Source organism: Lagenorhynchus albirostris, chromosome 1 (genome assembly GCF_949774975.1).
Source record: "Lagenorhynchus albirostris chromosome 1, mLagAlb1.1, whole genome shotgun sequence".
Classification (NCBI taxonomy): Eukaryota; Metazoa; Chordata; class Mammalia; order Artiodactyla; family Delphinidae; genus Lagenorhynchus; species Lagenorhynchus albirostris.
The window spans coordinates 74172598-74227188 of record NC_083095.1 but is presented as its reverse complement, the minus strand read 5'-3'; the positions used below and the strand labels follow the sequence as shown (position 1 = coordinate 74227188).

The 54591-nt window shown below is 51.8% G+C and overlaps 2 protein-coding genes across 2 annotated transcripts; one reads left to right on the top strand and one right to left on the bottom strand.

Moving 5' to 3' along the window:
* Nucleotides 1–4638: 4638 nt before the first annotated feature.
* LOC132517667 (myosin-7) lies at nucleotides 4639–27451 on the bottom strand. The gene is made up of 40 exons (XM_060145313.1): nucleotides 27410–27451; nucleotides 26171–26223; nucleotides 25535–25743; nucleotides 25133–25276; nucleotides 24686–24842; nucleotides 24484–24511; nucleotides 23750–23858; nucleotides 23575–23667; nucleotides 23408–23471; nucleotides 22892–22990; nucleotides 22561–22664; nucleotides 21760–21898; nucleotides 21535–21653; nucleotides 21277–21426; nucleotides 20828–20998; nucleotides 19928–20237; nucleotides 19586–19653; nucleotides 19164–19251; nucleotides 18413–18530; nucleotides 18144–18267; nucleotides 17725–17861; nucleotides 17222–17477; nucleotides 16351–16593; nucleotides 16025–16201; nucleotides 15048–15193; nucleotides 13632–13722; nucleotides 12539–12928; nucleotides 12181–12307; nucleotides 11904–12022; nucleotides 10951–11147; nucleotides 10223–10406; nucleotides 9889–10054; nucleotides 9634–9758; nucleotides 8757–9065; nucleotides 8313–8516; nucleotides 7079–7204; nucleotides 6591–6866; nucleotides 5591–5686; nucleotides 5335–5469; nucleotides 4639–4773 (listed from the first exon to the last, which is right to left on the bottom strand). Exons 3-40 carry the CDS (start codon nucleotides 25733–25735, stop codon nucleotides 4756–4758), a joined length of 5808 nt encoding a protein of 1935 aa, XP_060001296.1. The 5' UTR covers nucleotides 25736–25743; nucleotides 26171–26223; nucleotides 27410–27451; the 3' UTR covers nucleotides 4639–4755.
* Nucleotides 27452–46653: 19202 nt separating this feature from the next.
* NGDN (neuroguidin) lies at nucleotides 46654–54341 on the top strand. The gene is made up of 11 exons (XM_060145251.1): nucleotides 46654–46736; nucleotides 47091–47150; nucleotides 47772–47843; nucleotides 51355–51492; nucleotides 51742–51826; nucleotides 51911–51963; nucleotides 52215–52338; nucleotides 52426–52594; nucleotides 53367–53523; nucleotides 53665–53722; nucleotides 54175–54341. The coding sequence occupies exons 1-11, from the start codon at nucleotides 46725–46727 to the stop codon at nucleotides 54192–54194; spliced, it is 948 nt and encodes a 315-aa protein (XP_060001234.1). The 5' UTR covers nucleotides 46654–46724; the 3' UTR covers nucleotides 54195–54341.
* Nucleotides 54342–54591: the final 250 nt, after the last annotated feature.

Genomic DNA, 54591 nt, shown 5'->3' with positions numbered 1-54591 from the left:
AATAAAATTGGACAAAGAGAGGGAAGCCGTCCAAGGAGGGACAAACACGGAGAAAGCACACGCAGGACACAGAAAGCAGGAGAGGACAGATGCAGGGAAAGAAATGCAGATGGGAGAAGAAAAGAGGTTTCTGGTTTTCCCCTTGGAACCTCCCCTCTGTCAGTGGAAACGTCCCAGGGCTGGAGAAAGTCAGTTTTAGCAGAACCCTTGGGCCTGACTGACCTGCACCCCCGTTCCCCTCAAGTTGGGGGCTCTGAGGGCTAGCTACGGAGCTCCCACCCAAACCCCATCTTACCTGGTTCAGAGGAGTGTCAGTCTGTCCCTAGAGCATGATCCTTTATATCCTGCTGCACCCACCCACTGCCTAAATTTGGAGTCCTTCCCTAGGGACCCTCCCTCCCACCTCTCTCCCCTCCCGGCCCCTCCTCCCTTGATCCCTTGGCTCTGGAGGTGACAAGAGGACAAGAGGGCCTCCAGATTTGCCCATGAAAGGTCTGTCGCCCTAGCCCCTCTGGCTCCAGGGCCTTTTTTTAGTCCTTGGGCACATTCCTCCCCTCCAAAGGACTGATGGGCAGATAGTGGGAAGACAGGACTTCTCACACCACTACCAACCCCCCCCTCCCCCTGCCGCACCCGGCACCACCAGGCCCTTACCTTGGTTATTTTTAACCTGAAGGGTGAGTTGAGTACTCTTGGTGAGGGCCACCTTCTCCTGCAGGCCAGATGCTTGTCCCCTGCCCCCAACCACGGGCTCCCCTCCCTCCTTTCCTCCCCAGCCTGTCCTCACACAGCCCAGGCTGGGAGCAACTCCCCACTCTCTCTGGACCTGGAGTCCCATGGTGCTGGGGACTGGCAGCCGGAGCCAGGATGCCCAGGGAGGGGCTCTACTTCCCAGATCCTTGACTCAGTTTCCTTTTGTCAGGAAAAGAATTGCCAGGCTGTCCTCTCTGCGCGGTCCTGGTTTCCTTCTGATCCCCAAGTCTGCAGGCAGGTGTCCTCCTGGGAACGTGAGGCTGCATTACTCGGGGGACACATCTGGAGCCCCCAGCCCCTCCCCTGCTGCTCCTGATACAGTGACCACCGTCTAACCGCTCAAACAGGGGAAGGGATTTCCCCACGCCACCAAAGCAGATTCGCACCCAGACCCACAGTCCAGCACCCTCACACATGGCCTTGGCCACCATGGGTCCGTGCCCATTCTTAAACACGCGCGTACAGATATTTCACACTTACACACTTAAGTTTGCAGATTTTCCTTCTTGCTTTTATGCACACTGAAACACACATTTGCACACATAAGCTTTTACCCCTCCTCTGCCACCCTCTGCTCCCGGTGAGGGGCGGGGTAGGGTGGGGAGGGGCAAGAGGCGTTAATCCCAGGGCCTGAGGCGGGAGGGGGTGGGGGCTGCTCCCTTCCGCCTCTCTGGGCTGCCAGAGGGTGCAGGTGCTGCTGAGGCTGGCTGGGGTCCTGGCTGCCCCGGAGATTTACAGGAGCTGGGCCCCAAGCTCTGCGTTCAGCAGGGCGGGGGCAGGGATCTGCCATCTGCTCCCCCTCCCCAGGTAGAACCCCAGCGCTCCCTCCCGACCGTCGTGGGGCTCATACTCACACATCCATCTTCATGGGTGTCCCCCAGCGCCCCAGGCCCTCAGGGCCGCCCTCCCCAGCCTCCAGTGATGCTGCCTCTCAGAGGCGGTAGGTGTCAGGTCTTCAACAGGCCATGCCTGTTATGACTAAGTGGACATTGTGTGCAGGAAACAAAGCCAGACTCCCCTGCCCTGGCTTGCCCTACACCCTCACACCCAGGAACGCTCTCCCAGCTGCCCCTCCCAAACCATCTCCTGTCACCTCTCAATATAGCTCTAGAGTGGGGAGGTGGGTAGGACGGACAGGGGTCAACTTCTCTGCTTTCCACCAAATATGTGGTCTCTCCCCCAATGCGCCAACTCCTTAGGACCCTCCACCACCCCATTAATGGACTCAAGGATACATCTGTCTGCAGGGAACATGTACTCCATATCCAGTGTCCTTGGGGGGACCTGAATCAACCCCACATTCCCGTCTCCGGCAGGTACAAATGCCAAATTGTTCCCCCAGGGGATGCAAGCTACTTGTCCCCAGCTCTAGGTCACTGGAGGACCTAGCATGCAAGCTGGGGGTCAGCCTGTGGCCCAGTGCGCCACTGCCTGGTTCCCATTGCCACGGGGACGTGATAAGGGGCTGAGAACACCAGGTCAGGCTGGGTCAGGCCCAGATGACAAAGACTAGGCTTTGTCCTCAGGGAACCCTATGTCCTGAGCAGGCCAGACTGGGTACAGGTGGAGTGGGGGTGAGGGGTAGGCAGGCAGTTCCCATTGTCTCCTGTGGAAGGAGGAGGAGGGGAGGGGTTAAATTGGTCCCAGGGCTCTGCTTCCCATCTGGTCTGGTTTGCCCTTCTCTCCCTTTCCTAGGCCCCCTTCTCTCCCCAGCTCTCACATCCACCCTGCTCTCTGTCCTCCCTCAACTGCCTCCTAGAGCAACTCCTCATTCTGCTAGAAGTCCTGGCCAGTGAGGGCACGGGATGGAGTCTCCTGCCACAGGAAAGGGGACGCGGAGGCAGGGCTAGCCTTGGCACCGGGTTGCCCCTCTTTTGCCTGGCTCCCTGTATGTCTGCCTCCCTTTCCCTCTTCCTGGTTCCCTGTCTCAAAGTTGGGCCTGGCCTCCGATTCTCCCTCGCACCACGTTTCTGCCCATCGCGGGGTCTGACATGCCTGCATTTCCATAAGTCTCTGCCTTCTCTAAGCCCACCTCGGCTTGCTCTCTGCCTGTCTCATCTCTGCCTCCACACCCTGCTCCAGGGTCTTCATCCGCTTCTCTCTAACCTGTTCTCCACTTTCCTGATTTTGCTTGCATCTGAAGGTGATCCAGGATTCTCTCCTTTGCCCAGTACCGCCCCACATCGCTCTCCCAGCTTCTCGATCCAAGGCTCACCCTCCCTGTCTCCTCTCCAATCCTCTCTCGGCACCCTCCTTCTGTGGCTCGGATGCCAGCCCTGTCAACCACCCCCCAACCCCCGGTCTGCTGCCCAGTCTCTGGCTGTTCCTCAGCCTCTCTCCTCTGCTCTGGGAGCTTGGATTCTCTGGGCATCCCCTGCGTCTCCCATTTCAAGTGTGTCCCCCTCTTTCCTTCACTTATCTCCTCATTGCTCTCCAGGTCCTTCCTAGGAAGAGGAGCAGTGCTAGGCGAGGAGAGTGGAGGAGGATGTGAGGAGAGGACACAGCACTTCCTCTATCTTTTCTCTCTGTTGGTTTCCCTGGTCACCGTCCTCCAGGTTTTTGAGCCCTCTCCCTCTCTCTCCACTGCCCCGCTCCTCAGGTCTTGCCTTTGGTTTTTTTGTTTGTTTGGTTTTTTTGCGGTACGCGGGCCTCTCACTGCTGCGGGAGTGCGCAGGCCCAGCGGCCACGGCTCACGGGCCCAGCCACTCCGTGGCATGTGGGATCCTCCCGGACCGGGGCACGAACCCGTGTCCCCTGCATCGGCAGGCGGACTCTCAACCGCTGCGCCACCAGGGAAGCCCAGGTCTTGCCTTTTTCCTTCCCTACTCCCCTTCTCCCCTCTCCCTCTCCTCCCATTCTCTAATACTGGCATTCCCTTCTTCCTGGCTGCTGCATTGGGAGCTCAGAGCCCAGAATGGCTGTGTGTGGTGCATGGGGGAGATTCAGGCCAGGGCCTCCCAAGCCCCTGCCCTCTGTGGCCCATAGTCTCAGGCCTTCCCTGAGCAGCCCAGGTGTGGCAGCGACTCCAGGGGAGCTAGGCTTGTTTAGTTGGAGGGGAGCCTGCTCCTTCCTCCATTTTCCAGCCCTCCGGCAACCCATTCCCTCCCCTCCCTTCCCCAGGGTCCTGCTCACACGTGACTCTCCCCAATCCCTCCTCTGCCTGCCTCCCCTCCAGATGGCCTGCTCTAAATGGGCCAAAGGACCCCCGTCTTCCAGCAAGACCAGACGAGGAGGGTCTCGGGAACGGAAGCTACCGTGGGAAGTAACGAGGGAGAAGAATGGAGTGCCTTGGACCAAGGGCCAGGCCCCGGGAGGAGGTGAGGAGGAGAGGAAGGTGGGCTAGGGTACAGTTCTCCTGGTCGTGGTGGGGAGGTGGCTGGAGACCATGGAGGCCGTGTCTGGAAGGGGGTGGGCTATGGATGCAAGTCCTTGTGCCCCTCAGATACCTGCCTCGGACCGGGGCTGGGGGCCCACCTGCCCCAGTGGGTCACACCTCAGGGGCCACCCTTACACACCAAACCTCCTCCCCACAGCCCAGCTTCAGTATTGTCAGAGGTGAGGGTAGCGTTGATCAGATCTGGGGTGTAGGTCCGTGCAGGTGGGCTCACTTGCTCTAGGAGAGCCTTAAGGGCTTCCCTAAATCTCCTTTACCTCCCGGGGTCTCTGGGCCAGGGAGAGGGCTGGCAGGAGAGGTGTCGCCTGCTGAGGAGGAAGTGAAGGGGAGCACCTGGCAGGGCTGCACCAGGATGCTCAGAGCCTCACAGGCTCCCTAGGGAGGCCTCTTGGGTCTGGACTCCTCCTCTGGAGCACCCACCCCCACCCCGTGTCCATGTCCCTGTGTTCCTGTGGCTGGCAGACTGCGAAGAAAAGTCTAGAGGCAGGATCTCACTTCAAGGAAAATTGCTTTATTCTGCTTCCTCCAAAGGGGCTGCTCTCCAGGCTCCAGGACTGGGAGCTTCGTTGCACCCTCAGGATGGGGCAGATCAAGGAGATATGGCACAGCTACTCCTCGTTCAAGCCCTTTGGAAAGGAAACAAAGTCCAAACTAGCTCCGGAGAGGTGGGTGTTGGGCAGGGATGGGCACAGGCAACAAAGGGGAGATGGGCACCAATGGGGGCAGGACCACCGTGTGGCCTGAGGGAGGCCCCCTGGTGGTGGGAGATGGGTCCTAGGGGTCCGTGTGGAGAGCAAGTTCTGGAGGGTAGGGCTCTGGGGTCAGCTGGAGGGATGCTTCCTGGGTGAGGACAAGGGGTCCTCTGGGAGGTGCATCTTAGGTTGGAATTACAAGGTTGAAGGCCTAAACTAGGTGGAAGAGAAGTAGAAATAGCAGTTGGGGGAAATTGGGACACACTAGGTGTCTATCAGTTGGGGTCTTTGCTGACCACCCTAGGGCTGGGATTCACAAAATCATTGGTAGTCAGAATGAGAAGAAGCCTAGAAATTGTGGAGGACTGAGTTACCCCGCCTCTGGGGTCGTGGGGTTCAGCTGTGGGGGTGAATGAAGGGGAGGGATGCTGGGGCGAGGGGCTCTGTCTGAGGGGGACCGATGTGTGTGTGGGCGCTGTCATGCGGGAAACCCACCTTGGCGCCGACGTCGCGGCTCTTGGCCCGCAGCTTGTTGACCTGGGACTCGGCGATGTCCGCCCGCTCCTCTGCCTCATCCAGCTCGTGCTGCACCTTGCGGAACTTGGACAGGTTGGTGTTGGCCTGTTCCTCCTGCGGGGGTTCGGGGGGGCGGGGGGATGAGGCGAGAGGAGCCAGGGATTATTAGACTCCCAGCCTGGGGGCCGGCTCCCTGTCCCCTCCTCCAGGCCTGGGCCCCATCAGGGTCACTCACCGCCTCCTCGGCCTGGCGCTTGTAGGCCTTGACCTTCAGCTGCAGCTTGTCCACCAGGTCCTGCAGCCGCAGCAGGTTCTTCCTGTCCTCCTCCGTCTGGGGGTCGGGCAGAAGTGAGTACGGCATGGTCATGGGAAGCACTGCAGCCCCTTCCCCACTCATCGGCTTTACCCTGAATGCAATATCCTGACCCATTTCAACTCCTGGATCCTCACCAAACACTTGAGTTCCCCTCACAATTTCTTACCCAAAAAGGTATGAATACTTTTAATGGTTTGTACCAAGAAAGAGTCTAGGGAGCGGATGGGCTCCCTGAAATTGCACACAAAACTGTGTGTGTGCACAGGCCCTGGGGGGTCCTGGGGGGTCCTGGGGGCCCATGGAGAGTAAGCCCCCTGTTTCTAGAACCCAGCGTGTGCTGGCAGGAACTCTGGGACTGCAGGCCTGACGGGGTTTCCTGGGCTGCTGGGAAATGACAATGACTTGATCTAGGTTAAGGACAAGTATGCATAGAGGGATGGCGAATCTCTGGATTGGAATGGAAAGAAAATCTGATTGACAGTCTGATTCTAGAAAACACCATAAGAGCTAAAGTCTACACTTCCCTGAGTAACTGAAAAGTTCTGAGATTCGTTTAAATGGTTTGGTGTTTTTTGGTGGTGATGACGCCAGGCTAAGGTTTGGCTACATATTTGCTTTCTGGTAATCTGTGCAGGGTGAGCTCTAGCTCGAGCTCTGGTGTCTGCAGGGGAAAGGCTGAGGGGGAATGCTGAGGTGGAACTTGAAGGCCAGGGGCTCAGAGACTGCCCTCTGAGCCAGGGGACACTCAGGGTAGAACAGGGTCAGGCAGAGTAGAAACAGGGCAACCAGGGGCTGTACTCTCACTCCTTGACCTGTAAGAGGCTAAGAGAGAACACTTCATCCCTCTGGGGTGGCTGTCACCCTGGTTTCATGCCATAATGCAGAGGCCCTGGCCCCAGAGCAGCCGCCGTGCCCGCACCTGGTAGGTGAGCTCCTTGATGCGACGCTCACTCTTCCTCATGCCCTTGATCGACTCTGCATTGCGCTTCTGCTCGGCTTCCAGCTCATTCTCCAGCTCCCGCACCCGGGCCTCCAGCTTCTGCAGCTGCTTCTTGCCGCCCTTGAGGGCGATCTGCTCGGCCTCGTCCAGCCGGTGCTGCAGGTCCTTGATGGTCTGCTCCATGTTCTTCTTCATGCGTTCCAGGTGCGCGCTGGTGTCCTGCTCCTTCTTCAGCTCCTCCGCCATCATGGCAGCCTGTGCACGACAGAGAGCGTAAAAGAACAGGACCCCAGGGCCTCCTCTTTCCCATTAAGGATCACCTCTTTCCCATCCTGCCGTTTGCTCCCTGAGGCCCTCAAACCCACAGAGTGGCAGAGTCACCACTGTTACAGCACAGTGGCCTGGCCTGGACCCACAGGCCTGGTTCGAGTCTTTTGGGGAGGGCAAGAAGGGGAGCGGTCACTCACGTCTGTGATGGCCTTCTTGGCCTTCTCCTCGGCGTTCCTGCACTCCTGCACTGCCTCCTCCACTTCGCCCTGAAGCTGGGACAGGTCTGCCTCCATCTTCTTCTTCTGGTTGATGAGGCTGGTGTTCTAGATAAAGGCAAAGAAAACTATTGAATGTATGCTTTGCTGCCTGATTCTACACTTTTACCCAGAGAAAATTAGAACTGGTCATTTTTTAAAAACATGTCTTGTTCTTAGTATTTTCCTTGTTTTGCACCTGCTTTCTCTTTTCCTATGAAAATAGATATATTCTAGACAATATATCTAAAGGGACTCGGCTCTGAAGAAAGACTTCAAGCAGGAAAGGGTCTGTAGTTCTACTCCTGAGCTCTGTAGTAACACATCTGTGCAGGAGTATGAAAATATTCCAAGGAAAATGGGAGAAACTTGGTTAAAGGGACTGTATCCTGGAAGCGATTATAGTTATAGAAGGAGTGGGGTAAGGAAGAGAGGACCACATCCGTGGGTGATGTCATTCCCATATGTACTAGATTACGGAACAAAACTCCACAGGGCAGTGCAGTGAGATGGACGTAAAAACTCATTACCGAGTATAGCTGAAAACAATGTGTATGGGATTGCAGAAAAATGGTGTTCTGTGGAGAATTTGGTTTGCAAGTAGATGCAGTTGTGCTTCTTTCAACTCCAAAAGTCCCATTTTATTTATTTATTTATTTATTTTCGGTACATGGGCCTCTCACTGTTGTGGCCTCTCCCGTTGCGGAGCACAGGCTCCGGACGTGCAGGCTCAGCGGCCGTGGCTCAGGGGCCCAGCCGCTCCGCGGCATGTGGGATCTTCCCGGACCGGGGCACGAACCCGTGTCCCCTGCATCGGCAGGCGGACTCTCAACCACTACGCCACCAGGGAAGCCCAAAAGTCCCATTTTAATACAGCAAGCTGAGGCTGGCTGTCTTCTAGAGGTAGGATATCACATAACAGCGTGCATTCCACGACTCCCAGATTTGTGATTTTGCCAGGCACCACCAATCCACCATGACACTCTTAGCTTTTAAGTGTAGACCACTTTCTCAAGGTTGTGGTTCCGCAGCCATGACTAACAGAGGCGAGCTGGTCCCAGAGATGAAATAATTTATGATCCATGTGCCTGGACATACGCTTTCTCAGGCCATCTGATTCAGAGCGTCGCTAGGTGTCCTGGCTCTGCTGCTCGGCATGTTTCTCCTGGCCTCTCACCTGGGAGTGCAGCAGCTGCACCCGCTCGCTGGTCTCGATCAGCTCCTGCTCGGCCAGCTTCCGGGACCGCTCCGTCTGCTCCACCACGGCCCGCAGCTCCTCCAGCTCGGCCTGCAGCAGGTTGTTGCGCCGCTCCACGATGGCGATGTTCTCCTTCAGGTCATCGTTGGCACGGACCGCGTCATCCAGCTGGATCTGGGTGTCCTGCGCATCAGGAGAGTGGGCGTGAGAGAGGCAGCTGGGCTCTGGCCCATCAGGAGGCCGTCAGCTGAACTGAATGCTGCGGAGAGCCTCTGGCGGTGGCTCAGGTGGGACCTGTGGGAGGTGCCTGCGACGGCCACGGGGCAGGAGGGATCTGGTGCTGTGATGGGACGCCACCCCCCAACTCGGCCACCGCCCCTCTCTGGGTGAGGTGACCTCCTGCTTCCAAGAGTCACCAGGTACCTTCAGCAAGCTCTGGAGGCTCTTCACTTGCTTCTGGGCCTCGGCGGCCACGCGGTTGGCGTGGCTGAGCTGGATCTCCATCTCGTTGAGGTCGCCCTCCATCTTCTTCTTCACCCGCAGGGCCTCGTTGCGGCTGCGTGTCTCCGCGTCCAGGGAGGTCTGCAGGGAGTCCACCACCCGCAGGTGGTTGCGCTTCGCCTGCTCCATCTCCTCGTCCTTCTCTGCCAGCTTCCGCTCCATCTCTGCCTTGATCTGGTTGAACTCCAGCTGGGCCCGCAGGATCTTGCCCTCCTCGTGCTCCAGGGAGGCCTGGAGTGGGGTGGGGAGAGAGGGTCCGAGGAAGTCAGGGAACAGGATGGGGGCAGGGGTCTGTCCATGAATCGTGGATACAAAGTGAGTTCAAGAGTGGTGTAAGTGGTTCAGTCAAAGAAGCAGAAGGAGGAAGAAGAAAAGAGAATTTGAAAGAAAGAAAAAAAAAGGCCTAAGAGAAGGTGATTCAGGCTCTCACAGAGGATAGCAAGCTATGAAGACAAAGAGGAAAATGAAGAGAGTGGTGTTGCCAAGGAAACCGAGGCAATCAGGCACAGAATGTAAAAACCCGAAGAGGGAGGCAGAGATGGAAGGGGGGTGGGGGAGTGAAACAGGAAATCTTGTCTAAGATGTAATAGGTAAAATGTTTGTGTGAAGGGAACTGAGTGACCGGGTTCATTCATTCATTCCACAATATTTGTTGAGTGCCTACTATGTGCCAGGCACTGTTCTAGGCTCTGAGAATTGAGCAGTGAACAAAAACAAAGGGAGATGAGAACAGGGACCACAGCCTAGAGCTCAGCTTCTTCTCCCACCCCTTGCGCACCCCCTACCCCTGTGTGCGCACCTCGGCCTCCTCCAGGGCCGCCTGCAGCTCCAGCTTCTCAGCCTCCAGCTGCTTGCGGACCTTCTCCAACTCGTGGATGGTCTTTCCACTGGAGCCCAGCTGCTCAGTCAGGTCGGAGATCTCCTCTGTGGGAGGGGCGGGCCGCTCAGCTGGGGGCAGCCGGGCTCCAACGGGGGGCACGCCTCTAGGAGCCGCTGGGTGGCGCCACGTGCGGACCCTCCCTGCCCCGCCCCCGCACCCGGCCTGGGCCCGCACCCTGCAGGTTCTTGTTCTCCCGTTTGAAGGTCTCCAGATGCTCCAGGGACTCCTCGTAGGCGTTCTTGAGCTTGAAGAGCTCGGTGCTGAGGGAGCGCGCCTCCTTCTGCGAGGACTCCAGCTCCGACTGCGACTCCTCGTACTTCTGCTTCCACTCGGCCAGGATCTGCGGGGACGGGACGCGGCTCACCGGGCAGCCCCAGCCCCACGTCCAGCCCCAGCCCCTCTCCTGGGCTCAGCCTCCTCCCAGCCTCTGCCTCCTGGGAGGACGTTCCTGACTCCCGCCTGCCCGCCTGCTCTGGCCCCTGGCTGCGAGTCCCCAGCCTGGGCCCACCTTGTCGAAGTTCCTCTGCTTCTTGTCCAGGGCCGCGGCGGCCGCGTTGGAGCGCTCCACGTCCACCATCAGGTCTTCGATCTCATTCTGCAGCCGGTGCTTGGTCTTCTCCAGAGAGGAGCACTTGGCGTTGACGGCCTCGACGGCCTCCTCGGCGTCCTGCAGCCTCTGGGCCAGCTTCTTCCTGCCCGTGTTGGGGGAAGGGGGGTAGTGGTGGGAGAGGGTGGGGAGGATGGAGGGTGTGGATTTGGACAAGGGTACACATTGTGAGGCTTGTAGAAAACAGTCTTTGAAAACTCAGAAGCATTGTTGGAGAAACCTGAGGACAGGCCCAGGGGCTGAGAACGGGGCAGGCAGAGGTTCTGGGAGGTGTGAAGACCCACAGCACCCGGAGGGCCCTTTGCGAGGCATCCCTAGGCTCTAGGCTGCAGACACGGAGGACACATGGGCTCTGAGCGCCCCCATCTCCCCTGCCATGGCACCCTGCCCCAGGTGGGAGCGCTCTGCCCTCAGACAAACCTTTTGTTCGTCTTATATTCGGATGAGAAACATAACGCGAGCAAAAAGCTTCCCTGAGAGGAGAAGGAGGTGGGGCCAGGGCAGGGTCCTCTGTGTGGTCAAAACACAGCTAAGCATCCATCCCCTGGGCCAGACCCACTGAGGAGTGGGCTGGGCTGCATCCTACCCTCACAGGGGCCTCAGCCAGAGGCAGGCCGCCCGGGACTCACTTGGCCTCCTCCAGCTCCTCGGTCCTCTGGATGGCGTCCGTCTCATACTTGGTCCTCCACTGGGCCACCTCCGAGTTGGCCTTGGACAGGACGCGCTGCAGCTCGGCCTTGGCCTCCGTCTCCTCCTCGTATTGCTCCCGCAGCAGGTCACAGTCGTGCCGGGCTGACTGCAGCGCGTGGGCCAGGGCGTTCTTCGCCTGGGAGGGGCGGCACCGGGAGGCGGGCTCAGCTTTCCCTGTGATGCAACTCCAGTTCCTGCCCGTCTCCTCACCCTAAATTTCAGCACTAACACCCTAGTGGCCTCACCTATCTCTAAATCCCTAGTGGACCTGGAACGGTTTACTAAGTACTATAAGCAAAGAAAGTCCGTACAGCACTGCGCTATTTACAAAATGCTTCCTGCCCATCCCCCCCGTGCTCCTCACCCCTGTTTTACAGGGAAGGAGACGGAGGCTCACAGAGGTTTGTTGATTTCCCCAAGGTCACCAAGCTCTAAGAGGCAGGTTAGCATTTGAGACCTGGCCTTTTTTAAAAGTCATAGTCGTTTCCCTTTTTCATGAGCCCAGCAAAGTGCTAAGAATTTCAGGAACGAGTGGAGTTTCTTTCTGCAGTTTTCAGCTTGCTCTGCTAATCCCAGGACCACTTGTACAGTTTCTGCATCCCATACCTATACCCAGTGAAGGCCATCACATCTCCCTAGTTTATTTCCTCACCTCGCTTCCCCCCGACCTGGGCACCCTTACTTCATGCCCTCCAGAGACAGCAGCAGAAAGACAGAGGGCCTCCGCATGGGGAATAGATTAAGGAGGCGCGTGGTAGAGTCTGGGCTATTATCCCTTTTGGAAAATGGGAAAATACTGGGTAGATGGCAAGCCTCATTCTTAGGAAAGAAAGTGATGTGGATGCGAGGCCAGCCAGTATGCTGGACCAAGTGCCCTGAGTCCAGGCCTCACCTTAACCTCCTCCTCCAGCTGCCTCTTGAGGTCCTCCAGCTGCTGGGTATAGGTGAGCTTGCCCCGGGTCAGCTGGGAGATCAGCGCCTCCTTCTCATCCAGCTGCCGGGACAGCTCACCTGGAGAGGCACCGAGGCACGCTCAACTCTCAAAGGTCAGTCAGTCCTCTCTCCCCCAACCCCTCCCCTAACCCTCAGGTCCCAATCTCTGGAGAGATATGTGTGTGCACCCAAGCCTGTGGTGGCTCAGGAAGTTGGGAGACTAGGGTGGGGCTCACCATTCTCGGTCTGCAGCTTCGCCCGCTGGCTGGTGAGGTCGTTGAGAGAACGCTGGGTCTCCTCGGCCTTGCTTCGGTGCTCGTTCATCTGGTCCTCCAGGGTCCGGCACATCTTCTCCAGGTTAGCCTGAGACAGGAAGGGGAGTCATACGATCTATGTAGGGGGTGCTGAAGGGGTGTGAGTGATGCAATTAAAGGAGAAGGGAAGAGAAAGGCATGGAGGAACAAAAGGGTCCAAGAACTGGGTCGAAGAAGGGAAGCAGGAAGCTGAACCATCAAAGAAGAGAGAGGAGGCACGGACAGAAAGTGGAGGCAGGTGGAGGGAATGGGAGGAGGGGAGAGGAGAGCAGAGGCCCACCTTGGCCTTGATGACCTGCTCCATGTTGGAGGTGACGTCGTCCAGCTCCAGCTTGAACTCGCTCTTCTCCTTCTCCAGCTTCTGCTTCACGCGCTGCAGGTTGTCGATCTGCTCGCCCAGCTCGGCCACGCTGTCGGCATGCTTCTTGCGCAGGGCGGCCGCCGTGGCCTCGTGCTGCAGCGTGGCCTCCTCCAGGTCCCGCCTCATCTTCTGAAACTCAGCCTCGCGCTTCTTGTTCATCTCGATCTGCACGGACGTGGCCCCGCCGGCCTCCTCCAGCCGCTCACTGATCTCCTCCAGCTCCCGGGACAGGTCTGAGCGCAGCTTCTCCACCTTGGCCCGGGCAGTGCGCTCGGCCTCCAGCTCTTCCTCCAGCTCCTCGATGCGCGCCTGGGCAGGGTATAGGGGGCTCAGACCCACCGCCTGACCCCTCCATCACAGCCCCCTCCCCAGGGCTCTAGAAGGCTCCTGGCCTGTCTGGAACACCAGGCAGCTTAGTTCCACCAGTGGACAGGTAGAAATAACAGGATTTTGGTGAGATGGTTTGGACAGCTGAGTTTGGGCCGGAGCATTGTACATTGTCGTTATTGGAAGGAAAGTGGTTGAAGCTTGCTCTTGAAGAAGGACAAAGAGACCTGTGTTCCAGGGATAGTTTAAGCAGTTTTGTGGCAAAAATAATAGAAGTTGGAATGAGAGAGCCAGGTTCGTCTGACCAGACAACTAAAGACCCAACACAGCGTTCACTCTAGAGGTAAGAACTGAAGTCACAGACCATCAGGGCTGAAGGGACCTTAAAAGCCACAGGGAACAAGGGAGGACATATAGACCCAGAGATTGGCAGTGGACTACCCACAGTCACCAGCTGAACCACAGCTGATATAGGAAGCTGGGATTTCTGTCCCCAGACCCGTGAGTGTTTCAAGATCTCTTCCTATGTCATCCTTGGATCAGCCAGCCCTCCTCGAGGTGCTCCACAGGGGAACTGTGATGGCCCAGCACCTCCCTTCACAGACACAGAGCCAGTGCCTGTGATGCTGGGACAGAACGGCCTGGAGGAGGGTTGGGGGGCTGAGGACCAGCCCAGGGACCTTACCTGAAGCTCTTTGAGCTTCTTCTGCAGCTGGCTGCCCAGGGCCTGCTCATCCTCAATCCTTGCATTGAGGGCGTTCAGCTCAAAGTCCTTCCTGCGGGGAAGGAGGGAGGGTGAGGCAAGGGAGGCTGGTTGGGCTCCAGGAGGGCCTGCCCGTGGTTGGAGATGGTAGTGAAACAAACGAGGAGCAAAATTTCATCAAAAAAACCCCAGCTTCCAGGGCTGTTGTAAGGTCCCTGCAAGTGTAACACCTGCTGAAGGATTGAAGTTCAACAGGATATATAACAGGAAGAGCACTGTAGGTGGAGTGACAGGACCTGGGCTCCGAGATGCTCCCTTCTTTGGTCTGTAAAATGAAGGTGTTGGACTAGGTCGACTCAAAGGCCCCTTTTAGCTCTGATGGTCTTTAATTCTGTCACTGTTACTTTGGGCAACTTGGTAACCTTTCTGAGCCTTCCTTTCCTCTTTGGTAAGTGGGGTTCAAGTACCATTCTTTTTTTTTTTCGGTACGCGGGCCTCTCACTGCTGTGGCCTCTCCCATTGCGGAGCACAGGCTCCGGACGCGCAGGCTCAGCGGCCATGGGTCACGGGCCCAGCCGCTGCGCGGCATGTGGGATCTTCCCGGACCGGGGCATGAACCCGTGTCCCCTGCATCAGCAGGCGGACTCTCAACCACTGCGCCACCAGGGAAGCCCCAAGTACCATTCTTAAAAGGTGGTTTGAGGATCACTGGGATCATATATTTATTCATTCATTCAACAAGTACTGTGCCTGGGGAAGTGTGAAGGTTTCCTGGTGAGATTGTAGACCAGGATGAGTTTCACAGCCTTTCATAGTCCTGACCCTAAAGCACTTTGATCATCCAAAAATGCCCCACAGACTCACAGTTCGCCAGGTGTGAAAAGTGGATCTACACATTTTTGAAGATCTTGCAATAAGAATCGGAACCACAAGATCACTGAACAAAGAAGTAGCCAGACCGTGCCCTGCTCACACGTGGTGGCTGAGCCGTTTCTCTGCGGTCCTCTGGGCTCTCTGTGAAGGACCTGAAAGGATTTACCTGAGAGGCTTTTGTGTGGAGCTTTCCTCCGTGTTAAGCAACTGGTCTCCAAAGAGACTTGTGTATAAAGGGGGTGAGCTGTTATTTTCCATCCCTTTTGAGTGCCCAGCAGGAAGAGAGGGCTTGAGGGATCCGGGTTAGACTTTTGCCAGGGAGGCCTGCCGGGCCCTGATGTGCGTGTCTGGGGGAGGAAAGCCCTCTTCCTGGAGGCTTTGCCCACAGTTTTGCACCTACTTATGGAGGCTGCATGAGGCTGTTGCCTCTGAGGTTGGATGTCTTGGCTCAGCTAATATTGCCATGGGCGGAACAGTCTGCTGGGCGGGGGAGGAGGAAGGGCGATGGGGCGGGGAACACGCTACTTTTTTAGCCGCTCATCCAGCTGCTGCTTGTCGTTCTCCAGATCCATGATGCTCTCCTGGGTCAGCTTCAGGTCTCCTTCAAGCTTCCGCTTGGCTCGTTCCAGGTCCATACGCACCTTCTTCTCCTGCTCCAGGGATCCCTCCAGCTGACGGAGAAAAGGACCAATGTGCCCCGTTAGGCCAAGCATCCTTATTTGGTGATTTGGGAGCTAAGTCCCTCTGTGGTTGAGGAATCCTGAGAGGTGTCAAGACTTGGGAAAGCTTCCCCAGAATGGGCCGGTTGTTGCCAGGGGACTGTGAGAGCACCTAGCATGGAGGGATGCTCAGTAACTATTTGATAAATGATTGAATGAATGACTGTGGGATGAAATCCCAAAGCTATGTTCATTCATTCTGCATCCTATAAGCACCTACTGGATACCAGGCCCCCTATTAGGCACTATAGACACAAAATTGAATAAATCCAAGTTCCCACCTAAAGGCAGCTTCCAGTCTATGGCTGGGACGAATACTTCAGTAATGATAACACAGAGTGATAAAGAGTGATTCAGTAGAGATATGCTCAAAGGACTACGTGTGAGAACAATGATCACTAAGGATCAGATCCTGGCTAAAATATTAGAAGTCCAAAGATCATCCTTGAGGAGCTTCACAAAATTCCCAAGAAAATGTTTCATGTTTTTACAAGTTAACCCTCTAAATCCCGTGGTTGAAGGGAGAGACATATAGGCTTGAACATCAAGTGAAATAAGGAAGCCCATCTCTACTGTGGATCACATCAGCAAGATAAGATATATAAATCAGAATTGATCACCCCTCCCCTTTTCTATTCCCTAGCTCCCTTCTAGAAAGGTGTCAGGAGAGGGAGCACTGTCCAGCCCCACCCCCCCAAACACACACACACACACACACACACACACACACACACAAGCACAGATGGACATGGTATATCTAGGCCCTTGTGACAATCTACTTACATCGTCCACATGCTGTTCCAGCTTGACCTTGGCCTTGGTCAGGGTGTTGACCTTGTCCTCCTCAGCCTGAAGGTCATCCAGGGCCTGTTGGTGGGCCTCTTGCAGAGCTTTCTTCTCCTTGGTCAGCTTGGCAATGATCTCGTCCAGCCCAGCCATCTCCTCTGTCAGGTTCTTCACCTGTTGACCAAGAACCCCATCCCCTTTAGGGTCAAAGGTCACCAACCTGGAGACATCTGTGGAGACCTCCAATGCCAAGGACCTGGGCCACACTCAGGTCTGGGAATCCTGAGGAGACACGGGCTGGAGCCAGAGGGAGCTGCCCTCACCTTGTTCTCTGTGGCGTGCTTCTCCTTCTCCACCTTGGCCAGCGTCAGCTCCAGGTCATCAATGTCCCTCTTGAGCTCAGAGCACTCGTCTTCCAGCTTGCGCTTCTTGGCCGTGAGCTCGGCGTTCATCTCCTCCTCGTCCTCCAGCCTCTCGGTCATCTCCTTCACCTTGGCCTCCAGCTGGATCTTGTTCTTGATCAGCTGGTCGCAGCGCTCTTCCGCATCAGCCAGGTTGTCTTGTTCCTGAGCGCAAGGTACAGAGGGGAGGCTGTTTGGTGGATGGGGTCCTCGCCCTGGCAAGTGCATGGAGGGACAGGCTCCACCCTCACTATAGGAGGGGAGCTCTAGGATCTCCCCAGCTGAGAAGAACCTCAGAAGGATGGGGAGAGGAAGAGTTTTAGGGCAATGTGATGGGAGCACTGGGGGATGAGAGCCGAGAGGAAGGGAACCAGAAGTCTCTTTATCTGGCCCTCTTCCTCTGGTTCTTCCATCAACGGGAGGGAACTGTGTTTGTTGATGCCAGCACTTTACATATTTACAACCTAGTGAGATGGGTGGCTTTATTTCCCATCTAGAGATGAGGACATTGAGACTCAAAGATAATGCATGGTTTGCCCAAGGTTGCAAAATTATTAAGCTGTGGATCCAGGTTGAACCCTGGTGGAAAGCCCATGTTTTTAAGTTAGTTCTTTCTCCCTTTCCCTTTCTTTCCCTCAAGAGACCTCTTTGGAGGTCTTTGGAAGTATTGATTCCAGAATCCTCTGCCTATGAGGGCACAAGATGGTGAGCCCCTGGGTGGGGAAGTGCAGGGTGTGTGGGGGATGTGGGCAGGTGTAGGGCAGAAGAGCCAGCAGAGGCCCGGGAGCCTCACCGTCTGCACTTGGAGCTGCAGGTCGTTCTTCTCCTGCAGCAGGGACACCATCTTCTCCTCCAGCTCCTTGCGTCGAGCCTCCGACTTCTCCAGAGCCTCTTTGAGGCGCCCAAACTCCTCCTTCATGAGGGCTATTTCCTTCTCTGTCTCTGCGCTCTTCAGCAGCGGTTTGATCTTGAAGTAGAGCTTCATCCAGGGCCAGTTCTTGACCCCCATGAAGGCCCGAATGTTCCACTGGATTACCAGCAGGGAGTCTCTGCAGGGGCACAGCAAGAAGGTTGGTGAGAGAGCTTCCTCCCTCCTCCCCGTCCTGAGGCCTTGGCTCCTGGGTCATGGCCCTGTCCTCCATCCATCCCACACTCCGACAGCAAGGCCCACCCTGTGTCTGTATGTGTGTCGTGCCCCCTTTGTCATTTGAAGACCTGGTGTGCTCTTTCTCCTTATACTGCCCTGAACCAACCTGGGCCTTAGAGACCTGAGAACCTCCTTTTGAGATCTCTCACCTGCGTTCCAACAGCTTCTTGAACTCCATTCTGGAGAGCACACCCCGGGACTGAGCCTGGATGCGGGTGATGATGCGGCTCAGCCTCTCGTCCCGCATCTCCTCCAGCAGCCCCAGCAGCCCCGCCTTGAAGAACACCTGTGGAGAAGGTGTGTGTGGACATGACTAGGACAGGCAGGATGGAAAAGAGGGGGTGCTTATCTTAGAGAGGCTAACAATGCAGGAAAGAACTGGAGGAAGGAGGTCAATGGCAGCTGGAGCTGGCATGGGGGAGCAGTGCTGTCTGGTCCATGGGGAGGGCTAGCACGTGGTTCAGTAATGTTCCTGAGATGGTTGGTAAAAGGAAAGGAGCCATGAGGTGAGGAGTCAAAGGACAAGACAGGTCTTCCTGTAGTCAGTTTGTTTCTTCCCTTTCCTCACCTTGGTGTGGCCGAACTTGTACTGGTTGTGGTCAATGTCCAGGGAGCCCAGCAGCTTCTCTGACCCTTTCCTGCTGTCAATGAACTGGCCCTCGGGGATGGCTGCCGGGTTCAGGATGCGGTACCTGGGAGGGAGGTGCCCGTAGTTACCCACGTTCTGCACTGATCTGCTCTGCCCACAGAATCTGAGGCCACCTGAAGACTCCCCTCCCACCTGAGGCTGCCTATGCTCCCCCTGTTCCCTGAGCCCTGGGGGGCCCTGGTACCCACCTCTGCCGGAAGTCCCCGTAGAGGATGCGGTTGGGGAAGCCCTTCCTGCAGATGCGGATGCCCTCCAGCACGCCATTGCAGCGCAGCTGGTGCATGACCAGGGGGTTGTCCATCACCCCTGTGGCAGGAGGGGAAGAGAGAGGAGTGTGTTGAGAGAGCACGGGACTAACAGCCAAGGGTTCTGGGTTCTGATCCTGGCTCTGCCACGTACTGGCCTATAACCTTAGCAAGTCAGTATTTTTTCCTAGCCGTGTTTTGAGAATAACCGAAAGGCTTTCACGGTCCTTATTTTAGATGGTTTATGCCTATTATCATAGGTGATAGCCAGGGCAAATATAGCCCATTTTTTAGAGAATAAAATAAGCCCGGACAGGTTAAGGGACTTGACCGAGGTCACTGAACTGATCAGAAGAGAGCCAGGCCTTGAACCTAGGCACCTGAACTCCTCCATCTCCTTATGATTCATTCAGAAAGGGATAAACAATCCTTACACGTGTCACCAGCGGTTGTAAGGCACTAGTGAGGTAATGTCCATCAGAGTGCCTTGCACATTACTCTGAGCTACACATTCCAAATGTAAGGCAGCACTGTGGCCGAGTTGGGAGGTAGTGTGTGAGACTCCATGGGCAGTGGGAGGAGAAGAGTGTGATTTGGAAAGCTCCATGGTGGGAGCTCAGGAGGTGACCTAGAAGGCCCTGACCCCAGGGCAACGCGTCTCAACCTTGGGCTGGGCCCGACTTCTTGGGCTTACCTGGAGACTTTGTCTCATTGGGGATGATGCACCGCACGAAGTGGGGGTGTGTGGAGCGCAAGTTGGCCATCAGCTTGTTCAGATTCTCCTGTGGCCCAAAACCCAAGAGGGAAAAGTAAAGAAAGGGAAAGAAAGAGAAGTGAGCGGAGAGGAAGGAAGGGAAAGAGAGACAGAGAGAACTCGAGGAACTAGAGGATAAAGGAGGGCTAGGGGAGACGTGGAGAGGGAGAGGATGGGAGGCAAGAGCGACAGTGAAGTGAGGTGAGATGAGAAAGGAGTGGGAGACGAGGCCAGCAGATGAAGGAGAGAGAAGACAGGGTGGACAGGATCAGGAAGGGCCTGAAGAGACTGAGGGGCAGGAGCTGGGGATGAACCAGGCAGGGGGCAAGCGGGACTGGGGTGGCGCTGGGCCACATGCTCACCCTGTGCAGAGCTGACACGGTCTGAAAAGATGAGCCTTTCTTGGCCTTGCCTTTGCCCTTTTCGATAGCTGTGGGAAGGAGAGTCGAGAAAATGGGACGAGTGTGCACGTGGGGAGTCTGGACAGGGGGTGAGGAATCACAACCTCAGGCTCTTCACATTTAGCCTGCAGGCCAGGGTCTTCATTGTGGGTGCCTCAGCTTCTCCACCCAATTCTATCTCACTGAACCTGTAAAGCTTGGGGCCCAGCCTGACATGGAAGTGGTGGGGTGTAGCACATGACCTGCCTCAGAACCACGGCAGAAGTCCTTCTCCCAGTCCCCTGGGTCCCAGTCTCCACTCACGTGTGTCAAACCCAGCATAGTTGGCAAACAGGGTGCTGAGCAACTTGAGCGAGGACTTCTTGTACAACTCCACCACCGTCTCGTTGAGGGGGTCTTTGTTTTTCTGTAGCCAGCCTATGATGTTGTAGTCCACCGTGCCGGCATAGTGGATCAGGGAGAAGTGGGCTTCCGGCTTCCCCTTGATGTTGCGTGGCTTCTGGAAGTTGCTGGACTTGCCCAGGTGGTTGTCAAACAGCTTAGCCTTGAAGGTCATGTCAGTGGCCTTGGGGAACATGCACTCCTCCTCCAGGATGGACATGATGCCCATGGGCTGAGGGTGGAGGGGAGAGCATCACTGAGCCTGCTTTAAGCAGATGGAGATGGACCCTGCTCTAGGGTCAGTATTTGCAAATGGAGATGCTCCTTTGGGTATTAGGTATCAGTGTCAGCTCTGAGTACAGTTATCTATTGACTGACACCTGTTCAAGCCTTCCCAAGGTGGGACTTTGTTTGATTTCGGAGGGACCTTTGTGAAAGTCTGGGAATGTGGATGCTACAGGTGCTTTACACACCATTCCATCGCCCAGATCCCTGAGATGATGGGGTTGAAAATAGGTGTTCTCTTATGCGCCCCTGTGCCACCCTCAAACTTCCTGCTCCTTGATAGGTAAACCAGGGCCGCAAGCACACTGGTATGGGAGGCCATCCTTGAGGTGCCCGTCCTCCGTGTGTCCACTCTCAAGCCTCTGGAAACTCAGCTCTCCCAGGCACCACCCTCTCCTGCAAGGTTCTGGGAACTAGGGCTCGGGCTTCTTCTGCTGTCTGGATCTCCCAGAAGGGAGAGGGGTCTGCCACTTTTCTGGGCCGTTCATGCATGTGGGGTGTGAGTGGAGAGTTCAGGCGGAGGGGCCGAAGCGGCACCTTCTCGATGAGGTCGATGCAGGCCTGCAGGTCCATGCCGAAGTCGATGAACTCCCACTCGATGCCCTCCTTCTTGTATTCCTCCTGCTCCAGCACGAACATGTGGTGGTTGAAGAACTGCTGCAGCTTCTCGTTGGTGAAGTTGATGCAGAGCTGCTCAAAGCTGTTGAACTACAGAGCGGGGGGTGGGGGAGGGGAGCGGGTCAGGAGGGCAGCTGTCCGTGGCCCATGCGGTGCGCCCAGGGCCGCGTCCAGCCTGGCAAGGGGTGCAGCTGGCCCCTCCCCTCCCCTGTCAGGGCGGGGAGGGAGGGCGCCCTGAAGACACATGACCGTCTCCACCAGAGCACACCACCGTCCCCGCGCCTGGCCTGCAGCCGGCTCAGCCAGCGGTGGCTGCCTGTGCGAACCAGTGAGTTACTGTTCTCCCGGCCCCGGGGCTCCCCACTCACGTCGAAGATCTCGAAGCCGGCAATGTCCAGGACGCCTATGAAGTACTGGCGCGGCTGCTTGGTCTCCAGGGTGGCGTTGATCCGCGTCACCATCCAGTTGAACATCTTCTCGTACACGGCCTTGGCCAGCGCCCCCCTGGCGTACACCACCTGGAAGGTGGAGGAGAGGCCCCGATGAGAGAGTGGTAGGAAAGAGTGAGTTGCAAATCTCCCACTGCACCATGCTAACCCCCCATTTAACTTCTGAAGGTGACCCACCTGCTGGACATTCTGCCCCTTGGTGACGTACTCGTTGCCCACCTTCACCCGAGGGTGGCACAGCCCCTTGAGCAGGTCAGCTGAGTTCAGCCCCATGAGGTAGGCGGACTTGTCGGCCTCTGGAAGGAAAGGGCAGGTAGCAAAGCTGGTAAAGGATGCGATGACTCCTCTGCAGAGGTAGGCTTCAGGGGCTCCACAGCTGCTCCCCGCATCCCTGACTCCCACCTTCGGTGCCATCTGGCTCAGCCTGCTCCTCTCGCTGCTTGAGTTTGAACTTCATGTTTCCAAAGTGCATGATAGCTCCCGTCAGCTTGTACATGGAGTTCTTCTCCTCTGATGTGAAGCCCAGCACATCAAAGGCACTCTGTAGGCAGGCCCGTATTGGTGGAAGCCAGAAATGGGAGTATGGCAGGTAAGTGAGACCCCTCTTGAACTGGAGAGAGATCTTGTCTCCCGAATCCCTGTGAGCTCTGAGACTCCCGTCCCCAGTGGGGAACTCCAAAACTGAGACGGGAGGTACAAGAGCTGGGTGGGGTGTGGACTGCCTCAGCCCCAGCGTCAGTGGTCAGGCTGTGCGCTGGAGGTGCTGAGGGTTGCCCACTCATGTTTCCTACTGTTACCCCTCTTCTAGGCCCTCCCCTTGCTTCCCCGCCTGGACCTTTCATATGTGTCTATACCCGTTCTTTACCTGACAGCCTGCCCCAGGCCCACGGCATCTGCGTGACCACCACTACCCCGTTTCCCTTGGTAATGCCTTGCTTTTTCGCTTGTCTGCTTCTCTGTCCCATGGCTTTCAACCCTCTCTGCTTTGATTGAAAACACCAAGTACTGGCCTGCCCTGTCTTAACCACACCCGTACCCCAGCACATCCTGGTCATAGGGCACATTCTGGTCCTCAGGGAGGGCTGTACCACGTTGAACAACAGACAGCCAGTGCCTTAGCTCTATTCGTGGGCCAGTGAACTGGCCCCATTTACCCCTGACTGCCAACCCCCTCGCCTCTCAGCTGGGTCCTCACGCACTTACATCAGTGGCCATAAGTTCCTCTGCATCATCAATTGAGTCCACAGTAGTCTCTCCTTGGGAGATAAATGCGTAGTCATAGGGGTTGTTGGTGATCAGCAGCATGTCTGGCGGGGGAGAAAGACGTGGTTAGAATGTGAGTGCAAACCCCTGGCCCTCCCTGGGGCTATCTGCCACATGACAGAAAAGCACATGAACAGGGCTTATTAACAGGGTCCTACATCCCACAGAACTGAATCCAGCAGTGCCATAAACCCAGGGCCTGTCAACAAGCAGCCACAGGTGACCAGGTTGCCATGGAGATAGTTGGTCTCGGTTGGTAGCTGTGACTCACCCAGCAGCTCAGGCTTTTTGTTAGACAGGATTTGGTAGAAAATGTGATAATCTCTCTCTGCTTTCAGCTGGAAAATAACTCTGGACTTTTCCAGAAGGTCTGTGAATAGTAGGGGAGAAGAAAGAGAGGAAGAAAAGGTTGGGATTTAAGTATAAGGAAATAGAGAAAAAGGAATGATAAATGTAGTGAGAAAAGGACAGAGGGAGAGGGAGACAAGAGAGGGAGAGAGACGCATACACAGACACACAGAGATGGAGATGGAGTCCCAGAAGGAGAGAAATGATCTCCAAGAAAAGTCCCAGAGAAAGACACGCAGATGTGCAGAGACAGTGATGGAGAAAGACCAGAGGAAGTCTCAGAAGGAGACGAATATATAGACCTAGAGACACAGAGGTGGAGAGAGGGAGAGAGCCTGAGGGGCAGGGCCCTAGAGAAAGACAAAGAGGGAGGTTGAAACGGAGATGGTTAGAATGAGGATGAGCTCAGGCTGAGCCCTAGCAGATCCCTGGCACTCACAGGTCTCTATGTCTGCAGACGCCAACTTTCCGGTGGCCCCAAAATGGATTCGAATGAATTTCCCCTGGAGAGGTGGAGAAGAGTGGTGATGAGTTGAGGGAAGGCTCATACTTGACACCATCCCTTGACCAGCCCAAATCCCAAGTCCAAAGTCAGGGACCACTCACAAAGCGGGAGGAGTTGTCATTCCTGACGGTCTTGGCGTTGCCAAAGGCCTCCAGGGCGGGGTTGGCCTGGATGATCTGGTCCTCCAGGGTGCCCTGCAGAGGTCAAGAAGGGTGGCGGGTGAGAGGCCTCCTCCTCCCTTTTGCAGTGCAGGCCCCTGGAGGACAGTAGGCCTACCTTGCCTGAGGCCTGCTCCTTCTTGCTGCGATCGCCAATGGCGGCAATGACAGCAAAGTACTGGATGACCCTCTTGGTGTTGACCGTCTTCCCTGCCCCGGATTCTCCACTGTTGGGACAGTTGGGCTTATTAGGCAGTGAACAAACATTGTTTGAGACCAACAAGCCTAAAGTCAGGAGAGATTGCCTAGTTTTACTTGGCAGGGGGAGCCCTGAAGCAGGAAGCCACCAGGTAATATGCATCTCAAACACACAGCTGTACTCTGACGTACATATGGTCAAGGGTAGCAACCAGGAAGGATGCTGAAAGAAGGTGTGGATTTGGGCAGGTGGAACCTGGTCTTAGCTGGGCAAGGTCAATCAGAGGAGATGGGCCTGGGCTGTTTTGGAAAAGAATGGGTGGGGCTGGAAGAATGGGGAAGGTTTGCGAAGGGAACGATGAAAGAAAATGAAGAGGTGAAGAAGATGTGGTGTTACTGGGATTATGGATAAAGGAGTGATGAGCTGGAGGGGCGTGAGTGAAGGAGATGGGAGAGGAAAAAATAAGAGAGGGATGGGAAGCAGAAAGGAAGGGGGAGAGCAAGGAGAGGTCAGGGTGAAGGCCAGAGAAGAAATCAGAGCTGGCATGAAGGTGGAGGGAAAGAGAACTGTGGGTCTATGCACAGGGGCTGTGGTCCTCATAGGGGCTGGGCTCAGGGAGATTCTGGAAGGGAACGGGTAGGAGCCACACTCACGTGATCAGGATGGACTGGTTTTCTCTGTCTGGTGGGGGGAAAATGGGGAGGAAAAGTCAGGAGCCACATAAGATGCTCCATCTGGCTTCCCCCACCCCCCAACCCGCCCCAGCTCCCTGCCTCTCTTCGGCAACTCCCAGCGGCCTGAACCCCTCCAGAGGAGGAAGGGCCCTCTGGAAACCCTTTGCTTGGGGCCTGTCACCTGTCAGCATGTACTGGTAGGCGTTGTCAGAGATGGAGAAGATATGGGGCGGCGCCTCGCTCCTCTTCTTGCCCCGGTAGGCAGCCACCACCTCGGCGTTGTACACCGGCAGCCACTTGTAGGGGTTGATGGTGACGCAGAAGAGGCCCGAGTAGGTCTAGGGGAGGAAAACGAGGAGTGAGTTGCCAGTGATGAAGGGGGAGGGTTGGCGGTTTTCGGAGTTACAGAAAGGTCTTAGGAGAGGAAGAGAAAGGAAAACATATGAACGTGCTCAATCTGAGCAATCCCAGCCCTCAGGGTATTAGAACTGCACCAAGGATGCAAGGATTGGGACAGAGTGCAATACTGCCTGGGCACAAAAGACAGAAACTCTCGGGACTCCAGGAGGTGGAATTACGTGGAGCAGGAAGCCACTAGATTCAGAGGGATGTCCCGGGGTGCACTCACGTAGATCATCCAGGCTGAGTAGCGTTCCTTGAGGTTGTAGAGCACCGCGGGCTCGTGCAGGAAGGTCAGCATGGCCATGTCCTCGATCTTGTCGAACTTGGGTGGGTTCTGCTGCAACACCTGGTCCTCCTTCACGGTCACCGTCTGCAACAGCCCATGTGCAGGCCCTGCTGTCAGCCCCCTCAGCAGGGATAGGATTTGGGCAAGTTACAGGACGACGATGCTCATGAGATAAGGACCCAGGGTCCCAGAGAAGAAAGACCGGATGCTGGGGACGAGAAGGGCTATTTGGAGGGAGTAGGTCCCTACCCAGAGGAAGGGCAATCCTGGTGGCACCCCTCTCTGGCCACCCAGGTGTGGGGGGCATCTATGGTGGCCTCTCACACCGGCCCTGCCACCTACCTTGCCACGCTCTGTCTCGGCGGTGACTTTGCCACCCTCTCGAGACGAAATCTTGGCCTTGACGAACTCCTCTTTGTCATCAGGCACGAAGACATCCTTCTTGAGGTCGAAAGGCCTGGTCTGGTCTTCCAGCCGCTCCTTCTCCGACTTGCGCAGGTAGGGGGCGGCCTCCCCAAACGCAGCCATCTCTGCATCCACCATGGCTGGGCCTGCAGCGGGAGGGAAAAGGAGCTGACTGCCCTCCCCCCCACTCCCCTCTCGGGGCTCTCCCCTTCAGCAGGAGCCCCGAAGCCTAGCACTGTGCTCAGGGCTCAGGAGGGGTCACCAAGAGTCCCTCGTTCCTTGAGCTCATCCTCTAGCCTGAGAACTCCCTAGCAAACCCGTCGGGGCAGAGCGGGGAGGCTAACCTCTGTCCTGGCTGGGGGTCTCCTAGAGGAGCGAGGAGTGTCCCCGGCTTCTGCGAGCAGGAAGCTAACTATACCCACCGTACCCGTCTCTGAGCCTCATCCCTCCCTGGCTCCCTCACTAGTCACAGGTAAGAACTCCTGGCCACCAAGCCATGCTCCCAAGGCAAGGCAGAAACTAGAGTTGTGTGTCTTCCCAGATCCCCCACACCCCATCTTCAGCTCTCCTTACCTTGGCTTCTCGGATGTGCCTTCGAGAGGAAAGGGGGTCAAGCTGGCTGGGGCCTGGAGAGAAGGAAGGCTGGCTGGTGAGGACTACTTCCCTGCCTCGCCCTGGCCCCGCCCTTCATCTTCCCTCCGTCTCAGGCATGAACGTGGGTGGGCGGTGGTGGTGGCTTCTCTGGTCCTGTCCTCTCTCTTGCTTTCCCCGCCCAGGTTCCTGATGTCAACTCAATGAGTCCCTCACTCCTCACTCCTGGCAGATGACCCCACCCTTGCCTACCCCCATCTAGTGAAGCTTGCCTTTTTGAGCCACCTGATGTACAACCAGTGGTCACATTTTGGGGCTTTACAGCCTACAGAGCACCTTTATGCACGTGCTCCTACTCAGTCCTCACCCCATTCTGCAGAGGAGGAAATCTAGGTTAACCGGCTTGCTTGTCCAAGAACACGTAACAGTAAGTGGTGGAGCCAGGACTTGAACCCCAGTCTCAGGACTCCAAAGCCAGTTCTCATCCTTCCTGTCCCCGTTTTATCGTCAGTTGTGGTGAACACTGTCAGAGAGGAGCCGCTGTGGGTCTCTTCTCGTAGACAGACCCATGGTACAGCCGAACGCTCTCCACAACAGACGTGCACATTCAGTATGTATACAGCACAAGTACAGTGTCAAGGGTACGAAGACAGGAATAGCCACACCACGTGCCTGTGCCTGGGGACAACTTCTGCAGGGGGCACACACACGGCAGTGGGCTCGACTCCTAGTTGCACACGAGCCCCTCCACGTGCATGGACGTGGGTAGTTACACATCGCAAGCCTAGCATTTATGCGCACACTTCCTAAACAATCGTCCTCCGCCATCCTCTTGCCCCTCCCCACAGATGGACCTACCTGTCCTCGGGCCTGATCATAAACATGTCTCCCAGTTGATATTTTTGTGTCTTAGGCAGTGAGGTACATAGCCTCCCTCACCATGCATTCAGACACCACACACGTGTGCACACACACACACACACACACCCCTCTTGTGCATTCCGGTCCCACATGCTCAGATACACGCACCTCCCCCTGTAACACATGAGCCCCCCACTCCCCTGGCACATACATGCATGTTTAGACCTTCCCATGTGTGCTCAGTGACCGGACCTGGCACTCTGCATGAAGCCCTGCATACAGCTTGCTGTTCCTAGGGAGCTCCTTTCGAAACCTGGGGCCCCTTTTCCCAGAGAAAGGCCCCCAGCTCTACGCTCTTACCTGAGAGCAGCAAGGAAAGAAGACAGAGTGCAGGAGAGAGCTGTGGAAGTGACCTGGTCAGGGGCTGTATATATGGGGCAGCAGGGCGCCCCCCACCCCCACCTGCACCCAGTCCCCAGCCAGATTTAGAAAGGACTGTTGTCACTAGAAGCATTTCCCCCAGGCTCCCCCCCCCCTTCCCAAACCGTGCTCCCCTCCCCGCCACCTCCAGCTAGGAAACAATTGGAAGTGGTTGTCATTGTTATGGCATGGAGTGAGCAGGGTCTGATTCCAGGGGGCGGGGATGGCTCCAAGTACAGCCAAAATATCTCCCAGGCCAGGCCTCACATTCCACAGCTGGCAGGAGAGGGAACTGACCACGACCACCATGACCTCAGGCAGGCAGGGCCCTGGCCCTCTGCTCCCCGTCTCCCCCGACTCCGTGCTCTCCTGGCCCCTGACACTGCTGCCCTCAGGGCCCCTGCCCCCAGGACCAGCCTGGTTCCTCTTGCACAGTGTCCTTCCTACTCCTTGGCCTGGGTCCTGCATCCAACTGTGAGATAGGACGGGGCTGAGTGTCAGCAGCAGAGGGGTAGGGCAGAGTTGGGCCCAGGGTAGGGGCTAGATGGGGGCAGCTAGAAGGAGGTTTCCCAGCCAAATGGCAAGAACGACGACCAGGGAGCTTAGAGATGGGGACTCTGGCTCGGGCACTGATTTCTTTGGATGGCTGGGCAATGTGTTGAGGTCACCAAGCCTCAGAGCCAGACAGGTCTTAGTGATGGGTCCAAGTCCTTCACTTTATGGAGAGAGGAAATGCCTTCTTTAAGGTCACGCAGCCAGTCAGGGCAGCAAGATTCAAGGGCGGTGGAGAGGAGCTCAGCAGATGGAGATGGAGCCCAGCCTGTGGAGGGAGGCCTGGGAAGGAGGGCTGGGAGTCCAAGAATTCGAGGACCCACTGTGTGCGGAGGGCAGGACCCGGCTGCCTGATGGTCCTAGTTTGGAGCCTGTTGCCCGTTTTCCTAGCTCTGCCCACAGGTACATAATGCCCTAGCCCAGGGCCATAGATAATACAGCTGCCCTGATCTAGAAGGAGATGCCTAACCAAGACAGCGGTGCCTGCCCACACCCCTCTTGTGTTCTGTGGGGTGATATCTCTCCGGCTCTGGTGAGATTGGTATTCTGGCAAGTTGGGCAGAGGGACAGGAAAGATCTCCCACCTCCCTGGGGGCCTGAGGAGAAGCCACAGAGGAGGGGAGGAAAGGGAGCTGGGGCTCAGCCTGTGAGCACAGAACGTAGCCGATGCCACTCCTCCGGCAACTGGGTGTGCAAGCTTCGCTGGCTCCGTGTCCAGGCAACCACTGCGTGGTCTGGTTTGAAATTCCCCCTCCTTCCCAATCACAGCTCTTCAGAGCACGTGGGTCACTCCATCTGATTAGTCTGCTTGGAAGGAGAGCTGCAGGCTGGGGGGTGGGGTGCAGCACAGGTACACTTGGAAAGTGGGGGGGGGCGGTGCAGCAGGGTAGGGCCAATCCAAGTGGGGGCCTCGGTGAGGGCTGCTTGATAACCAAGACACAGTGCGAGGGCGCTGAGCAGCATTAGGGGCAGGGAGCAGGCAAGTGGGGGGCGGACCGTGAACCGCAGGGGCTGCGCGTCCAATGCAGCCGCAGCTCCGCAGTGTCAAGGTACGCAGCTGCTGGGTAGTCCCCACAGGCCCTGCTCAGCAGATCAAATTCTGGGGGTTCCCGACCAGGCCCTGCCAGGTGCTGAGCGATTAGGTCCACTGGTAGGGACCTCAGGACTGGTGATGAAGGGCAAAATCTCTTTTCACCCACCCCTCCATCTTTCCAAGCTAAAGCTGCGGCCCCTCCCTGGTCTCCCAGGGCTCAGACATAGATGCAGGCAGTTGAGATGCACAAAGAGTGTTTGGGAGGTAGCTGAGCCATTTCAAAGGCAGTATCTTCATCACGGGCCAGCCTCTGTGGCGTGGAACTGGAAAGCCTTTTCTACAGTTAGTAATAGTAAATCAATCGTACTTTGTTTCCCTCCCGTTGTGTTTGAGGTATCATGGTGTTACTGTTCTCCACACCCCACTTCAGAATAGTACTCGCCTGTCTGCCTCTAGGCTCTCTGCTCCAGTGCCCCAATTTGGAGACAGACTGGAGGGTCTGAGGTCCTAAAGATGCCCACTGTTTCTCCAGCCCTCCGGCACCTACTCCTGACTCCATCCTGATTCTCTTCCTTCAGCTCGCTACTGTCTGAAGACTGAGCAGCTTTGCTGATTCCTTCATTCAACGAGTATTTGTGGAACAGCGATGCGCCAGACATTGTTCTAGTCAATAAGCATCTAACAGTGACCAATACAAAGATCCTTCCTCCAGACAGCTCTCTTCAACTGTTTGTAGAAGTGAAATCCAGGCCTGAGCTTAGAGCCAGTGCCTTTGCTCACATGCCCGTTCGTGGTGGGAGGAGCGAGGGGTCAGGGGCCCCTTGTGTGGCGGGTGTGTGGGGAGAGTGCAGAGTGTACTGGAGTGATAGCAGACAAGACAAAGGAGAGCAGAGCGAAATGCTATAAATAAAGAGGGGCCCGAGGGAGGGCCGCTTCACCAAGGTAGACCAAATAAGGCCTGGAGTGGAAGGAAGGTAATCTGTCTCCCCTGCTCTCCCCTCCCCAGCATTGTGACTGCTTTGTCTGAGCGCTGTCACCACCCTGATCAAGTGTCAGGCCCAAACAGGGGCCATTTGCTGTGAACATGCCAGCGGGAGTTCAGAGGAAAAGTTGCTAAAATTACTACCAGGAATGGGAGGAGGAGGGGTGCACTAGGACAAGTCAGAGGAGACCTCAGCATGAAAAGAGGGAAATCAGAAAGGAGTCCCCAAACCCAAAGGGATGGGAGCAGGAGAGGGGTAGAAAGAGGCAGGGGTCTTGGCCCAGGAAGAGGAAGGAGGCACGGGTTGTTTGTGCACATGGGAGAGGAGACCTACCCTGGAGTGGGCCCAGCACTCCTATCTGCCTGCCCCCAGAGTCCCTGACCTTGGGGGGATCCCTACCCTGGCTCCACACGAGCCTGGGCTTAGGGCCTGAGCTTTGTGCCTGTCTCAGGTTTCCCTTTAGAAACAGCTGTTCCTTCTTGTCATTCTTTTGTCTTCCTGCTGGCTTCCAAATCTTTGACCCCCTGCGCTCTGCCCCCACTCCCTTGTCCAGTCTCTGCTTTCCGATAGACAATGGACAGCTGGACAGAGGGGCCTGGGGGGATGGGGCTGGCCCAGTTTAGTTTGGGGTGCTGGGGAAGGTAGATCTTGCCTTCAGGGAGTGTTTAGAGGGGCACAACTCACTAAAAGAGAGGCTTGGGGGGGGTGTGACTTGTCTGGATCTAGGCTGGAGGCCTCAGAGAACATTCGAGGGGCAACCTGGCAAGCTTTGGGGTCGGTCACAGAGGTCCACTTTGAAACCCAGCCCCTCCATTTCCCAGCTGTGTGGTCGATGTCAGTCATGGCACCTCTCTGAATCAGTGTCATCATCTGTAACACGGGGATAGTCACGGGGAATTAAGGCCATTAGAGTTTGCACAGATAAAGGTTACAACACAGTTCCAACACACTGTATGTCCCTAGACATATTAAATGGCAGCTTTGGGCATTAGGAACACAGACCTGACTGCAGGCAGGTAAGGTGGTTTCCCTGCCATAGGTTCTGTGCCCCACATCTCCCTCAGTCCCACTAAGTCCACTTGGTTCAGGGGATGGTCTGGGCCAAGGTAGGTCAGAGATCCAGCAGGCCCATGGTCTCTTTCGCCCAGATTGTGGCCGCCCTTGGGAGCAGCAAGATCAAGAGGCAGTCCTCAGGCTGTCCTAGGCCCAGTCCAGGCCCACAGCCCAGCCCTGAGGCCCGGAGAGACACCACTGCATGACTGACAGGCCACTGTGCTGAGTCCCACCAGGAGTCACCCAGACGAAGTGGTGACAGTGGCCAAGGACACCTGACGGGACCAGATGCCCTGAGGTGGAAGCTGCTTGACCATTAGAACCAACCATCGGTTAGATTTTGTGTGTGTGTCCAGGCCTGAAGCTCTTAGTGATCCTGGGTGGAGCTGCCTAATGGAGCTGGGCTGGCCCTAGGGAACGGGAGCTGGGGTGTGGAGGGGTGCAGATAAAACTGAGGTCCTCAGCGAGGGGACTGACCGAGGTTCCTTCGGCAGTTCTAACCATCCCTGGGCTTGAGCCAGACTTAGCATGTAGAGGGCCTAGGAACCTCCGGAAGGAGAATGGCCAGGGTATTGTGCTATGAAATAATCGGGAAAACTGAAAACCAGCAACCTGGAGTCACCTGGGCACTTCGGTGTTAGACCTGGAGCCCTGCACGCTGCTCTCTCTGTGTTGGGCTCTAGCTGGGGACCCAGCCCAGGTCCCCGGCTCCGCCACCCGAGGACCTCTGCTCTGTTCACAGGCATCTCTGGGGCAGTATCCTGGCTGCCAAGCCTGGATCAGCCCAGGATATAGAGAGACCATGGGATTTCATAGGAGTGGCTGGTAATTGCTCAGTGAGGAACCAAGAGGTTGAGTAATCGGCTGCCCCTCCCCAAGGGGAGAAGGGGTTCTCTATTTTTGTTTAGTCAGAGACCTCCTTTTCTTAAGCAAGCCTCCCTGGTACCATCGCCTGTCTCCCCACCTCTACTCCTACCATAAATTCAGGTGAGTGGCCATGAGCACATGTGCCTACACACTTTACACATACATGGGTATGTATACATCTCTGCAAAACACCTATGGTACAGAGACAGAGCCGTATCTGTAGCCAGTCTCAAGACAGAGCATTAGCGTTTGATGAACTCGCCAGGAATGCCTCTCTTCCAGCTGCCAGCCTGTCTCATTCTTCCTTCCACCCTCCATCTGGGTCCCAGTCAGTCACTTAATCAGGCACCTTGCTGAGCCTGCTGCACGCCCAGGTCTGTGGGGGCCACAGGAAGATCACATGGCCTCTGACTCACAGGCATTCCCATCAGGAAGCCACAGGTAGCACACTGGAAACCAAGTGAAGATGGCTCAGGGCTACACAGTGTGGTCCACATCCAGGACGGCCCCAAGGCAGAGAAGCTCTTGTTCAGTGTGGGCTGGAACAAAGGTTTCTAGGTGGGGCTTGAAGGGAAGGTAGGACTTTGAGAAGCACTGGGAGCAGGGATGTGGTCCAGGTGGTGGGAATCCCAGCATGACCAGAGGGAGGCATGGCAGGGGAATGGCGTGGTGAGGTAGTAAGGACTCAGAGGACATACGCCTGGCCAGACTCTGGGCTCTGGAGATTTCAGGTGGGCTCACGTTGTAGAAGAGGGGAAAGGGCTGTTCGTACGTGGAGTGCCTATCTGTGCCAAGCATCACGCCTGGTGTTTGATGCATATCATCTCCCTAACGCTCACATTTGCCAATCAATTAAATTGCATTTTATGGTTCAGCAACGGGGTCCAGAGAGCTAAGAGGTTTGTTCAAGATAAAGCAGAGGGACTTCTCTGGTGGTGCAGTGGTTAATAGTCTGCCTGCTAATGCAGGGGACATGGGTTCGAGCCCTGGTTTGGGAAGATACCACATGCTGCGGACCAACTAAGCCCGTTTGCCACAACTACTGAGCCTGTACTCTAGATCCTGCAAGCCACAACTACTGAGCCCGCGTGCCATGACTACTGAAGCCCGTGTGCCTAGAGCCCATGCTCTGCAACAAGAGAAGGCACCGCAGTGAGAAGTCCGCACAATGCAAAGAAGAGTAGCCCCCGCTCGCCACAACTAGAGAAAGCCTGCGCGCAGCAACAAAGACCCAACACAGCCAAAAATAAATAAATGAATAAATTTATTTTTTAAAAAATCAAGCAGGAAGTGTAGTGCTGGGATTCAAGCCCCATTCTGTCTTACTCCAGGGTGCTTTCTGCTGACTCTGCCATGTGTCCCAGACCAGCAAAACGGACAGTGTCCTAGAGGCAGCGAAGAATGACTAAAGCTCTGTAGACCTGGGAACAGTCACTGTGATGTCATGACAGCAGAGTTCGAGGGCCCAGCACAGGTATTACTGGGCACTTTGAGGGAGAAGAGGCTGGAGGCGGGGAGATTGGAGAGGAGGGTAGGGTAACGATCAAGGTCAGGAGAACAGCGGGGCCAGCAGATGCAAAGGGGAAAGGGCGAGGCTGGAAGGATTTCTCAGGTAGAAATAAAATGCCTTGCTAACAGACTGGACGCAGGAGATAAGGAAGACAGACTCATGACTGTGTGATGTTGGCAAGGATGGGGTTAGCAGCAAAAGGGAACAAGCTCTTAGGTGGGCAGGAAGAGGACAACGTGTTTGGTTCAGGGGAGTTGGAGATCACAGTGGGGCATCTGACGAAGATGGTCTGCATCCCTGTAGGAAGTTGGAATTAATGGGACTGGCGGGCAGGGTTGGTACATGAGACCAACTGCCTTGGGGGATGGCCATGAGATCGGAGAGCCTGGAGAAGGCGACTCAAAGAGCACCGAGGAGCACGAGAAAGGGCAGTTTCCTAAAAGCCAGAAGAAGTTCTTCAGGAGGAGCAGGTGGCCATAGCGTCAGATGCCAAAGACAGACTGAATGTCAGGGTGGCAGAGAGGAGGAACTCGGGTGATCTTGGAGCAAGCACCTTCCGCAGTCACAGGGCAGAGCCAGGCTGCAGCAAGGTATTAAGAAAAGGATGAGTGGCCAGGAAGTGGAGGGTGTGACCCCTGCATTTGAGGAGCTTGGCAGTGAGTTGAGAGATTAGACAGCAACTAGAAGGGGAAGAGGGCCGAGTAACACGATTTGCTTTGTTTTAAAAATCGGGCAGTCCTGGGCTTCCCCAGTGGTGCAGTGGTTGAGAGTCCGCCTGCCGATGCAGGGGACACGGGTTCGTGCCCCGGTCCGGGAAGATCCCACGTGCCACGGAGCAGCTGGGCCCGTGAGCCGTGGCTGCTGAGCCTGTGCATCCGGAGCCTGTGCTCTGCAGTGGGAGAGGCCACAACAGTGAGAGGCCCGTGTACCGCAAAAAAAAAAAAAAAAAAAAAAAAAAAATCGGGCAGTGCTGCACTTGTGAAGAGGGGGTGATAAAAGCTGCCCTTGTTTTGTTCTCCAGTCCCTTTTACATTTTCTGGTTCTAGTTTCTTATTCCTTCTCTCTTTCGGGAAGCTGGAGGGGTGGTTTGGGAATACTTGGAGGGCTGAGGTGACTGCCTCCATAAAGTGGGCTTGCAAACGGGAGGAGACTCAGCTGGCTTGCTCCTCATTCCCAGAGATGCACGCGGGGAGCTCACAGCAGAGCACGGGGGCAACCGTGCTGTCATCCTGTGGCCCTCACCGACTGAGGCCTCCTGTGTTCCACGGTATGAGTACTAGCCTAGGGCTGGAGGGCAGAGAGTAGCCCTACAGAGTGATCTGGAAACATGAGTAGCACCCGTGGTTCAGCTTCTTCTGCTTCCTTATGCCTGAGTATGTTTATTGCACCTGGAAAGATGATGTTCCTGGTTTGACGACCCAGGTACCTCTGCCTGTCCCAACCCATAACCCGCCGTGGGAGAATGGCTGATCTCCTGGAGCAGGGCTCTCGCTGGTGTTCCAAGAGGATGGAAGGTGGAGGCCGGTTCTTCTCTGATCTGCCTGCGCTGCAGTGCTGGGCAGCCTTCCTATTGCTGGGTTTGCAAGCCTGAGTTTTAGTGCAGGACTTTGATACCCGTCCTCTGCCACATATGCCCCAAAGTTCTACGCAAATATTAGAAACTGATTAAGAACACAAAGAGACACATACATCCATCACGCAGGTCCTTCCTGTCATGGGGCAGGGGCGCTAAGCAACCTCCCTGGGTCTGATTTGGAACAAAGGAGTCGGGGGGCTGGCTGCTGTTTTCTCCCAGGGGAGCTTTTCAGGGGCAGCAGGCAACCTGACTGCCAGCTCACCTCGGATCCATGGACCAGACTAGGGATTGAGAGCTGGTCACAGTCCTCAAGGTCTCAAGAGACCGGAGCCGGGGTCTTAGCTTCCCCACCTGCAGCAAGGAAAGAAGAGCCTTTATCAAAGGGCTATGGACTGACTAGATAAAAAAAGCCTGACGCATATTGAGCAGGAAGAATGGGGAGGCAGTAAGATGGGGAGTTGGTTTGCTGGGAGTGGGGAAGAACCCAGGAAAGGGTGCGTGGGGACCAGGAGATACAGCGGAGGAGTAAGGGGTGAGGCGGCAGAGCTGAGGTTCAGCTGTGAACAGACCAAGACTGCAGAAAGAGCAGCAGAGCTGTGTAGCTGGGTGTCTGTGCATTGTGGTGGGAGATGACCTTGCCCCAAGGACAGAGTCTTTATGCTCTGAGAAGTCAAGGCAGGGGGCAGTTTCCAGCCCAGCCTCCGATGTCTGGGCCCCTTGTCTCTGAGATTACAGCCTCGGCTGCCAAGAGCAGCTCCATGGGGGTGGTGTGACACAAAGCAAAAGGCCCTTTTGTGGTACTGGGTTCCTAAGAATAGCTCTGGCTGGGCTGCGGGAGGTGTCCCCTATGGCCTGCATGGCCTGGGTCTCATCCTCAGAGGTATCCCTTTGCCTGGTGTGTAGTGCTGATGGTTTCTAGTAGTTAGGGGGAGTAGAGGCTGTCAGCCCACCTCAATCTCTGCTACTTGTGCTTGTCCAGCTCAGCTTTGAGGGAGGGGACACAGCAGCAGGACAGAGGGAGGAGTGGACAAGACACTGGTCCAAAAGTGTTAGGAAAGGGGGGTCAGAGGCCACCAGCTTGGAAAACAAATCTGGCATGTGAAGCTGAAGAGTGAGGAGTGAGGAGAGGTGGTGGGCAAAGGGGCCAGGAGGGAGACAGAAGCAGGGGGAAAGGTAAGTGGGAAGGACTTGTGGAAACTGGTGGAAGCAAACAGATCTAGGCAGAGAAGTAGGGAAAATAGGTGAAGGGGTAGGAACTTAGGAAGAAAGGGGATGAGGAATTAGGATGGGGCTGGAGAGCAACGGGGGACAGGAGGAGGGGACGGGAATGGATGGGCGTTTGCAGAGAAGAGCAGATGGAAAGAGAAGAGAAAGAATTGGTGAGAGAACAGTGGTGGGCACCCCTACAGAGACACAGGGCAGGGGAGGAGGTGGGGCGGCTCTTGGAAGAGCTTGGAAAACAGACACTCCCAAATGAACGCCATTCCTGTGAGATAACAATGCAGTTCAAATCCCTCCCTAATCTCCCGTCCTATTCTTAGCCCTGCGTCCTCTCAGAGAAGAGGCCACAGGGCCCTGGACTCTGTCCCTTGCCCCATGCCCTTGGCTAGAACTAGACAGACGTGCCTGCATGGTCATCTGCTAACCAGGGTCCTCCTGGCTTCTGGCACTGTCACTGGAGAAGAGCGTGGAGAGGTGGAGGGAAGGGGACAGGAAGGTCACTGCACACCCTCTGTGGACCAGGCAGCACCTAGACTCCGAGGGGGTAAAGAGGCAGGTCAGAGGCCCCTTTGTCCTCAGAGTTTTCAGATCCATGAACACACGGCCAACATGATCACAGGTCTGGAGTGGCAACACTTAACATGGGTATAATAACTGAAAATTTGAGTCCATAAATGCAGGAATGCAGAGGCAGGGCAGTGAGGGGAGAGGGCGATGAGGGAAGGTTTCTGCGGAAGGTAAGCTGGAGGTGGGTCCTGAAAGGGCTGGATCTTGAGCAACGCCATCCATGGCCACTGTCCAAAGCTGTGTCCATCCGGGGGAAATAAGGGCGACAAAGGCTTCTATGTCGACCTTTTTGGCCCAGCCTCCAGGGAACAAGGCTGTCATGGCTTAACAGGGAGCAGCAGCCTCCAGGATTTTTAGGCACACTGGTATTTGTTGCTATTTACTTGAAACTGCTGTTTCTTTCTTGTTCTTTTTCTGTTTGCCCCTTGCCCTCCCTCTTGCCTCTAGTCTCTTTAAATATTTTTCATTGTTTTGATATTTTAAATGGCCAGAAGTTATTATGTATATTTTTATCTTGAGCTCTTTCAACTCTGATGAATCTAAATAAAATAAATGCATGATGAATAATGTACCAAAGAAGGTGAACAGCTGCTCTTCTCTTTCCTATGCAGGCTCCAATTGCTCCTGCAGGATAGGGACATAGATGAGATTCCCTGGATCTTATTCAGGGAGAGAGTGGAGGAGGCTTCTCTTTCTGTTCCTTTTTCTTTCTCTTTCTCGCCCTTCCTCCCTCCGTTCCTTCCCCCCTTCCTTCCTTCCTCCCTCACTCCCTCCCTCTTTTTTTGTCTTTCTACTTTTCTTCTCTCTCTCAAATCGTTCTTTCTTCCTCCTTCCCTTCCTCTTTCTTTCCTTCCTCCCATATTATAAAAGTAATGCTTGTTACTTTAAAAATTCAAACAATATATCTTCTATAAGGCAAGTGAGGTAAAGCTTCTTCCACTATTCACAGTCCCATTCTGCAAAGGCAGCCATGGTTAATAGTTGGAGAGTGTCCATCCAGATACACTTTTATATGTATGTATAAAATACATGCTTGGGATTTTTTTTTTTTTTTTTTTACTGGGATACACAAAAATGAAATGTTTGTAGTTTTGGAGGTTTACCAGGGGTCCCTCCTCAAGTAACTTGCATTTGGACGATTACTAGAGTCTCCAGAGGCTAAACAGTAATTAGCTCTTAAAAAAGAACCCAAATGGGGCTTCCCTGGTGGCGCAGTGGCTGAGAGTCCGCCTGCCGATGCAGGGGACACGGGTTCGTGCCCCGGTCCGGGAAGATCCCACATGCCGCGGAGCAGCTGGGCCCGTGAGCCATGGCTGCTGAGCCTGCGCGTCCGGAGCCTGTGCTCCGCAATGGTAGAGGCCACAGCAGCGAGAGGCCCACGTACTGCAAAAAAAAAAAAAAAAAAAAGAACCCAAACGAAAATGAATCCAAGAGGCTCAGGAGGATATGTAAGGGATGTCAACAAACATCCCCCTTTTGTCTCAGCTTGTCTTTGTCCCTGGCACATCCTCCTCCTGGAAGAGGGGTCACTTGGACAGCGGGACTCTGCCTGGGGGCAGAAGTGCAGGAGGTATGTGGTGGGCTTTGGGGCCATGGGAAATTATCCTAATACAGCAGAGGTTATATCTGTCTCTGCACAACCCTAACACTGACATAAAGATGTCTGCTAATTTATTTTGCAAAGCCAATTCTGAATTGTCACATTTTTCATGCTCAGAAATTTATCTGGTCATTTTTCTGTTTGGGGCTCTGTAACTTATCCTTTAAGTCACATTTGTACCTGTCCTTTGCTGACCTTTAGCCAGAAGTCAATCAAAAGTTCTGACCAAGATCCTAATATAGTTGATGACTCTGATGCAGCTCCTGAGATGACAGCTGGTGTAACATGGATGGCCGGCTTCCTGCTGTGGAAGCATAAGTCCAGAAGCATCTGAAATACCCCGCACCTGATTCTCACCCTGCTCTGTGCTACTCCTGTGGGCCCCCCACTCCCCACTGAAGACCCCAGACTTAGCCAGTACTAAGCGTCCCTGGTTTCTGCCACTTCCCAGATACCTATACCCTGGGCATTCAAAGGGAACAAGGCAAAATTTAAGGTGATGGAAAAAAGAAAGAAAAATTTAAGGTAATTGCTATGGATCCTGATAGAACAAAGTCTATAGGAGAGGGGCCTGAAATATGGAACCATCCTGTCATTCAAACAGGGAGCTGGTATGTAGAGGATTGAGGTGGGAGGAGGGCTTGAAATCAAGAGAAGAGAAGGTAGAAAGGGAGAGTGCAGGGGATGGGGTCAGCAGCCCCAAAGGATGCTGGTGAGCCCTAGGAAGGCCTAGCCTCTCTGGGCAGTGCCAGGGATCCCAGGGAGGAGGGTGTGAAGGTGGTGTGGCTCCCACCCCTATGATCTTTCTCTCCTCTCCCATGTGACCTTGTCACACTGGCAGGATCAGTCCTGCCCCAGGCTCTGGCCCCATTTCAGGCTCCAGGCAGGAGGGATAGAACAAGCTATTGCCCACCTTTGGAGTGTCATCATCAAGTCACCCTTGCTTCTGTGCTGTAGCTCTGGAAATGCAGCTTCTGTCTTGTTCCTAAGACTTGGGCCCCACCCTGTGCCACAGTCTGGTAACTGAGCCCTGGTTTCGTTCCCTCTGCCAGAAGCCCTGTCTTGGTAACCCTCTTAGTTTCTCTGGTGCCTGTCTACTTCTCAGGGATTAGATTTTTTCCCTTAAGCCCCAGACTGGAAGCGGGGGGCCCTGTTTCCTTCGAATAGAGAGAGACAGTATATCTTAATGACTAAGAGCATAGGTTTTGACATCAAATAGGCCTGTGATCAAAAACCCTGGCTTATGGACTAGCTGTGTGACCTAGGTGAGTTACTTAACCTCTCTGAGAAAAAAGTGAAGTATCATGCAGAGTCTTGTGACTCAAAGTATGATCCGTGGACTGATATATCCTCATCAGTGGGAGTTTATGAGGATTGCAGAATCTCAGGCCCCAACCCAGGCCTGAGTTACCTTTCTGCATTTTAACAGAATCTGCATTTTAACAAGACCCCTGCCAGGTGATTTAATGCATATTAAAATTGGAGAAGCACTCATGTAGAGAAAAGAGGACAGGTCCAGGAAGAACTGTTTTTGAATCCCAGCACTAAACCACAGTCTTAACCGTAAAATGTGGATGGTAATACCCACCCCATATACTTGACTTAAGGATTATGTATATGAAGTTATAAAAAAAAATTGGTACAGCCATTATGAAATACAGTAGAGAGGTTCCTCAGAAAATTAAAAACAGGAGTACCATATTATCCAGCAATTCCTTTTCTGGGTATATATAGCCAAAGGAAACGAAATCACTGTCTTGAAGAGATACCTGCATGTTCACTGCAGCATTCTTCACAATAGTCAAGACATGGAAACAACCTAAATGTCCAGTGATGGATGACTGGATGAAGAATATTATCTAGCCCTAAAAGAAGGAAATCTTATCATTTGTGACAATATGGATGAAGTCGGAGAGTGTGATGCTAAGTGAAATAAACCAGATACAGAAACACAAATACTGCATGATTTCACTTATATGTGAAATCTAAAAAAAGACAAACTCTTAGAAGCAGAGAGTAGAACGGTGGTTTCCAGTGGCTGGAGAGGTGGGGGAAATGTTGCTCAAAGTGTACAAAGTTTCGTATATGAAGGATGTAAGTTCTCGCGATCTAACATACAGCAGGGCGACTATAGTAAAAAGTACTGTATTGTGTACTTGAAATTTGCTATGAGAGTAGTTCTTAATTGTTCTGACCCCTCCACACACAAAAAAAGGGTGGAGGTAGCTATATTAGGTGACAGATACGTTAATTAGCTTGTTAGCTTGATTGTGGAAAACATTTCACAATGTATACATATATCAAAACATCACATTGTACGTTTTAAATATATACACTTTTTGTCAAATATACCTCAATAAAGATGGGGAAAAAAAAGTTATAGGCACAGCTCCCAACAAACAGTGGATGCTCAATAAGTGGTATCTATTAATATTACTTCCACTTGCCTGCTTGGCTTTCCAAACCTGTTCCAGTGCCCTCTTATTAGAATACCTTCCTGATTCTGACTGCTTTAATAGACTAACTCCCTTCATCTGCTGCCAGGCTGGTCTGTATTTTCTTCCAGCATCTGCAATGACAATGTTCCCCAGGATCTGCCCCATCTCAGTGGGCCCTGTCTAATAATTCCAGATCCCAGCTTCTTCCAGTTTGATTGTTCAGCTCATGTTAATGAGAATGATAATGTTAATGGAAGCGTGCCCTACCATAGCCCAGGAATGAACGTTCATTCTACCAACACTGATCAAGCACCAACTTTGTGGCAGGCACAGTCCTGACTTCAGGAGCTCACAGATTACTACGGAGAGGCAGACAAGTGGACAGGCAGTGACAGTATAGTGTGGCAGGTACTGTGATGGAGGAAGTGCCAGGTGCTCTGATGGAAGAAATCCGGGAGCACAAAGCAAGGCCACCTAATCTGGACTGGAGATCGGGAAAGGCTCCCTGGAGGAAATGACTTTTAAGGTCAGACTTGAAGATGAGCTGGAGTAGATCAAGAAAAGAAGGAGCTGGCCAGAGAGACCAGCTTGTCCAAAGGCCTGAGTGGAACTGAGGTGAACTCAGTGTGGCTAAAGAGTGGAAGTAATCAGGGGATCCGACCGCAGAAGAGCCTGGGAGGCAGGTGAAGGCTGGTCACAAAGGACCTCATGAACCAAATTAAGGGAGTGTGAATTTTAACCTACAGGCACCGAGCAGCCATTAATGTGTTTTAAGGTGCTGGTGTGTGTGTGTGTGGCAGGGTTGGGGTGGGGGGGTGGTTATATTACCTGATTTTATAGAATTGGTGGTATAACCAGTCATTCTTGGGAAAAGTGACATTGAGTTTTCGGATTCATCATTCATTCGGATTCATTCATTTTCGGATTCATTTCTGTTTCATTTGCAAGAGGAGATTCTAGATTTGTGGTCACAGGTAGGGAACGAAGGGAACTACCCAGAGAAGCTGAGAATTAGACATGAGAAAGGGGAGGGGGCTCAGGAGACAGGCAGCCAACCACATTTCTATTCATCTGTAGATTCCACCTTCAAAAGGTCCCGCCTCCTCCCTTCTTCCCCATTCTCTCTTTAACGTCATGAGGCAAGGCCCCTTCTCATGCCTGGATAATTGCAATAGCACCTTAACTAGTCTTCCATCTGCTCATCTCACCAAATGACTGGCAGACTCAATTTTCTAAAGTACCACTTCTAACATATCTGTCATTCATAGAAACTTCCGGGGCTCCATGTTGTCTCAGAGACAAAGCCTGAATTCCTGACTGGCACTTAAAGACACTTCATAAACTGGCCCCAGATTGTCCCAACTTAGCCCTTCACAACCTCCCATCTCCAGATATGACTGGTCTCCTAACAGTACCCTCACCTCAGGCTGGGCTTTCCCACCTCTTTAAAGTTATTGGGACTTTTGCTGCCTGCCCCTCCAGGCACTGCTCAGTGACTCTTCTTTTTTTTTTTTTTAACTATTCCACTATTAATAGAGAAATTGTCAGCAATATATCCAGGAATCACTTAAAAATAGCATTAGGGACTTCCCTGGTGGTGCAGTGTTTAAGAATCCACCTGCCAATGAAAGGGATACGGGTTTGATCCCTGGTCCAGGAAGATCCCATGTGCCACGGAGCAACTAAGCCCATGCGCCACAACTACTGAGCCTGCACTCTGCAACTACTGAGCCCACGTGCCGCAACTACTGACGCCCGCGGGCTCTAGGGCCCACGTGCCACAACTACTGAGCCTGCGTGCTGCAACTACTGAAGCTCACGTGCCTAGAGCCCATGCTCCACAAAAAGGGAAGCCGACACAATGAGAAGACTACACACTGCAACAAAGAGTAGCCCCCGATCACCACAACTAGAGAAAGCCCACGCGCAGCAACAAAGACCCAACACGGCCAAAAATAAAGTAAAATATATTTTTAAAAAATTAAAATAAAAAAAAATCATTAACTTGTGAAGTCCACAATGATTTATAATGTACTTACACATACTTTGCTTCAGTAGATTCTCAAAACTGAGTAGCAAAATTATATTTTTCCCATTTTCAAATGTGGAAATTCAAGTTTTTAAAGGCCTAGCTGGCTCTGATTAAACATTCAGCAATACCACAATATATATAACTAACAAAAATGTTGACGGAATGGATGAGATCCTCTGATGATTCTTTCTAACGTGCATTTAGAAAAAAAAATTTGTTTTCTTTTTTTCATTCTTTATTTTTTGGCTGTGTTGGGTCTTCATTGCTGTGCGTGGGCTTTCTCTAGTTGCGGCAAGCAGGGGCTACTCTTTGTTGCAGTGCACGGGCTTCTCATTGCGGTGGCTTATCCTGTTGCAGAGCATGGGCTCTAGGTGTGCAGGATTCAGTAGTTGCGGCACGTGGGCTCAGTAGTTGTGGCTCGCAGGCTCTAGAGTGCAGGCTCAGTAGTTGTGGCACATGGGCTCAGTTGCTCCGCGGCATGTGGGATCTTCCTGAGCCAGAGTTCGAACCTGTGTCCCCTGCATTAGCAGGCAGATTCTTAACCACTGTGCCACCAGGGAATTTCCTCTAATGTGCATTTCTTAATTGAAGTATAATTGATTTACAATGTCATGTTAGTTTCAGGCATACAGCACAGTGATTCAGATATCTATCTATCTATCTATCTATCTATACTCTTTTTCAAATTCTTTTCCCTTATAGGTTAATACAAAATATTGATTATAATTCCTTGTGCTATCAGTAAGTCCTTGTTGTTATCTATTTTATATGTAGTAATATCAGTGGCTCTTCTACGAAAGTACCTTTTGATTCAGCAGGGCTGCTCCTGAAACACAAACAAAACTTTGTTGAAACTATGCAAGTACAGAAATAACACCCAAGATCTCCTACCAAATCACATTAACTATTTTCAATTCTCAGCTTCTTTCCAAGGTGTGTGTGTGTTTCTATTATATACATACATACAAAAGTACATATATGGTATATATATAGGGCTGCTGTGGGTACATACAATATGTACATAATCTTATGTTCTAGCCATTAGAATTCCATATTTCTGCAATCTTAGATTTTATCATTTTTACGATGGCAGATGTTCCACTACTATCTATAAAATGGAGAAAACAATATTGCCCATCTTATGGGTTTACTATGAGAATTAAACAAGTTAAAACAGAGACACTCAAACTTGACCATGTTGCAGAATACACGGAAGGCTTATTAAAATAAAGCATCTTAGGCCTTGGCCTCAGAAATTCTGATTCAGTAGGACAGGGTGGGGTGCCTGAATCTGCATTCCAGATGCTACTAGATCAAGTACCATACCACACTTTGAAAAACCACTGAATTTATACATGTAAAGTGTTCAGAATAATGCCTCGCATATAGTAAGCACTCAATAAATGGAGCTATTTGCTATTTCTGTGATAATATATGAAAATTTACTTGTTTGATATTTAGATTGCTTATAGTTTTATAACACTTTTATTGAGACAATTCATATATCATAAAATTCACCTTTTTACAGTGTACAATTCAGTCGTTTTTAGTATATTCAGAGTTGTGTAACCATCACCACTACCTACATTTTCATCACCTCAGAAAGAAACCCCCTTCCATTAACAATCACTCTCTAACCCCTTGTTTGCAGTTTTTTGAACTTATAAATAATGTCTCTGTAAACATATATATATATATATATATATATGGCTTCTTTTCTTTTTTTGAAAGATTTTGTCAGAATAAATTCCAAGAAATAGATTTCTGAGTCAATGATTATGAGTATTTTTACGTATAGCATGATGGTTATTTTATGTGTAAACCTGACTGAGTCATGAAGTGCCCAGATAGTTGGTTAAATGTTATTTCTGTCCATGATTTCAAACTATATTACAAAACTATAGTAAGCAAAACAATATCATATTGGCATAAAAACAAACACATAGATCAATGGGACAAAATAGAGAGCCTAGAAATAAACCCACACATGTATGGTCAATTAATTTACTACAGAGGAGCTAAGAATATGCAATTGGGAAAGAACAGTCTCTTCAATAAATGGTGTTGCAAAAACTGAACAGCTACATGCAAAAGAATGAAACTAGACCCCATCTTACACTATACACAAAATTAACTCAAAATGGATTAAAGACTTGAATGGAAGACCTGAAACCTTAAAACTCCTAGAAGAAAACATAGGCTGTAAGCTCCTTAACAGCAGTCTTGACAATGATTGTTTTTGGATCTGACAGCAAAAGCAAAGGCAACAAAACAAAAATAAACAAGTGGGACTACATCATGCTAAAAAGCTTCTGCGCAGCAAAGGAAACCATCAACAAAATGAAAAGGCAACCTACGGAATGGGAGAAAATATATGCAAATCATATATCTGATAAGCAGTTGACATCCAAAATATATAAAGAACTCATACAACTTAAATAGCAAAAGAATTACCTGATTAAAAAATGGGCAGAGGATCTGAATAGGTCACAAATTTATGTTGAAATGGAAACTTTTCATAATACAAATCCTGATAAACGGTATAAAACTATCGGTTAATGGACTGAGTAGGCTGTCAAGGCACACTGAGCTTCCATGCTGGGCCTGAAACAGCAAATAAATGCTTGAGGCAGAGGCATGAGGACTGGATACCTAGGCCCTGCCTTTTTCTTCCTGAATCCCTCAAAAGATTTAGAAACCAGGATTTTCCCACCCTGGTTGCCGAGATATGGGAGTTATTCCTTGTTTAATTCCAGAAGACCACTCCAAGTCAGGAAATCTGATTGCTAGTCCTAGCTCTGCTCGACAGTTGCAGGTAAAATTCAAGACCATCATTTCCCCTTGCAGTGCTTACTTCCCAAGGCAGACGATAGGAACAATTAATACCCACCCAACTGACTTCATCAGCCTGTGAGAGCAGGAGTGAGCTGACATACTTTCAAGTATTGGGGAAAGATGAGACAGAGCATAACGAAATACTATATATGCACAGGCTGGGTTTAAACCAAGTTCTGCCGGGGCCTGTGTGACCAGGGGCAAGTCACGTAAATCTGAACTGGCTTCATTTGTTAAACGTCCCTCCCTTCACGTCGCCGAACTAGTAGGAAGTGTTGGGGCTGCAGCTGGGGGAGTCTCTCCGCAGCGCCCCCAGGTGCGTATGAGGCGCGTGAGTGTCCTTACTGTCCGTGTCTAAACTGGTTCTGGGCTTCTCTGGCCCAACTCTCCTATTTATAGATGAAAAAAGCTCAGAGATCGAATGACTTCTCCACGATCACACAAGGGCCTTGGGGTCTGTGAGGAATCTAGCGCAGCCCGCCTTGGAAGAGCAGCCAGCAATGGCGGCTTCATAACGTGGCCGCCTTTTCAGAGAGATGCCCAGGCCCGTCACCTAGCGGCGGGTTCAGGCAATGCAAGAGAAGCCTCTTGAAAAAGACTCCGGGTACTGCGGCGTCCAGGAGCCAATATGTTCTCAGTTCGCTCAGTTAACTCCTTTTTTCCATTGGGTCTTTCTACCTGTCAATCAATCAGTTGCCGAGTTTTTACTGGCTTAGCTCCACTCATTCTACTCAATTTACTAATAACATGCTTCTTTCCAATAGCATCTTTACGTCGTTAAAGCTCCTCCTAAGTCTGACGAATTTAGCCAGTTCTTCTATTCCATTGGCTGGACCCGGCCCCTCCTCTCGTACATCCTGTTCGGGACGGAAGTGAGAGAGCCCTTATTCCTATTGGCTTAGGTTTGCAAGCGGCGGCGGCCTCTCGTCTATAAAGACAACGTCAGCTCGCAGGAAGTACAGTTCCGGAAGGGGCGGGCTTTGTGAAGATGGCGGCGCCGGTGAGTGTAGTGTGTTTGCTTCTTCGGCTTGGTATTGTGGACGTTTGTTTTCTCCTCAGTGCCTCGAGGCAAATTATTGGGGCGACGGAAGGGTGGTGATGGAAATAACTCCAGGGAGGCGCCCTCCCTTCCGCAGCGGGGCAAAAGCAGTAGTAGGGAGACGTGGCTGGAGTTACCGCTCCTTTCGAGTGACCTGAGAGGCTGGCGGGCTCTGAGGCGAGGCTGCATGTGCACCGGAGTGGGAAGGCAGGAAGTCCGGGGTGTTTGAAGGAGAGAGGGGGCTTTTCCACCTCACATGTTCCGTCTTATAATCCTGAGGAAAGAATGTTTTTTTCTTTTCTCTCCCTTCCATAGGAGGTGCTGGAGTCAGACCTGCCAAATGCCGTAGCACTTTTGAAAAACCTCCAGGAGCAGGTGAGTAATGGCACCCCTTCGGAATAGATTAGTCACGAATCGGCTTTGACTTTGACGCACCTCTAAACTTTGGTGATTTGGGGGCACATATTTGAATGACCAGATAACAGTAAGAGCAAAATGATATAATGAAAACCTTTTCAGGCTACAATTCAGAGTAATTGATTTCTGCGTCCAAAGGAATACAGAAAACTCCAGAAAGAAAGCATCTGAATCCATTTTCTTTATTCTTAGAGCTAAGGAAACCGATGCCGAAAACGGTGACACGATTTGCCCTTTGGGTGCCTAGCTCATATACGTTTATATAGTTCTATGCATTGCAAGTTCAACCGGTACAAAGCTACAATGCCCCCATCACCACTGTCCCAGCCCCCATCCCCTCCCCCTGGTTTGGTAAGATGGTCTCTTTAGCTTTAAGAAGAGGTGGAAAGGTTTTTCTACCTTTTGAAGAAGTATCAGAAACCATCTCTCCTATACTTTCTCAGAACTGAAAAGATAGTGGTGTACTTTAGGCAGTGTTTCAGATAATTTTTAGGTGGCATTGTTTAGCTTTTGCACTTCACAGCTCACAGAGATAACTTGATGTATTCTAATCAGTGGTTTTATTTGGATTAATTTCAGGTGATGGCTGTCACTGCACAGGTGCAAGCTCTGACCAAAAAAGTTCAAGCTAAAGCCTATCCTACAGAGAAGGTAGGACATAACTGAAGAATAAGCACCCCTTGACTTGATGTTCTCAACAATTCTTTCCATCGTAGACTTATTGAGTGTCTTGTATGTGCTTAGTGCTGGAGCTTTGAAGATGAATAAGATCCAGTTTCTGTGCTGAAGTCTAGTAGAGAAGGCAGGTGAAAGCAATAGGTATAAGCAGTAGCAGTCATGATGAGCGGCTGTGCGAGCTGAGGAGCAAGATTAAATATCACGGAGCAGAGGGAATTAGCGGGGGCATCTCAGAGGGGTAACAGGATTGTGAGGAATAAATAGGAGTCAGAGGGATAGAAAGAAACAGCATGTGCAAAGGCACAAAGACCTAAAAGCATGGTGATATTCTGGGAAAGGAGGTAAGTCGTGTAGTGGGCTTGGGTGTACATTTTGTGTGTGTGTTGGGGACAGAAAAGTAGTCACTCTGTGTGAAGAGCCTTGTAGGCCAACTGTATTTCATTTAATATAAAATGCTGTTAATTGGCGACATATCACTGACTTACATTGAGTATACAATGTTGCTTGTTAATCTATGACATAATGCTAAGATACCATTGATTTAAAGATGTATCCTGACTTCAGAGATGTTAAAATATAAAAATGATGTCTATCTTAAAATTAAATATGGTAGTTTTCAAATTAAGGTCTTATAGAACCTTCTCAGGGACCATTGAGTGTGGGGCAGTATAGAAGGAGGTCTCTGGGGACTTCCCTGGCGGTCCAGTGGTTAAGACTTCGCCTTCCGATGCACGGGGTATGTGTTCAATCCCTGGTCAGGGAGCTAAGGTCCCACGTGCCTCGCGGCCAAAAAACCAAAACATAAAACAGAAGTTTATTGTAACAAATTCAATAAAGACTTTAAAAATGGATCACCTCCAAAAAATCATTTAAAAAAAACAATGGTCTCTGGATCCCTCATACCTGCTTGAGCTGGAAAACTTGGGTGTTACCTGTTTTATGTATTGAGCTTTCGTCCTAAGATATCATTTAAGCAAAACATTCCATAGGTCAACAGAAATATGCAAATCATAGTAGGTTAATAAAAATCATTGAAGGATTTTTAAGCATGAGATTTACAGCGGATTGTGTTTTAAAAAGACACGAGTTTTTTTTAAATTTTTTAATTTATTTTTGGCTGCGTTGGGTCTTCATTGTTGCGTGCGGGCTTTCTCTAATTGGGGCAAGCGGGGGCTACTCTTCATTGCAGTGCGCGGGCTTCTCACTGCGGTGGCTTCTCTTGTTGCCGAGCACGGGCTCTAGAGCGTGTGGGCTTCGGTATTTGTGGCATGCAGGCTTAGTAGTTGTGGTGCACAGGCTTAGTTGCTCCCCGGCATGTGGGATCTTCCTGGATGAGGGGTCGAACCCATGTGCCCCCTGCATTGGCAGGCAGATTCTTAACCACTGAGCCACCAGGGAAGTCCCCGAATTTTTAATGTATCTTCTTTTTGCCTTTTCTTTTGCATCATTCATTTTCGTTCTTTTCTTATTTCCCATTTTTTAATCTTCGCTTTTTATTTTGTCTTTCTCTCATACGCTTGTAACCCATTAGAACTTGACAATGCCCAAGCATGTCAGAAGAGCCTATTTCTCAAATTCTTGGCTATCTTTATTCTGGTATCATGCTTTGATCCATTTTAATGTCTTTTTGAGATGGGCTGTGCACGTGTATCTTAGATCACTATATATTTATTCACTGAACAGATATTTATTAACCTTCAGGATCAAAGACTTCTAGTAGGTGCTTTTTAGGCTACAAAGTACTTTCATATCTTATTTGAGCCTCATAATTACTTTTGGGGGTGGGAAGGAATTACTGTACATATTATAGATGAGGAGACAGAGGTCATGATTTACCCAATATTTGACTGCTAAATGCCTAATTCAAAACTTGAACTCAATTTGTCTGTCTTTAAATCCTTTGCTCATCCTCCTGTAGCATGCTAGTGTTGATCTCAAGAGCTTAGCGTGTTGGTTTACAGATACCTAGGGCTTGGGTGTTGGAGTCAGGCTGAGTCTGAATCCCAGATGTACTCCTATTACTATGTAATCCTAGGCAGAGTATTTAATCTGTCTGAAATAGGTCTTCCGAGGGCTGTGGACTTTTTCATTTTCGTTTTATGCAGTCACGGTGACTTTTTTTTTTTTTTTTTCACGGTGACTTTTTTTAATAACTATAGCTTAGGTCTGCTTACACACGTTACTTTTTTTATTTAAAAGAATACACTTATAATTTATGATTTTCTGCCTGTAAGTATAATACTTTTTTGAAAAAAAAAATTTTATTTTTTGGCTGCATTGGGTCTTTGTTGCTTCGTGCGGGCTTTCTCTAGTTGCGGCGAGTGGGGGCTACTCTTCATTGCGGTGCAAGGGCTTTTCATCGCAGTGGCTTCTCTTGTTGCAGAGCACAGGCTCTAGGCGCGCAGGCTTCAGTAGTTGTGGCACATGGGCTTCAGTAGTTGTGGCTCACGGGCTCTAGAGTTCAGGCTCAGTAGTTGTGGCGCACGGGCTTAGTTGCTCCGCGGCATGTGGGATCTTCCCAGACTAGGGCTCGAACCTGTGTCCCCTGCATTAGCAGGCGGATTCTTAACCACTGCGCCACCAGGGAAGCCCCTAATACTTTTAATTTTAGAAAGTTTAGGAGATACATAAAATCACAAAGAAGAGAATTAAAAATCAGTGTAATCACCATTCTGAGATAATCACTGGGGTACATTTTTTATTTCGTTGATTGTAAAAGTAATATATGCTTGATGGGAAACCACTTTTTCAGTACAAGCACTCCATTTCTTGCTTTTCCTCATCTCGATCCTCAGGGGTAGCAGTTGCTAATTATGTTACTTTCAGATATTTTTCTATACATATAAAATGTGTGTATTATACTTCTCACCTCCCCCCCTTAATTGGAACCACATTATTCACACTTTCTATACAGTGTAGAAAGTGTGTCGACATAGATAAGTCCATGTCAGTATGTACAGGTCATTGTTTTTACCTATATCATATAATTCCATTGTATGTAAAAATCCATTGTATAAAATCAGTGATTGTTTTGGTTAAATTAATTTAAAATTCATTACTGTGTGGAGACATTTCTGATTGTCACAGCTTGGGGGATGGCATCAATGGGTGGAGGCCAGGGATGCTGTGGAACATCCTTCAGTGCCCAGACAGCGCTCCACAGCAAAGAATTACCTGTCCCCCAAATGTCAGTAGCTCTGAGTTTGAGAAACCTTGCTATAGTCATTTTGGGGGATACTTTATTGATTTTCCTGCTCTTATTGTCATACAGTAATTCTCTAAGCTGTGCTTCTGTTGTGTTAGCATAATTTTCTCTGTGGCCATTTTAGGTACAGCCACTTCTTGAGACTACTCCAGATACCTTATATGAACTGCATGGGAAAAAGTTTGAACTTGGAAAAAATTATCCTGTTCTCCCTAGACTCTCCTCCTTATTCTGTGGTTAAAACTGAATTTGCATGTCTTACTGTTTGATTCAACTCAGGGTCTCAGCCTTTTGGAAGTGAAAGATCAGCTGTTGTTAATGTACCTTATGGATCTGAGCCATCTCATTCTGGACAAAGCCTCAGGAGGGTCTCTTCAGGGACATCCTGCAGTTTTGAGACTGGTGGAGATTCGCACGGTATGAGGCATTTGTCATCTTAGAGTTCTGCGTTTCTATGTCCTGAACTCCAGGACTGACACAATAGCTCTCATTTAAGTGGGTGTTCTCATGTTTAAGGGAGGAAACCAAATGAAAAAAAGCATTTTTGTCTTCATTTGCTCTACTTTGTGCATATTTTAGGTGCTTTATCTGGCAACTTAACATAGGGGCTTTTGGTGTATGCTTAATTTTGCGGAGGACATGTAATCCTATTTAACCACATTATAGGTTTTGGAAAAGCTTCGTCCTTTGGACCAAAAACTGAAGTATCAAATTGACAAACTGGTGAAGACGGCAGTGACAGGCAGCCTCAGTAAGTGGGAGAAGCTGTAAGGTTATGTGTGGGCCGTTCACAAAGTTCCAGATCTTGTAAAATCTCTTGGGTCTTTTATTTTAGGTGAGAGTGACCCACTCCGTTTTAAGCCTCATCCCAGCAATATGATGAGCAAGGTAAGAGGTAGCATTATCCCGATTTTCCTCAGGAATCTAAGCCTGAATGAGCCTTGTAATGCTCCTGGATCTCCTGGGATTCTCTTACTACCGTTGATTCCCAGCTTGTGCCTTAGAATGTTGAATGTGAGATTCCCCTTTCTCCCTCTTGTTTGTATTCCCACCTTCCCAGAGTACTTCAGCTTTGGATTTTCTTATCACTTGTTTGACTAACGCTTCCTAAGTTTGTGGACATTATGTTCCTTTTGTAGTTGAGCTCTGAGGATGAGGAGGAAGATGAAGCAGAGGAAGGCCAGTCTGGGGCTTCAGGGAAGAAATCTGGAAAAGGGACAGCTAAGAAATATGTTCCACCACGCTTGGTTCCAGTGCATTACGGTATGAACTGTGGAGGCTGCTTCCTCAGCATGAATTGTGTTTCTCTTCCCTGTTCTGGGATAACCCTTGCTGATTTTTATCACATAGATGAAACAGAAGCTGAGCGGGAGAAGAAGCGCCTAGAACGAGCCAAGAGACGGGCATTGAGCAGTTCTGTCATTCGTGAACTAAAGGAGCAGTACTCAGATGCTCCAGAGGAAATCCGTGATGCTCGGCATCCTCATGTTACTCGACAGAGCCAGGAGGATCAGCACAGGTCCGAGTCCTTGCAGTTAGAAATTGTTTTCTATGCTGTAGAGACCTGGCCTTTGAATGACGATGATTAAGTCTAATTCCAAGAGAACCCACATTATCTAGAAAGTGGAGTGCAAAATTTGGTGTGACGGTTTCTAAGAGTTAGCAGTTTGAAGTACAGAATAGGAACTAGCGGGGGAAATGTCTTTTTTTTTCCCCCAGGGGTTCAGGCTGAGCAAGTGCTACATGGAGGAGAATATATGCAGTTCCACCTAGTAGGATTTTAAAGTTCTGTGTTTCACTATCACTGCTGTTTATTTTCTGCAGAAAGCAAGAAAGTCACGTTTTTATAATGGCATGGAGAGTGCTAGATAAGTTCAGGGAAGAAAAGTAGAAAAGCAGTTATAAGTTGAACACAGACTCATCAACTTTGCCCAGGTGTCCATCTCTGCAGTTGGTAGGTTTGAGTGAGAAGGTTCATGTAGAGGATCCTGTTTATGGAACTGGAATATAAAGAATTTCCTGTTATAGTTTAAGTATTCCTGTGGATGGGCTGTGAGTTCATCTCTGGGGAGGAGGGAAGTTCTAGTGCAAAGAACATTTCATTGAGTATTGAGCATTGAGTGTTGAGCACACAGTATCACCTCACTAAATACTATAGTGACTTGCTATGAAATTTCTTGAGAACTGTCTGAACGTGGGGTGAGTAAACACCTGGGCCCAGGTTCTTGGCTGCAACTTTCTGCCTCTATGGTCTGAGCATGCTGCAAGTGGTGTCTGTGTTTCTCTGGCAGGATTAACTATGAGGAGAGCATGATGGTGCGTTTAAGTGTCAGTAAGCGGGAGAAAGGACGGCGAAAACGAGCAAATGTCATGAGCTCACAAATTCATTCCCTCACGCACTTCAGTGACATCAGTGCTTTGACAGGAGGAACCCCTCATCTTGATGAGGTGAGGAAGTGATACAGTGATGGGAGGTGACCTTCATGCTTTCAGCTAAATGTATGTGGGCTTATTACCGTGAGGAACTTGGGAAGGGACACTAAACTTGGAAGCTCACCGCCATTCCTTCCCTTCTCCATGTGTCTCCAGGATCAGAATTCTACTAAGAAGCGGAAGAAGATACCTAAGAAAGGTCAGAAGAAAAAAGGTTAGTGAATGACTAGGACTTGGGTGATCAAGTGCAGGATGGGGTTTACGAATTGGGATGCCAGCTCCGGATCTGCCATCCTAGGTTTTACCAACCTTTATAGTATCTCTTCCATACTGGGTGTTAATCTCATAGAGGTGGGCATTTATTTTTTTCTTTCCCAAGATGAAAATCAGCATCATTCACAAAAGAGATTTCTGGATTCTATTTCTGAAGGCCCCACAGTTCCTGTTCAGGTTTCCTTAAGTAAACTATGAAAGTGTGACTTGAAGGAACCATTATCCCATTTCAGTTTCTATCCTGCTTCTAGTCTTTTGTCCTGGGAGGATATAGAGAGTATTGCTGAGGGAACCCACTCCTATCGAGCCCTTCTCTCTAGATGTCCTTTTTTTCTGTCCCTTTGGCTTTTCCCAACTGTCCTTTGCCTCATTCTTGGTTTCCCTTCCTTTCAGGTTTTCGGAGGCGGCGGTGATTATGGGTGTACATATTTAATTTATTTTTTGTCATCCTGGGATACTTCTAATTTCACTGTATGTAGGTTTTTTCCTCGGAATTCATTAATTATTTGCTCTGGACATGTGGAAAGATCTTTATTAATAAAATTGATTTTACTTACGAATTGAAGCCCCTTTTGCACATGTATTATATGACTGGAATCACTGGGTATGGGGTATTTTTGGTGAGAGGTTGATGGAAAAGGGAAGGATGAGGTTTTGGGGGGAATAAGAAAGTTTGGCTTTATATGGTTTTCTTTGATAATACATTTTCACCAGAAACTAAAAATTGGTTATTTAATCAAAAAATATTGAGAGATTAGAATAGTATAATCCACTCTTTCAACCCCACGTTGCCCCAAGTTCCTGTATGAT

Coding starts and splice junctions, on each gene's coding strand:
- LOC132517667 (XM_060145313.1), bottom strand. CDS start 25,735: ATGGTGGATGCAGAGATGGCTGCGTTTGGGGAGGCCGCCCCCTACCTG. Junction 20,999..21,276: donor CCGGCTTCGAGATCTTCGAC/GTGAGTGGGGAG, acceptor CCCGCTCTGTAG/TTCAACAGCTTTGAGCAGCT. Junction 6,867..7,078: donor CCAAGAAGGCCATCACAGAC/GTGAGTGACCGC, acceptor TGTCGTGCACAG/GCTGCCATGATGGCGGAGGA.
- NGDN (XM_060145251.1), top strand. Junction 47,844..51,354: donor AAGCCTATCCTACAGAGAAG/GTAGGACATAAC, acceptor GATTCAACTCAG/GGTCTCAGCCTTTTGGAAGT. Junction 51,493..51,741: donor GACTGGTGGAGATTCGCACG/GTATGAGGCATT, acceptor ACCACATTATAG/GTTTTGGAAAAGCTTCGTCC.